The following is a 72,089-nucleotide window of genomic DNA, read 5'->3' as shown; positions in this document are numbered from 1 at the left end:
CGCACACCCGCGCTGGCGAGCACCTCCGATGGCGGCGGAGGGAGAGGAGGGGGAGGGGAGGACTGTGGCGGCAGTCTAGGGTTGGCCCTCGGGTCGCCTCAGAGGAGGCAACGCGAGGGAGGGGGAGGGGGACGACGTTGACCTTGGGCTACTTGATGGTGCATGGCTACAGAGAGAGCCATGAGGTCGAGGGAGGTCGGGGTTTCGGGAATGCGACGACGGCTGCCGGAGCAGGGCGACGCTGGGAGGCAGCGGGAGGTTGCGGCGGCAGCTGCTGGACGAACTGGGATTGGATTGCATTTGTTAATTTATTTCAGGGGTGTGTATGTTTACATTTTGCCATGTCAGCTCTTTACAATCAGGTCCCAGTTGTTAGAATGCGATGAAACGGGCCAAATCACCCGATCAGTGCTTTTCGCAGAAAGATTACTAGAAACATGGTGATTTTTACAATGAATTAGCGACTTGGTGATTTTCTGCAAACCTAGCCGCAAATGTGTTAGTTTCATGCAATTAACTCCGCATAGTTTATAGGAATTAACCGACACCCATAAGGCATAAGCTTGCCCTTCCAGCAGCTTAATTTCTTTTCAAATCAATCTTTAATGCATTTTCATTCTTTGTTGGTTAATTTACATTGCGTATGATGATTTACAGTCCAATCTGCTTAAAATTACTTTGTGTACCATGATTTACGGTCCGATCTGCCTACGACCTGTGGGCCATGTCCCTGGTTGAAGTAACGTTTTGATCCTATGGTGATAGACTAGTGTCGTACATGTATTGTATCGTATAAAAAACATCAGAAGAGTTGGTGTGGCCAACTGGACTTTTTTTCGACTGGGTTAATTGGATGGTGCATGTTGTGCGTCGGAAAGACGTCGCACCAAAATCATGCATAGCACAGCTCTTTTTCTGGAGGCGAATGCTACCACGATCTGAGCCCAAAAAGGCGCGTGCTGGATGGCCAGCCATCCAGTTGTGTGTGGCGTGCCCATAGCTTTTTGTTTTTGTTTTTGAGAAGTGTGTGGCGTGTGCATAGATACCACCAACAAACAACCCACTACCTTTTGTTGGGCAGGGTGGACGAGCATGAGCAACCCTTGCGGTTGCTTTGTCTCAAGAATTATTAGACTACTAATAGAATGCCCGTGCGTTGTCATGGACTTTTGAAATATGTTGCTGAAGTTATATATACATAATGCATATTAAATTTTTCATGTAGAGAATAGATAGAACGGACACAATGGAGTAATAATTGAAGTCCATTTAACTTGCAATGTAAATTAATAACAAAAAGGAAATTTGATGATGTATACATATAGAGCGACTATCCAACTAAAAATCTGTTAACAAATTAAGATCTACTTGATGCTCTTAAGAAAGTCTCGTATAATGTTAGTAATGTTGACTTTAGCTTCATTTGCACGATATTTGAGCAAGTATGATAAAAAAATTCTACCTCAACTTATACCCATTCTACACAAGCAATATATGTAGTTAGCATAAATACTTCACATCAATTCTCTCAAAATGTTTAACATAGAATACTCTCTGTGGAAGCTGGACAAACGAATTATTTACTATTCCATCAGAGCATAAAATAAAAATAAAACAAAATTCATGTGCGTTGCCACGGGCCAACACATGGATCTATCATGAGGCCCTCAATTTCAGCACTTCGGTCATGCATTATTGCTTCACTAAGTTGTCACCCCGCTCCAAATCCGTCTAGTGTTTTCGCTTAGTTGTCAAATTGGTGTAATCAGTCTGATCATCCCTAATCCACATACTATGAACTGAATACTCCCTTCCTCCGATTTAAAAGGCCCAATCCAAAAATCTACTTAAACAAGGCAAATGGTGAGTGATGGAATGATTTTCGTAGTTTGCAATAATAACCCAATTAAACAGATGCATTAATTTGCATTAATTATGACATGCATTTGTGACCACTAAATGAGTAGGAACGTTCCATGCATTGGTGAGTTATTTTTTAATCCTTGCATGCAGAGATTTAATATGCTTCGGAGTCTAAACATAGGACCTTATGGAGGAAAAGAAGCTCTGATAAAAGCGGTGGCCCAAGCCATCCCAACTTATGCGATGAGTGTGTTTAAATTCCCGAAGAAAATTTGCAAGGGGATCACTGACGCCATGTCGCAATATTGGTGGGGTGATGATGAGAACCAACGCCGGATGCACTGGTTTGCATGGTGGAAAATGTGTGTGCCAAAAGACAGGGGAGGAATGTTTTTTGGGACATCCATAGTTTCAACTTAGCTATACTCGCAAAGCAATGTTGGGGACTGATTGAAAATTATGATTCTCTCTGTGCCAGGGTTTTGAGATCAAGATACTATCCCTCAGGTGATATACTAAATTGTGAATTGAAGAAGGGCTCATCCTATGTCTGGCAGAGTATATGGGCGGGAATTCAAACGTTCAAGAAGGGAAGTATATGGAGAGTTGGAGACTGAGCAAAAATAAATATTTGGGAAGACTGCTGGATCCCGAATAGCACGTAAAGGAAAGTAGTGACAGTACGTGGTAACCAAGGTCTCACAAGAGTTACCGAACTGATTGACCCAATATCCGAGGAATGTGATGATGTGCTTATACGTGAGAACTTCTGGCCTATAGATGCTGACCGCATTCTCCAACTACGTATTCTTCATCAGGAGATAGAAGATTATATAGCATGGCACTTAACGAAGAACAACGTCTTTATGGTTCGATCGGCATATTACAAACAGTGGGAAGAGTATTATGCATTTGATCCTGGTGTTATTTAGTATGGAGGATTATCTACACACCTGGTTTGGAAAAAACCTATAAAGTCTCAAGCAACCTGGGAAGATCAGAAAAATTATGTGGCGGTGTTTGCACAACACTATTCCATGTCTATGCATTCTTCCAAATCGCCACATTGGTTGTAATTCCCAGTGCCCCATTTGCTCAGCGGGTACAGAAGATATTATGCATGCCCTTTTTAGATGTCCCCGTGCAAGGCTAATATGGGAGGCTCTTGGATTAGCAAAAGAAGTGGCCGATGCCTCGCTAGTGGATCAAGCTGGATCGGCTGTGATTGATTTCCTGCTATGTGACCAATCTGCCCACCGACTTTATTTGGACATTGTTGAAGTAACAGAGCTGTTTGCAATGGCATGTTGGTATATCTGGTGGCAACGCAGACAACTGGTCCATGGTGAACAATCCTGAACGTACTGCTCCAGCAATATACCCTATAGCACTAAACTTTGTACGAGCAAAAGGGAAGATGACCCAAGTTCCATGCATGAATAGATTGGCTCCTGGTCTAGTGGGACATCAAATTTTGAATGTTGATGTGCCCTTTTCAGATGATGATTTCACAGGAGCTTGTGGAGCTGTGCTACGCGACAATCAAGGAGTCTTTATCAGAGCTGCTACGGCTCGACTTGACCACGTTCTGGATGTGGTTTCAGCGGAAGCGGTGGCGCTGTTGAAAGGGCTTAAATTAGCACAAGGTATTGGATGCAACAATCTCCTAGTACGTGTGGACAATTTGGTAGTGGTGGAGAAGCATTGCAAAATAATGAAGGATACTCAACGGTGGCGGCCCCTATCATTCAAGATTGTCGAGAGTTGATGAGAGAGTTTGGGAAGGCTGTCATAGAACATTGTAATAGAAAGTCTAATATGGTTGCGCATGAGCTAGCTCATTATGGTAGTGCTAAGAGCAACTCTAGCAGACCCCGCATCCCGCCCCGACCCGTAAAATAACCGCCAAAATGCGGGTCGGGACGGAAAAACCAGCCCGACCAGACCCCGCATCCCGTCCCGGCCCGCAAAATGTTTTGAGGGGCGCGACAAAATCCCGACCCCAACCCGGGAAAACGCGGGTTTCCCCTCGCGGCTGCGGCGCCCTGCATATAAGCATTAGCGGTTGGTGGGGGGCATTTCATCCCGCGCTTTCCCCACCAACCACCTCTCCTCTCCCCCTCGCGCCGCCGCCGGCCGCCTCCCAAGATTCCGGAGAAAGCAGCCGGCAGGAGCATGCCGAAAATTTTTGGCCGCCGATTGCCACCCCAAGCGATGGAGTGGTTGGGGAGCCTCTCCCGCAGCCCAGGCAAGGGCGCATCGCCGCATGCAGGTACGGGTTCGTCCGCCCGCCGCCGCCGCCGCAGGTTTGCGGGCATGGGTTCGTCTGGTTGTCCACCGGGTTCGGCGCTCGTGCAGCGTCTTTGTGGGTTGTCGATGCCTCTCATACAGTGCGACGACTGCACGCGGAAAGTGCTGCGGCACACTTCAGGCACGCCGAAGCACCCCGGATGGGTGTTCTTCAAATGCGAAAACGACGGGGTACGTGCACTTGCGGTAGCTCATTTGATAGCTCATTCTTTAGTTCAATTGTGGTAGCTCACTTCGAGCTTGCTCATTCTTTTGCGTAGGACGATGGATGCTCATTTTGGTTTTGGGAAGGGCAATACATTGATTTATTGATAGAAAGAAACTTAATAGATGTTGGTGCACTCCTTAGTACAATCGAAGGCAATGATGCGGCTGCATGTGCAACTAGAGGGGAAGCAACGTCTACTTCTTTCAAACGAAAGATGAAGAAAGAAGAATGCAAAATCAAGAATCCGCAGATAAACAATGAATGCATGGAGAAGATATTAGTCCAACTTGTGGGAGCAGTTATGGAAGTTGGAAATCTTCTGAAATGCATACTTGTGGTTCTTGTTTTCTTTGGTCTTGCTATTCTAGCAAAGATTTGATGATGTCCTATGTACCTAATGTTGTTGCAAAAGCAAAGAAATGCATTATGCTAGATCAAATTAAGTTGCAAATTTAAGTTTTGCGGGCCGGGAGGAGCTGCGCCAGATTAGACGCCGCAAAGCCGACCCGTAAAAAAGCATATTCCGGGAATATCCTTTTTTACGGGTCCATTATGTGGGGTCTGCAACTGCGGCTGTCCGCGCTAGCCCGCAAAGGCATTTTCGCGCGAACTGCAAACATGTTTTGCAGGCCGGGAGGATGCACGGTCTGCTAAAGTTGCTCTAACAACCCTACTCTCTGGGTAGAAACACCGCCTGTTAAAGTTTTTAAAGGATGATGTAAGAGTAGGGCGTTTCGGTGCTCAGGCTCATTTGCACCCGATTAGAAAATAATTCATAAATTTTTTAAAACAAATTCAAAAAATTCCAATATTCTTTTGTGTGGTAGACAATTTGATGCGTGAGGCCCGCTCCAAATTTCAAGTCATTTGGACATTTGAGCAGTTCTCAGCAAAAAAGACAAATTGGGCCAAAACAGTACATAAACAGTAAACATTTTTACAGACCCCCAATTTATCTTTTTTGCTGAGAGCTGATAAAACGTCCAAATGACTTGAAATTTGGAGCGGGCCTCACGCATCAAATTGCCTACCCCATAAAAAAATTGGAATGTTTTGAATTTTTCTAGTATTTATTTTGATTTTTTCCGGAAGCGCATGCAGATAAGCTCGGGTGCAGAGATGAATTTTCGATGATGTAAGTGTTATTTGAATTTTAATAAAGCTAGCCATAAAGGCCTCCCCGTCAAAAACAAAAAGTAAAACTTTGTTTACTCCTCAAAAAAAAAACTAAAACTTTGTTTGGCTAATCGAACTAATTCTTGGATAAGGAAAACTTGGTTCTGGTATACTGAGATTTTGCATTTTCGAAAAAAAAGGGGGCTTCGAAACGTCTTCGCGCAAACGTGTTTAAGAAAAACAGGTCTTCGCTGCCGGGCGTACGTGGCGTGGAGTTCCATCAAGTAGAATGTCTTCTTCCACCAAGAGGCCGACACCACGCCAGCGCCGAGGCCGTGACCTATGGCAACCATGAGTCGGCGATGGACAGCGGTGCAGCGACGAATGTGCTGTGTGTGGCCACGTTGACGACAACTTGTTGGTCCTCCGGGATGGCACAGCGTTGCCTGTCTCGCTCAAAAACCTGGAGTGTGACGCCGACGCTCATCGTCTAGCCCGGCATCGCAGCCGCCTTGTAGCTGACTGCAATGGAACGCATGACACCGCGCACTATCAGAATAACTGGCGATGCCGACGGCCGAACCTATGCCGACGGCCGAACCTATGCCGACGGCCCCCGTCGGCATAGATTGGCCTATCCCGACGGCCCAGCCCAAGCCGTCGGCGTATATCCATCTATGCCGACGGCCCCCGTCGGCAAAGCTCAGCCGTCGGCGTCGCGAGAAATATGCCTATGGCGGCCGTCGGCATAGATAAGCCCGTCGGCATAGAACGTGGGCCCGGCTATCCGGGCGGAAACGGCCTTTTGACGGCGTCAGTCTACGCCGACGGGCTAACGGCGGCCGTCGGCATAGCCCCCACGTCATCGATCCGCGTCGCCCGCCACGTCTTCGATCCGCGTCACTCGCCGGTCCGTGGGGTGGCAAATCTATGCCGACGCCTGGCCGTCGGCATACTCCTGGCCCATGGATATTGCCACGTCATCGATCCCCGCCCTTTGCCACGTCATCGATCCGTGGCCGTGTGCGCGGGTATGCCGACGGCCTTGCCGTCGGCATACCTCTTTTTTATTTTTTATTTTTTATTTATATTATTTAATTTTTCCTGTTTTTTTCACAACATAAACGTGCCTTATCTAACAAAAAAAACATACCCCGATGGTATATCGATTGCCCCTCTCACGGACGTTGCTGCCGCCGTGGCCCACAGCGACGCCGGTGAGGGGGGGCACACCCCGGAGCTGCGTGCCGGGTGCCTGCGCCAGCCACCACGCTTCCACAACCGTAGGAGGGCCCAAAGCAACACCTAGCGGCATTGCTACCCCCCCCCCCCCCAGGTACACCGTCCCGTCTAACCTCTAACCGGGCCCTCATACATGCAGGGCGATGTGGTGCCATGTCTGAAGAGGCGGGACGGGGGCCCTGGGGGGATAGCAATACCACCGGAGCGTCGCACCGGGCCCTCATACATGCGGGATGGTGTGGTGCCATGTCCAAAGAGGCGGTGCGCATCTCCGGGGTGTGCCCCCCTCACGGACGGCGGCGCCGCCGGCACCTGGAGGGGGGAAACGGACGCGTCGGGTCTACACGGAGGGGATCTTGCTGTGGGTCTGGCCCGGATGTTGCTCCAAAGTGTTCCTATGGGCTGACCTAACACAACCGGGTGGAGAGTTCCACTGGTCAAAGCCCGTCCGTGTAAAGTCAAAGGGCTAGATCTCGTGGTCTAACGCTACATGGTTAGGCGGGACGGGGGCCCTGGGGGGATAGCAATGCCACAGGAGCGTCGCACCGGGCCCTCATATATACATGCAGGGTGGTGTGGTGCCATGTCCGAAGAGGCGGCACGCGTCTCCGGGGTGTGCCCCCCCTCGATGAGGTGCCATGTTCGTGAGGGGGGGCACCCCCCGGAGACGCGTGCCGCCTCTTCGGACATGCCACCACACCACCCCGCATGTATCAGGGCCCGGTGCGACGCTCGGGTGGCATTGCTACCCCCCAGGCCCCCCGTCCCGCCTAACCCTGTAGCGTTTGACCACGGGATCTAGCCCTTTGACTTTGCACGGACGGGCTTTGAGTAGTGGACCTATCCACCCGGTTGTGTTAGGTAAGCCCATAGGAACACTTTGGAGCAACATCCGGGCCAGACCCACAGCAAGATCCCCTCCGTGTAGACCCGACGCGTCCGTTTCCCCCCTCCAGGTGCCGGCGGCGGCGCCGTCCGTGAGGGGGGCACACCCCGGAGACGCGTGCCGGGCGTTTGCACCCGCCACAACACTTGCAGACTTGTGAGAGGCCGCCTACGCAAGATTTGGCGGCATGCTAGCCCCCAGAGGCCGCCGGCCACAGTCGTAGACACGCGAAGAGCAATCCACATAGAGGGAATTGTTCAGATACTACTCCATCACGAACAATTATGAAAAATTACCATCAGTCCTACAGCACATGTGCCCGCGTCGTGTAAAAAACTCATGATTTTATCGCGCTCCGAGTATTTAATAATATTCACGCCGCATCGTTACCGCAGAAAGTCTACTATCGTGTCATCGTCGTTCGTGAGGGGGGGCACCCCCCGGAGATGCGTGCCGCCTCTTCGGACATGCCACCACACCACCCGCATGTATCAGGGCCCGGTGCGACGCTCGGGTGGCATTGCTACCCCCCAGGCCCCCGTCCCGCCTAACCCTGTAGCGTTTGACCACGGGATCTAGCCCTTTGACTTTGCACGGACGGGCTTTGAGTAGTGGACCTATCCACCCGGTTGTGTTAGGTAAGCCCATAGGAACACTTTGGAGCAACATCCGGGCCAGACCCACAGCAAGATCCCCTCCGTGTAGACCCGACGCGTCCGTTTCCCCCCTCCAGGTGCCGGCGGCGGCGCCGTCCGTGAGGGGGGGCACACCCCGGAGACGCGTGCCGGGCGTTTGCACCCGCCACAACACTTCCAGACTTGTGAGAGGCCGCCTACGCAAGATTTGGCGGCATGCTAGCCCCCGGAGGCCGCCGGCCACAGTCGTAGACACGCGAAGAGCAATCCGCATAGAGGGAATTGTTCAGATACTACTCCATCACGAACAATTATGAAAAATTACCATCAGTCCTACAGCACATGTGCCCGCGTCGTGTAAAAAACTCATGATTTTATCACGCTCCGAGTATTTAATAATATTCACGCCGCATCGTTACCGCAGAACGTCTACTACCGTGTCATCGCCGTTCGTGAGGGGGGGGCACACCCCGGAGACGCGTGCCGCCTCTTCGGACATGCCACCACACCACCCCGCATGTATGGGGGCCCGGTGCGACGCTCGGGTGGCATTGCTACCCCCCCAGGGCCCCCGTCCCGCCTAACCCTGTAGCGTTTGACCACGGGATCTAGCCCTTTGACTTTGCACGGACGGGCTTTGAGCAGTGGACCTATCCACCCGGTTGTGGTAGGTCAGCCCATAGGAACACTTTGGAGCAACATCCGGGCCAGACCCACAGCAAGATCCCCTCCGTGTAGACCCGACGCGTCCGTTTCCCCCCTCCAGGTGCCGGGTACCGGGTCCCATACAGACGGTAAACTAAGAATCTAAAAATGTAATAATTGAATTGATTAAAAACTCTGGTATTCATCATTGAAAATGTACAATTGCTGTGAACCTTTTAGTGCTCGGGCACCGGGCCGGCTGCCCGGGCACGCCCGGTGCCCGAGCACTAAAAAGTTCACAGCAACTGTCCATTTTCTTCATATAAGTCTAATGAATACCAGAGCTTATAACGTATGGGTTAGTGAACTATTTAAACAGGTCAAATTGCTTTTCCCTCGGCGAGGTGGGACTATTTTTTCAAAAAAAAAGTAGTTGCCATCTATGCCTACGGCATAGCCGTCGGCATAGGCCTCCTATCTATGCCTACGGCCTGGCCGTCGGAATAGGGCCACCCTTATCCACTCGATGTCCGTCTCGCTGTCACGTGGAGACCACTCCTATGCCGACGGCATGGCCGTCGGCATAGATCCACCCTTATCCACTCGGGCCACGCCGTGGCCACTCGATCAACTGCCCCTCCTCAAACCTCTCCGACCCACGCCGCGTCGCCGCCCGACACCGACCCCACCCGCGCCGCCGCCGCCACCGGACCCCGACCCCCACCCACGCCGCGCCGCCGCCCGACCCCGACCCCCACCCGCGCCGCCGCCGCCACCGGATCCCGACCCGCCGCGCCGCCGTCCACCCCCTCCACCCGCTGCCGCTGTCTGCCCCCTTCCACCCCAGTCCCCCTCCACCTGCCGCCCTGGCCGCCCCTCCACCCGCCCCCTCCACCCGCCGCCCCATCCGCCACCTCTACCCGTCCGCCCCCCTCCACCCAAGCCCTGGCCGCCCCCTCCACCCGCCGCCCCGCCCACCTCCTGCTGCTGCTGGTGAGCTGGCCGCGGCCGTGGCTCCGGCGAACTCCGGCGCCCTCCCTGCCCTCCTCTGCTGCTGGTGAGCACCGGGGAGGCCTCGGCCGCCCACGCTCCACCGCCCGTCGCCGGCCCCTCCGCCACCACATCCCCCGCCGCTCCCCTACCGCCCTCCTCGGTGAGCTCTCCCGCCACCGTGCCACTCCCCCCGCTGCTGCCTTGGTCCCCTGCCGCTGCTGCCTTGCTCCCCTGCTGCTAGATGAATGGATGGATAGATAGTTAGATAAATAAATAAAAATTGTATGTTTTTTGTTCTTCTTGCTACTGTTTTTAGGTGGATGGATGTATGGATTATTTTTTGTTAGATGGATGCATGAATGTTGTTAGAATCATAGATGGTGGATGGGATGGAATGTCGGTGAATTTTTTTAGAAACTTTGTTTGTCATAAATTTAATGTTAGGTCATGTTGATAAATGGATGTTGGTCAAGTTAATGATATATGAATGGATGGATGGATTTTGGACAAAATTTTGACACTTGACTGAGATGTGATGATGTTGCTATTTTTTTTATACTCATAATGATCTTGATAAAATAATTGAAGACAAAATTTTGAAACTTACTAAGATGTGATGATCTTGCTAAAAAATGATAGTCATGATGATCTTGCTAAAAGAATAGAAGACAAAAGTTTGACACTTGACTGAGATGTGATGATCTAAGTTGTTTTTTCGGTGGAATTTGCAGGCTTTGTGGTGTCACATTTCACCGGAGTGGCCGTTGTCCGACGCGTTGGTCCCTGAGCATCCCTCTGCTGTTCGACTACTTCCTCTACAGCGGAGGGTGAGCTACAAATCCATCACCTCCTTTTTCATGTGACTAGATTTCATTCTCAAGTCAACTGGCGTAACCTAGGCGTCTCCCGTCCGAAAGGGTTGCATCGATAAATATGCATTCAATTGCATATTTATCACCGCAGCTCTTTCGGATTGTCCAGCGTTTTCCACGGACAGCCCGAGGATGTGTAGATTGGGTATGTTCTCCATGTTCTACCCCGTTCCGAGACAGGATTTCGGCGGCGCCTCCCCATTGTTCTCCGGAGCACATTCTCTCGGCTATTTGCCGAGACGTGTATCTGGAGAACAGCGGGGAGGTGCTGCCGAAATTTTGTCTCGGAACGGGGTAGAATGGAGAACGTACTCAATCTACACATCCTCGGGTGGGATTAGGACCCATCTTTACCTATTAGAGATGTAGGTGGATTAAACGCGGTAGAAACTGAAAATTTGATGTGATTAATTTAAATGAATCCTTAATTATGTTGTGTGGCTTGCAAAAAAGCAGAGGATGGCAGATAATCAGTGGATGTACAGTGGTTTTATCCGTCGGAATCGAGTAACATCAGAGTGGATCGCGAAAACCGATGTGTATTTGAAGGAGATATTCCGTCGTCCAATGAGAATTATCCCACCATGCCCCTGTGCGAGATGTGCCAGACGTCACCGTAGAAATCAGACGGACATGAGTGAGCACCTTCGCACGCACGGATATATGCCAAACTTTGACATGCCGCCGATAAACATAGCCGAGCAGGACCGTGGTAGAGAGGAGGTGATGCGACAACGCATCGATGGATATGAGGACGACGGGGTCAGGGACATGCTAGATGATGTCATTGTTGCAGAAACGGGAAATGCGACACCTTCAGAGAATGAACCGGAGGAGCCGGAGGCAACCGCAAAGGCCTTCTTGGAGGTCTTGGCCTCGTCGAAGAAACCTCTTTATGCGGGTGCGAAAATATCTCAGCTGGATGCCATCTCGCAACTGATTGCAGTCAAGGCTGAGTACGGCTGTAGCCAGAAATGCTTCGAAGCATTCTTGGGAGTATGGGCTAACAGCCTCCCTGAGGGTCATGAACTGCCGAAAAGCATGTACGATACAAAGAAAATCATGAAGGCACTCTCTATGGATTATGAGAAAATAGATGTTTGCCCGAAGAATTGCCTTTTGTTTAGGCACGAGTATGCGGATGACAAGTACTGTAGGCAGTGCGGTTCGTCTCGGTACATTGAGGTGGTCGGTGAGGATGGTGAGAAAAAGCAGCTAACCATCCCCGTTAAGGTTCTTCGGTATCTTGATTTTATAAAAAGACTGCAGCGCCTTTTCATCACGAAGGAGTCTGCCAAAATGATGAAGTGGCACAAGGAAGGTATAAGGTACAATCCAAAAAAATCGTACATCCATCGGAAGGGGAAGCATGGAAGTCGTTCGATGAAGAATACCCCGAGGAAGCAGCCGAGGCTGGGAATGTCAGAATAGCCATATCAGGTGATGGGTTGAATCCATATGGTATGTCATCCAATCCATACAGCTGCTGGCCCGTGTTTGTAATTCCGCTCAATCTTCCTCCCGGTGCCCTAATGCAACGCAAGACCATGTTCTTGTCGCTCATCATTCCGGGGCCTGATTATCCGGGGAAGCAATTGGGTGTGTTTATGCAGCCGCTGGTGGATGCTTTGCACCATTCTTGGTACTTTCCGACGTTGACATACGACCGGGATCTGCAGAGAAATTTCTTGATGAAAGTTTGGTTGCACTATTGCATGCATGACTTTCCCGGCTATGCTCTATTCTGCGGATGGTGTACAAGTGGGAAGATGCCATGCCCAGTGTGCATGCAGGCTCTGCGAATGATTTGGCTGAGTAAGGGTGGCAAGTATGTAGCCTTTGACCTGCATCGACAGTTCCTCCCTCCAGACCATCCAGACAGGGAAGACAAGAAGAACTTCACGAAAGGCCGGGTTGTTCATGAAGTAACCGAGATTCCAACATTTTCGGGGGCAGATGTTCTTGCTCAGCTAAAAGCTCTCCAGCCTAAAGTCAAAGGCAAAGCCAAAGCCAAAGCCAAAGGCTTCGAGGGATATGGTGAGACGCACAACTGGACTCACATTACCCCCTTCTCACAGCTTCCCTATTTCAAGGACCTCAAACTTCCTTACAATATCGATGTGATGCACACCGAAAAGAATGTGGCAGAGTCCCTTTTCCACACGATCCTCAATATTCCTGATAAGACGAAGGATAACGTTAAAGCTAGAGCCGATCAACAGAGAATTTGTGATAGACCACGTCTGAACATGAAGCCTCCCACAGGCGGTCGAAAAAACTGGTTCAAGCCAGATGCTGACTTTGTCCTTAAACCGCCAGAAAAAAAGGAAGTACTTATCTGGCTGAAACACATTTTGAAGTTCACCGATGGTTATGCATCGAATATAAGTAAGGGAGTCAATCTTTCAACGGGCAAAGTGACCGGCCTGAAGAGTCATGACTACCATGTATGGATTGAGCGGATAATGCCGGTGATGGTTCGAGGCTATGTCCCCGAGCATGTCTGGCGAGTGCTTGCCGAGCTAAGCCATTTCTTCCGCACGCTCTGTGCTAAAGAAGTAAGTAAAGACGTGATTGAAAAATTGCATAAGAAGGCACCGGAGTTGATAGTCAAGCTAGAGAAGATCTTTCCGCCAGGCTTCTTTACACCGATGACACATCTCATTCTGCACCTCGCGAACGAGGTATTGTTGGGGGGGCCTGTGCAGAATCGCTGGCAGTACGGCCCTGAGAGACAGAACAAGCATCTCCGACAGAAATGTGGAAACAAAGCTAAGATTGAAGCTTCCATAGCTGAGGCAGTTATCCTAGAGGAGGTGTCAGACCTCAGGACATCATACTATCCAGACCACGTTCCCCATCTGCATAACAAGGTGCCTCGATACAATATAGAAGAGCCGAAGTATCAACCCAAGCTCCATCTATTCAACGCGCAAGGTGGGAGGGCTGGGGCCTCGAAACCTTATAACATGCCACGACAAGAGTGGGAGGACCTCATGTTCTATATCTTGCACAACATCAGGGAAGTTGAGGAAGTGTGGATGAGGTAATACCACTACACCATTCCTTTATGTCTTCCACATCATCATGTTTTATGTTCACTTAGTCCCGGTCTAACACCGGTTTTCTTTTTTTAGTGATTTCGTTCAAGAGGAATGGACGGGAATGAATCCTCCTACTGAGGCGGAGGCACTTACTCTTCTCCGTCATGGAAACCCTGGACGTAAAAATTTTGTTGCTTGGTTCATGGAGAAAGTAATTTTCCACACTCCCCTATTAAATACCTAGTTCAACATTTATTAGTTAACTAATGCACGCAACAATTTCAATTATACTTGTAGGGAAAAGATCCGAACATATCTATGGATGATGAATTGAGATGGGTTTCCATGGGTTTTGACCCTGCCGTCATGACATGTAAAAAGTATGATGTGAATGGGTATCGCTTCCATACAGAGGATCACCAGAACAGCCGGCCTGATCCCAAAACTATAAATACCGGAGTGTACACCCCCGGTCAAAATTCAGTAGACTACTACGGAAGGGTACAAAATATATACGAGATTAAATTCCACCAGGGGCGCGAGACCCTAAGTCTGCCTGTGTTCAAATGTCGATGGTTCGATCCGCGGGAGGGGGTAAAACATACGCCTTCCATTGGTTTGGTCGAAGTTAAACCATCAACCGTCTATGCCGGAGCCGATCTCTTCATTGCGGCTACCCAAGCTACACAAGTATATTATCTGCCTTACCCATGCCAGAAAGAGTACCTAAAGGGTTGGGAAGTTGTGTTCAAGGTGTCGCCACATGGTAAGCTACCGAACCCGAATGAAGACGATTACTACAACATTAACCCCATGACATACGAGGGAGTGTTCTATCAAGAGCAACCTGATGATGATGATGTGGTTAGAAACGATGACGCTAGACCATTGGGTGATGATGATGTGGATCCAAACGACGACGAAGCACGGAATGATGGTGAGACCATTGTCAATGAAAATGACATACTTATGCTAGAAAAGTTAAACGAAGACGCTGACGACGAGGAAGAGCCTCCACCTCCGTCAGACAACGAAGATGATATGATTGATAGTGATGATGAGACGGACCGAGAAAGAGGTTACAACAGTGATGATTCATATGGTTTCTAGCAGATGTACGTGTCAAGTCTTTTTTTCTATAGTTTAGGAATATGCCTTTTATGCATTTTTATTAATGTGTTTATTATCATGCCTTTTCCTTCATTTCATTAATTTACTAATTGCTTATTCTCTTTTCAATGCAGGTTCGTGGAACATGGGCAAGGGGAAGGCCGACGGCGTGGGTTTCCTACGCAAGGTCGTTGGCCTGCCTAGTCGGAGTGGTCGAGCACGTAATCCTCCCCCCCCGGCTACTTGACGATGACTCCTCACAGGGAGGTCGAGGGAGAGGTGCCCCTAGAGGAGGAGGGGGCGGGGGGAGAGCCCCTAGAGGGCGAGGTGGTGGGGGGAGAGCCACTACAGGGGGTCGCGGCCAGAAAGAGCGCACCCTCACCGACTTAGGGGTGTTGTCTTCGAGGCCATCCTCTAGTGAGGTACCCTCCTCTGGTGAGGAGGAGGAGGAGGACGAGGCAGGCGAGGAGGAGGAGGTTCGGGATGGGGCCGAGGAGGAGGTGGAGGAGGAGGACGAGGAGGAGGAGGATGAGGAGGAGGTTGGGGAGGGGGAGGCAGGCGAGGAGGAGGGTGGTGGCGGGGATGATGGTGCTGGCGGGGAGGGGGTTGACAACAAGGGGTGGCTGCGTGGTAACGCAAAGCTACCAAAGCAGGTTCCTGCTACTGAGGAGCAGAAGTGGCTCATTGAGCCCACGGGGAAAGAGTAAGTGCCACTTTATAATAATTTCATTATTTTGCTTGTCACATGCTCATTCCGGTTGTTATTTATTTTGCTTGTCACATGCTAATAGTTCATTCTTTTGCAGCAACTGGATATATTCTAAAGGGGTCCGTATTCCCAACGGCCTCATCACCGTCTTGCTGAAGTTACACTGGCCGGGGTTGTACTGTCCGGATCCAGTCAGGCACCCGAACCATCGGGTCTTGGCCACGAGCTGGGAGCACTGGGAAGCGGCCCTCCACGCGGACCATGGGACCCATGCCAAGGCCGTGATCACCACTTTCTGGGTGAGTTCTCTTCAGAAGCACAAGTCCATTCTAGTTTCATGAATGATTTAACTCATGGCTTCTTCCATTCTTGTTTCGTGCATGATTGTAGAAATTCTATCGAGTTCTCCCGGAGCACAGGGCCAGAGCGGACCAGATCGTGCTACGCCAATGCAAGAAGAAGGCCCGCCAGATGCAGTACGAGGTGCGCTATGTGGCCATCTCGACATACCATCACGACTATCTTGGTGTGAAGATGACCAAGGAAGACGCGCGGAGGATGGGCATTACCTTGGAGAGGGACGAGTTCTTGAAGGTAAGTATAAAAGATTTTTCATTATGCTTTCATTACCTTGTGGTACATTTCACCGTTTCGTGTTGACATGCCATTATGCTTTCATTATGTAGGTGTTACCAAATTGGTGTTATGGAAAAGACGAGTCCTGGGCGGCATTGGTGGATCTTTGGTGTGATGAGGCTGGAGCCTGGGCGGCTATGAGAGTCAAAAACAAGGCTAACCGAGGGAAGGAGGGAGTACATGCTCAGGGAAACCGAAACCACTATCTCCACAAGGCAGTTAATGTATGACTAACCCCATTAAACATTCTTCTTCTTCTATTTACCATTACTTTCTTATGTATGACTAACCTCTGTTTGGTGGTGCAGGAGGAGAAACTGAAGCGGCCGCTCTCACACATGCAGGCGTGGGAGATCGCCCATACGCGGAAGGACCCCAAGCCTGGCGAGCCCAAGTACTACGGCAAGAAGACCGCGCATAGGAAGAAGGCCTACTCCGATGGGTATCTGGCGTTACATCCTGACACACCTGACCCCATTGCGGCGGATCTGGACGAAAGGGTGGTGGTGGGCATGGGGCCGAAGGAGCAGGTCGGGAGGCGGTTCTCGATGCTGTGATCACTCCTACTATCTCCTACACACAGCTCCGTCGGATCGACCCGACCCTGAGCCAGCGCACGAGCACGCCCATGAGCAGTGCACCGTCACTGTCCCTCTTTCAGGAGCAGCAAACTGTAAGTATTTTCCCTTTTATCTTCATTGCTCCCTTTATTTTCCGCATTTAGTAGTTTTATGAGTCTCATCATGTCATACTGTAGGCCTACATGGAGTACACACGCCAGGAGACCATGGCGTGGCACGACCGCCTTCATGCATACCATCAGCAGAGGGATCGCCAGATGCAGCACGCTTTTCAGGAAATGGCGGCCGGCAGGTGTCCTCAATGGCCATCAGCAGAGGGTCCTCCAGCACAACCAACGTTGCTGACCTTTGAGGAGTTTGTGGCACAGAACGCTGGCCCCTCGCCGGTTAGTTCATCCCCAATCTATTCACTCAAAGCATATCATGCCTTTCAACACAGTCATATATCCCGTTAATATGTCTTTTCAACATCCAGGGAACCGGTGGATCAACCGTTGGCGGTGGTCTTCGCAGCACTCCCGAGTCACGGAGCCCGACCACTCCGATCCATGGAGGCGGAGGCGGAGGTGGAGGCGGTCTTGGCGGTAGCGTTGCCGCTAGCACTGACGACCCGGACTTCAGCGGTCTTGGCGGTGACGACCTCCGCGGTGCTCGACGTCCTGGCGCTTAAGCCTTTTGGTTACTTGTGTGCTTATGCTTATGTATCTTTAGATGACTTGTGTGTGGTGATGATGATAAACTTGTGGTCTTTGAGGGTCCTTTAGATGACTTGTGTGCTTCTTTATATGCTTATGCTTATCTTTATGTTGATTATGATGATGCTTATGCATATATTGTTGTGATGGTGACGGATGATACTTAGATGTGTTCTATATGTCTATTTCCATCATATATATCTGCTGATATGTGTTGTATATCTGAATTGAATTGATTTGAAAACAAATAGAAAAAAGAAAAAAAATCAAATACAAACTATGCCGATGGCTAGGCCGTCGGCATAGGGCTGGCCGGAGCTCCCAGTTGCTGACGCGTGGCATCTATGCCGTCGGCCTAGCCGTCGGCATAGATTTAAACTAAGCCGACGGCTAGGCCGTCGGCATAGACTCCACGTGTCAGCAATTGGGAGCTCCTCGGGCAAGTCTATGCCGACGGCCTGGCCGTCGGCATACATATATACTAAGCCCACGGCCAGGCCGTCGGCATAGCCTCGCCCAGGAGAGCCCAGTTGCTGCCACGTGGCAGGCCTATGCCGGCCTGGCCGTCGGCATAGATTAAATCTATGCCGACAGCTAGGCCGTCGGCATAGGCCCGCCACGTGGCGAGCAGGCGTTGGTCAGCACTTGACGGCGGCCGCCGTTAGGAGGTAACGTAGCCGACGGCCAGGGCCGTCGGCATAGATGTACGGACACCGTCGGGATAGGGCCTATGCCGACGGCCTCCCGGGCTACGCCGACGGATATGTTGCCGAAGGTCCTATGCCGACGGGGGCCGTCGGCATAGGCCTGTGCTGACGGCCAATCAGGGCTATGCCGATGGCCAGGGCCGTCGACATTGGGTGCGATTCCGGTAGTGTCGGTGTCAGAGTACTTCGGCGGCAACAAACTGCAACAGCCCTGGGTAGAGTATTTGCAGGAACGACGACCATGGAGATGCCTTGCCTACGGCCGCACGCAAAGTCCTGTTGGCCATGGAAGATGAGCAGCAGCCAGCGGCATATTCTATGCCGGGGCGACAACCTCGGCGGCCAAGGGAAGGGCCCGACGCCTTCTACGAACGGGATCTTTGTGGGTGGAGGGGACGCGAGCAACAACGACGGACGAGCCCTGGCTAGCTGAAGCTTGGAGGGTTCATTAGTGGATGCCGAGCGGACGAAAGTAGGAAGAGGTCACCCGTGATATACGATAGGCTAATCGCTATCCAAACAAAGAATTATACAACAGCAATTTATTACTTTCCTAACCCAAACACAGTTTTTCGTACACTCGTTCTTGATAAACAACATTGTAAAACGGGTTTCGTTAAAACGGGCTAAAAACTGATTTTCTATATACCCGTGGCTAACCCTCCCTATCCAAACAACCACTTAAAAAAGGCAAAGATCGATGTAGTAGAAAAATTAAGATTTGGAACTGATTGTAATAAAACTAAATTTTATTGATTGGTAACGTGCTATCAGTTCTTGCCCGTTTATTGTGAGGGTAAAACAAATCAACGTGAGGAGATATGGTGGTGGTATGTGAGACAAAAATAAACCGAACGAAAATAAACCAGACGAGATATAACCAGTCAAAAATAAACCGTGGACGCAATCCTACCAATTCAGACATTAAGAGTAGAGATCCATAGTGGATAGTAACATAGATGAAACCTAAAAATAAATAAATGATGTGACAACTAATTAATGAGAAAAGAGACAGATTAAGTAGTAACATAGCTAGTTAGGTACACTATGAGTAACATCACATATACCAAGACAAGATAAGTCTAGAACCTAATAAATAAAGTGTTGTATGACACCACACATATGTTACTCCCCACTATAGAGGTAGTAATATAGACCAGTAAAATATGCATGTTACTAGTCTAAGTTACTCCCCACTCACTAGTAGAAAACTGGGCTTTGGTCACAGGGCAATATTCACATTAGTCCCGGTTCAGTCACGAACCGGGACTAATGTGAGCATTGGTCCCGGTTCGTGCGGCCAGGGGCATGCCGGGCCTCGTGGGGGCATTGGTCCCGGTTCGTCCGACCCCGTTGGTCCCGGTTGGTGGGACAAACCGGGACCAATGGGCCTTGCTCCTGGCCCACCACCATTGGTCCCGGTTGGTGGCTTGAACCAGGACCAGAGACTCACCCTTTAGTCCCGGTTCATACCACAAATCGGGGCTAAAGGGTTGGTCCTACTAGCGGTCAGAGTTTAGTCCCACCTCGCCAACCGAAGGGCGCTCACACCTGTTTATAAGCCCGTCCCTCTCTGCTTTGTTGAGCTCCTCTCAAAGTGAAAATAGATGCCCTTATACAGGGAATTTGATCTAAATTCACTGTAAATTTCTTTGAATTTCATAGAAATTTATTATGAATTTAGGTTGAATTTTCTCTATAGGCGCATCTATGTTCATTTTTTATAGTAAATAAAATAAATAAACCTTAATAAAATAAATAAAAATAAATAAACCTTAATAAAATAAAATAAAATAAACTATAGTAACTAAAATAAATAAAACTTAATAAATTAAATAAAAATAGCAGTAGTAAGATAAATAAAAATAGCAGCAGTAAAATAAATAAAAATAAAATAAATAATGTAAAATACATAAGTAATTAGAAACAAAATGGAATAAAATAAATAAATTTTTTGTTGTAAGTAGAAACAAAACAAAATAAATAAAGCAAAAGAGAAAACAAAAAACAGAGAAAAAAATTATGCCACCTACTGGGCCACCACGGCCTGAATACGACTTGAAACCCATCCATGGACCAGGATTCAGGCCCGCAGAAGGCCCAGTAGGCCCCACAGGCAAAGAGAACGGTTAGGTCCGAAAGCCTACAGTTGAGAGGAGCTCGAGAGGGTGGGCGCAACAGCGCTTATAAACCACTCTCGAGCTCTCTCAACTAGCGAGATGGGACTAAACTTTTGACGCGGGGCAGCACAAGGCCTTTGGTCCCGGTTCGTGGCACAAACCGGGACCAAAGGCCTTTAGTCCTGGTTGGTGCCACGAACCGGGACCAATGAGTTGCCTATATATACCCCATCGCCACAGCAGAGCATTCCACAGTCCTCTGTTTTTTCTGGCCGGCGAGGGGAGGGCATTTGGGTGCTCTAGCTCACCTCCTATGCACATCAGGTGTTCGATGAAATGTCTGAGCCATACTAGTTAATCTTTCTCCTCTCGAAACTCGACCTCCAAGCTCCATTTTCCCCGAGATTTGTCTAGGTTTAGCGGTCCGTCACGTCCAGTCCCCGTCTTCACCGCCGTCGATCGCCCGCGCCGATCTCGTCGCCAGCACCACCGTGGTGAGCCTCTTGTTCTTATCTTCTTTCTGAAAGAAAAAAATTCTTACTTTAGATAGATACTTGTCTAATTTTGTTACTTTTATTATTCCTTCTTATTACATAGTGCGATGGTTTTGGTATCCGCCCCCGTCGGCCCTCGTCTTGTCTATGATTCCGATGTGGTATATATTATCTTTTTATAACTATTTGGTTCATTTATTGTTTATGACAAATATGCCGACCAACGTGACATAGATTTTATTTATCTAGGAGGTGGTTGAACCGGAAATTCTAACCAACCCTATTGTCGAGAGGTTAAAATTAGTTGAAGAAGAAAACAATTACTTGAAGGAAAAAATAAAAAAATTGAGGAGGAGAAGATGATATTGGAGTTGCATGTTGCGGATGTCGTCGATGATCACAAGATCAAGATGGATGCAATGCGCTTGAAGATTAGAAAGATTAGAAAATATGCCATTCATACCGAGGCTTGGTATCATTATGCCGTTGGATCAATTGTTACGTTGGTTGCGATTATGATCGCATTTGTTTTCTCATTGAAATGTTTTACATAGTTTCAATGTATGGTTTAATTAATTAGATGCTCTGGAGAGCTATATATATGTTGTTAGATGAGAACTATGTATGTACTTTGGTTTTAATGTGATGATGAACTTCTATTAATTTGGTCACTTAATTATCTATTCATGATGTTCTGTAATGGTTTTTGACACACTTAATTATATATAATGCACGCAGATGAACCGGCAATGGATGTACGGTGACAGACACACCTCCGAGTACATTAAGGGCGTGCATGATTTTCTCGAAGTGGCTAAGGCAAACAAGCAGAATGGTTTTATGTGTTGTCCATGCCCTATATGTGGGAATACGAAGTCTTACTCTGACCGGAAAATCCTTCACACCCACCTGCTTTACAAGGGTTTCATGCCACACTATAATGTTTGGACGAGGCACGGAGAAATAGGGGTTATGATGGAAGACGGCGAAGAAGAAGAGGACGATGACAACTATGTGCCCCCTGAATACGGTGATGCTGCAACGGGGGAAGCTGCTGAAGATCAAGAGGAACCAGACGATGTGCCCAATGATGCTGCAAGGGGGGAAGCTGCTGAAGATCAAGAGGAACCAGTGCCCGATGATGATGATCTCCGTCGGGTCATTGTCGATGCAAGGACGCAATGCGAAAGTCAAAAGGAGAAGCTGAAGTTCGATCGCATGTTAGACGATCACAAAAAAGGGTTGTACCCCAGTTGCGAAGATGGCAACACAAAGCTCGGTACCTGACAAAGGATTTGAGAAGCAGTGGAAGGCAGAGAATGCTGTGCCTGACAAAGGATTTGAGAAGCTATTGAAAATATTGAAGAAGAAGCTTCCAAAGGATAACGAATTGCCCGACAGTACATACGCAGCAAAGAAGGTCGTACGCCCTCTAGGATTGGAGGTGCAGAAGATACATGCATGCCCTAATGACTGCATCCTCTACCGCGGTGCGTACAAGGATCTGAACGCATGCCCGGTATGCGGTGCATTGCGGTATAAGATCAGACGAGATGACCCTGGTGATGTTGACGACGAGCCCCCCCAGGAAGAGGGTTCCTGCGAAGGTGATGTGGTATGCTCCTATAATACCACGGTTGAAACGTCTGTTCAGAAACGAAGAGCATGCCAAGTTGATGCGATGGCACAGTGAGGACCGTAAGAAAGACGGGAAGTTGAGAGCACCCGCTGATGGGTCGCAGTGGAGAAAAATCGAGAGAAAGTACTGGTCTGAGTTTGCAGCTGACCCAAGGAACGTATGGTTTGGTTTAAGAGCGGATGGCATTAATCCTTTCGGGGATCAGAGCAGCAATCACAGCACCTGGCCCGTGACTCTATGTATGTATAACCTTTCTCCTTGGATGTGCATAAAGCGGAAGTTCATTATGATGCTAGTTCTCATCCAAGGCCCTAAGCAACCCGGCAACGACATTGATGTGTACCTAAGGCCATTAGTTGAAGAACTTTTACAGCTGTGGAATGGAAACGGTGTACGTACGTGGGATGAGCACAAACAGGAGGAATTTAACCTGCACACGTTGCTGTTTGTAACCATCAACGATTGGCCCGCTCTCAGTAACCTTTCAGGACAGACAAACAAGGGATACCACGCATGCACGCACTGTTTAGATGACACTAAAAGTATATACCTGGACAAATGCAGGAAGAATGTGTACCTGGGCCATCGTCGATTTCTTTCGACCAACCATCAATGTCGAAAGAAAGGCAAGCATTTCAAAGGCGAGGCAGATCACCGGAAGAAGCCCGCCATGCGTACCGGTGATCACGTACTTGCTATGGTCAGTGATTTACATGTAATCTTTGGAAAGGGTCCCGGCGGACTAGCTGTTCCGAATGACGCTGAGGGACACGCACCCATGTGGAAGAAGAAATCTATATTTTGGGACCTACCCTACTGGAAAGAGGTAGAGGTCCGCTCTTCAATCGACGTGATGCACGTGACGAAGAACCTTTGCGTGAACCTGCTAGGCTTCTTGGGCGTGTATGGGAAGACAAAAGATACACTTGAGGCACAGGAGGACCTGCAACGTTTGCACGAAAAAGACGGCATGCCTCCGAAGCAGTATGAAGGTCCCTCCAGCTACGCTCTTACGAAAGAAGAGAAAGAAATCTTCTTTGAATGCCTGCTCAGTATGAAGGTCCCGACTGGCTTCTCGTCGAATATAAAGGGAATAATAAATATGCCAGAGAAAAAGTTCCAGAACCTAAAGTCTCATGACTGCCACGTGATTATGACGCAACTGCATCCGGTTGCATTGAGGGGGCTTCTACCGGAAAACGTCCGATTAGCCATTGTGAAGCTATGTGCATTCCTCAGTGCAATCTCTCAGAAGGTGATCGATCCAGAAATCATACCAAGGCTAAGGAGTGACGTGGCGCAATGTCTTGTCAGTTTCGAGCTGGTGTTCCCACCATCCTTCTTCAATATCATGACGCACCCTAGTTCATCTAGTCGACGAGATTGTCATTCTGGGGCCCATATTTCTACACAATATGTTCCCCTTTGAGAGGTTCATTGGAGTCCTAAAGAAATATGTCCGTAACCGCGCTAGGCCAGAAGGAAGCATCTCCATGAGCCATCAAACAAAGGATGTCATTGGGTTTTGTGTTGACTTCATTCCTGGCCTTAAGAAGATAGGTCTCCCTAAATCGCGGTATGAGGGGAGACTGACTGGAAAAGGCACGCTTGGAGGGGACTCAATAATATGCAGCGACGGATATTCTTGGTCTCAAGCACACTACACAGTTCTACAGAACTTTACCTTGGTGACCTCGTATGTCGATGAACACAAGAACAGTCTGCGCTCCAAACACCCGGAGCAGTGTGACGACTGGATTACATGTGAACACATCAGGACTTTCAGCAGTTGGTTGGAAACACGTCTCAGAGGTGACACCACTGTTTGTGATGAGTTGTACTCATTGTCCAGGGGACCATCTTCGACTGTATTGATTTACAAAGGATACGAGATAAATGGGAATACATTTTACACTATCGCCCAAGATCAAAAGAGCACCAACCAAAACAGCGGTGTCCGCTTTGATGCAGCAACCGAGAGGGAAAAGGACACATATTATGGTTACATAATGGACATATGGGAACTTGACTACGGACATGATTTTAAGGTCCCTTTGTTTAAGTGCAAATGGGTCAATCTGTCAGGAGGCGGGGTAGACCCATAGTACGGAATGACAACAGTGGATCTGAACAATCTTGGGTACACTGACGAACCGTTCGTCCTAGCCAATGATGTGGCACAGGTTATCTATGTGAAGGACATGTCTACCAGACCGAGAAAAAAAAGATAAGGAGCCAAAGCGCCACATAGTTCTTTCAGGAAAAAGGGACATTGTGGGAGTGGAGGGCAAGGCAGACATGTCTGAAGATTATGAAAAGTTTCATGAAATTCCTCCCTTCAAAGTCAAGGCTGACCCAAGCATCCTGATAAACGATGAAGATTATCCATGGTGACGGCGCAATAAGCAAATGACACAAGCGAAGAAAAAGTGAAGACTTTCTCCCGCAACTATTATGATGATACCATGCCAACTTTGTAACAGACGAGTATGATACCATTGTCCGTTTTGTACACGAAGTGCATCTAGTTTTTGCCGTAACCCTCTCAACTTTCTTGCACATGCTATGTGGATGAAATGATGATACCATGCCAACTTTCAACCTTTTCAGAGTTCATTTGAAATGCTTTTCAATTTAAGGGTCTTATAGCTCAAAATAATTAGTAAATGCATGAAAAATAACAAATGAAGTCAGAAAGGGTTGAAAATTGATGATGTGGCTTTTTGAATGGTGCATTTTGAACACACAAAAAGTCAGGAGTTCAAATAAGTTTTAAAAAATGAAATCCCTTTGTAACAGACGAGTTTCCGTATGAAATCCTGATACTTCGAAAGAGATTGTCTGTTTTGTACACGAAGTGCATCCATTTTTTGCCGTAACCCTCTCAACTTTCTTGCACATGCTATGTGGATGAAATGATGATACCATGCCAACTTTCAACCTTTTCAGAGTTCATTTAAAATGCTTTTCAATTTTAGGGTTTTATAGCTCAAAATAATCAGTAAATGCATGAAAAATGGTGCATGAAAAATAACAAATAAAATAAATAAGTAATTAGAAACAAAATAATATAAACTTTAAAAAAATATATAAGTAGAAACAAAATAAAATAAACTTTAATAACATAAATAAAATTTATGAAACTAAAATTATCAAAGTATTTTCTGTTCAAAACATTATAAGCAACCTCTAGTATTATTGAAACTAAAATTATATAAAATTGATGCAACTAAAATTATCGAAGTATTTTCTGTTCAAAATCATTGAAAGCAAAAATAATTTTCATAAAGAACTTTTTTGTTAGAAACTTTAATAGCAAAAGGAATTATCATAAAGTAAAATAAATAAGTAATTAGAAACAAAATAAAATAAAATAAATAAGTTTTTTGTTGTAAGTAGAAACAAAACAAAATAAATAAAGCAAAAAATAAAATAAAAAAACAGGCCAAAAATTAAAAATTATGCCACCTACTGGGCCACCACGGCCTGAATACGACTAGAAACCCATCCATGGGCCAGGATTCAGGCCCGCAGAAGGCCCAGTAGGCCCACAGGCATGTACAGAGAGGTTAGGCCCGTAAGCCTTCTTTAGAGAGGAGCTCGACAGCTCAGGCGCACCACACCTTATAAACAGGTGCGGCTCTCTCTCAGCTAGCGAGGTGGGACTAAACTCCCACCACCACGCCGCTGTGCAAGGCCATTGGTCCCGGTTGGTGGCACGAACCGGGACCAATTCCACCCTTTGGTCCCGGTTCGTGGCACCAACCGGGACCAATGCCCCCCCTTTAGTCCCGGTTGGTGCCACCAACCAGGACCAAAGGCTGCCGCTTCCGCCCTTTGGGCTGCTGAAAAGAGGCCTTTGGTCCCGGTTGGTGGCACCAACCGGGACTAATGCCCACCTTTAGTCCCGGTTGGTGCCACGAACCGGGACTAAAGGCTTTGCTATATAAGTTCACACTTAGGAAATTTGCACTCTCACCTTGCAGTTGCCGCCCTGACGACGGCGACGCCGCCAGGCTGCCCCGACGCCGCCCGCCGCCCCCGCCGTCGCCCGTGCCCGTCGTCGCCGTCGCCCGCGCCCTCGCCGTCGCCCGCCGTTGCCCGCGCCCTCGCCGTCAGCCGCGCCCCTGCCCCGACGCGCGCCGCCCCGGCCCGTCCCCGTCGTCGCCGTCGCCTTGCCCCGCCCTTCGCCGCCGTCGCCCCCTACCCCGAGCGCGCGCCCACAGCCCCGTCGCCGTCCTCGCCGCCGACCCCGCGGTCCTCCTCACCTTGGTCCAGCCGGCGCCCTCCCTAGCATTTTTTCATATGTATGCTTGTTTTTTTTTCATATATATGCTTGTTTTTTTTTATATATGATGATATATATGCTTGTTATCATAATTGTTTTTGTTCATATATGTATGATGTATGCATGGATGTGGATGAAATATGATGTTTTTTTGTTCATAGAACATGATGAAATATGAACAATGCATTAGGCAAAACCTTTACTTTTTTCGAAATTTTCTATTTGAACATTTTTTTATGAATGAGAGTAAAAAGGAAAATAAGAAGAGGAAGAAAGGAGAAGAAGAGGAGAGGAAGAAGAGGAGAAATAAATAAGAAGAGGAAAAAACAAGAAAAAGAAGAGGAGAAGAAGAAAGGAATAGAAGAGAAGAAGAAAAAATAGAAAAAATTCTACTTTTTCTTCTTCTCTCCTCTATTCCTTTCTTCTTCTCCTCTTTTTTTTCTTCTTTTTTTCTTCGATCTTCTCCTCTATTCCTTTTCTTCTTCTCCTCTTTTTATTTCTTCTTCATTTTCTTATGTTTTATGGGTCTGTCGTCATCGATATACCCCTCTCCCGATAACATCAACACGAGGGGGGGTCGATATACCCCCTCCCCGATAATATTATTTTCCCATGTACGTATGTCGTCGTTGTCGATATAACCCCCTCCGGATAACTTCAACACGTGGGGGGGGGGGGTCGATATACCCCCTCCCCGATAAAATTATTTTCCCATGTATGTATGTCGTCGTTTTCGATATATATAACTCCCTCCTAGATAAGTTCGACATGATGGACGGTCGATATTTATACCCCCTCTCGACCGTGATAACTTATACCACGGGAGCACCCCCCGGCCCTCTCGCTCGACCAAAACTCTCGAGGACACCCAAACCCTAGAAAAAACGATGTCGGTCTCCTACCCCCTCCCGCCGCGCCCCTACCCTTGAAGCATTGCCGAGGCCACCCCAAACCCGGAATAAGCTAGGTCTACGTTTGCACTAATATATCCACCTGCTGTCATGTTTGTGTAATAATTGCCATGTTGTAATATTTGCAGAAACAATGGAGCACGGACGAGACGAGCAAGCAGAAGAGGTGTTGGGGGACATCATCTTAGCCGGAGGTGATATCTTGTCGTATCTTAACGACAATGATGGTCTGGAAGAACAGGGTGAAGAAGCAGGCTACGGTGATCGAAGAGTGGAGGAGGAAAGACATGATTATGATGGCTCCGGTGACCCAATGCTGGTGCAAGAAGGAGCCCGTGGTGACGGTTCCGGTGACCGAACAGAGTCCGGCCAAGTAAATATATTAGTTAAGCCTGTGCTGACTAGCTAATTGATGCATTCATTGTTTTGGTATGTACACATATTAATTAACACTCGTCTTTCTTCTTTTTCTAGCCCTCCGGATCGAGCACAACTTCGGTAAAGAGACGAGGCCTGAAGAGAAAGTTGCGCTCGGATGAAAGGTTTGAGATCACAGCAATCGCGCGCGACGGCCAACCGATTGAACCCATCCGGACAAAGGATGCATTTGCTGCTCAGTGCGGGGTTCTAGTTAGGGACAAGATCCCGATCAGCATCCAGCAATGGTATAAGCCTAAGAAGGAAGACCCTGAGGTGTCTTATGTCAATGATATGCAGAAAGATGATCTTTGGACTGAGTTGAAGGCAAATTTCACCCTTCCGCCAGAGGAGGATCCGGAGAAACCAGTTAAAGAGCAATTAATCAAGTCTCATGGTCTTAAGAAGATGGCAGACCTATTCAGGAGGTGGAAGAATTAGCTGAAAACGTTTCTCGAGAAAGAAGAGACACCAGAACTCATCGGCCGGTATGAGAAGATCAGAGATCACTGGCCCGCATTTGTGGCCCACAAGACATCGGAAAAGAGTAAGAAGATGTCTGCGACAAACAATAAGAATGCTGCGAAGAAGAAGCTTCACCATCACACGGGGTCAGGTGGCTACCTCAAAGCCCGGCCTAAGTGGGCCAAGGCTGAGAATGATCTGCTTGAAAAAGGGATCGAACCACAGACAATGAACTGGACAGACCGTTGCCGGACTTGGTTCTTCGGGGCTGGCGGAACCTTGGACCCTGTATCAGGGAGGTGCGTTTGGACGAACGAGCTTTTGAGAATACCAGTCAAGAAGATTCAGCAATATATCGATGCAGCGCAGGAAGGGACGTTCGTTCCAGACAGAGAGAACGACGAGCTCACAATGGCCCTCGGGAATCCTGAGCACCTTGGACGGACACGAGGCACGCCAGGCTCCGTTCCGTGGAAGGCTAGTTTTCCGGACGCAGGCGGTTACAAAAGCCAGGAGAGGAGGAAAAAAATGGAGCAGACCCAAATTCAGAAGCTGCACGAAAGGGTTCAAGTGCTAGAGGAACGAGACGGCAATCGACATGCTGAAACTATCCCCGAAGCTACCCCGCCATCTCAGCGGAGAAGCAGCGTGGCTTCCACCGAGCTGCTTCAGCCGGAGCATGTCTTGACGGCTCCTGCTAGCTACCCCGTGGATGCTATCATGGAGTCTCAACATTGCCACCTTATGGCGCAATGGCAGAACTTCAAAGTCAAGGCGGCTGTTGGCTCTGTTTTACTTCCTGAACCCGGCGCAACCTACAACTGCCGACCGATTCCAGAAGGATATGCTAGGGTGATGGTGGATGAAATAACGGAGGGATTTGAGGACCTCCAGCTTGACCACCCTACCGGTGAAGGGGAGACTCGGCTGGGTTTAGCTCTGAAGACTCCGTGCCTATGGCGGAAGGAGCTCATTAACCTTCCGAACTGGACGCCTCCGGCGAGTAAGGGCACTCCGCCGCCTCCTCCTCCTCCGGCGAGTGATCAGGGCACTCAGCCTCCTTCTCCGGCGCGTGGCGGCACTCTGCCTCCTCCTCCGGCGAGTGATCAGGGCACTCAGCCTCCTTCTCCGGCGCGTGGCGGCACTCTGCCTCCTCCTCCGGCGAGTGATCAGGGCACTCATCAGCCTCCTTCTCCGGCGCGTGGCGGCACTCCGCCTCCTTCTCCGCCCGCGCCGGCGTGCCAGAGCAGCCAGCCTCCTCCTTCTCCGCCTCGTCAGCAAGGGCGGAAGAGACCCTCCGCCGCTCCGGCTGCTCTGGCGCGTCGTAGTCCTTCTCCTCCGTCTCGTAAGCAAGGAAAGAAGACAGCCGCAGCCGCTCCGCCTGCTCTGCCGGCGTCTAGCAGTACAGCTGCCAGAGGCGGGAGGCGATACAAATTCAGTCCTTCTCTAAAGACTCCAGAGAAGTTACCATACGAGAGGACCGAGGAGGAGAACGCGAAGATCGTGCGAGCCGAAGTGAAGAACTTCTTTGAAGGGGTGAAAGCAAAGAAACATCCACCTCCGGAGGAGAAGGTAGATCCGGTGAAAGCGAAGCGCACTCTGGATGCCCTGACAAAACCACCAAAGTCTCCGCCGAAAGGCAACTATGAGCGCATTATTGCAAAGACATTTGTCGAAGCGGAGCGGTCGGGAAGTACTGTCAGTGATCAAAGGTTAATAGAACGACGAGCTGGGAAAAAAATTGCCCAGCTCGGCGAACAAGCGAACGAATCGTGCCCCCCGCTCAAGGTGTCTAAAGACATCGTCGCTAATGATGCGAGGATGATGGCCGGTTATAGCAATCTTGGAGATTACCTGCCCGACGATGTACATTATGAAATCATGGAGGTGGACGAACACAAATACCATTACGGGAAGCCTCTCGTCAAAGATGAAAGATCTCTAACAACGATGATGCGAAGATTACATGATTGGTACATGAAAACCTGCAGAGAGTCTGATGGGATGAATACTTTAACGCTGAGAGTTAAATCGGAGCATGACCTCGTTGGAATTGAACTGCTGAATGTTTTATTTGAGGAGTTCTTCCAGTTTTTCAATCAAAAGGCCCTCGATAAAACAACGATCACTTGCTACTGTTTGTAAATAGTATTACTTCTGTCATTAAGTCTCTCTATATGGGCCAGCTCTTTCATTGCATGTATTTATAATTATCCTCACTATATTATGCAGATTGAAGATCGCCGAATTGAAGAAAAGACAAATCGATGATATTGGGTTCATTAACACAAATCTCATAGATGCATATACGGTTGAAAAACATGCCAAAGAAGCCGAGCCCAACTTGCTACGATCGTTGGTATTAAATCAAAATAAAGATATAATACTCTTTCCTTACAACTTCAAGTGAGTGCTACTGTCTTGTGCATATTCGGTTTCCCTTATTAGTCCAGGTTATGGTAATGTAATTGATGACTTATGCATGCATGCGCAGCTTCCACTATATTCTCCTAGAGATTAAGCTTGAGCAGGGAGTAGTAACCGTCTTAGACTCGAGACGAAAAGATCCCCAGGACTATGCGAACATGACTCAAATGCTCGAGAAGTTAAATCGATCATTATCCACCATATCAGCAACTTTGTTCATTTCCTGATATCAAGTAATTGTTTTCTTTGTCTGGCAGGGTTTGGAGAAAATTCACCACAAAAGCTCCGGGACTGCCGAAGAAGCTGCAATTTAGACACCCGAAAGTAAGTACTATAGTAGCATGTTCCGCACATCTCCTAGTGATTCAACGCTAGTTTCATCAATACCATTTAGCATGCTTGCTTATCAGTTAGATTGACCTCTATTTCTTGTAAAGTGGTTGTGGCAGGAACAAGGGAATGATTTCTGTGGATACTACATTTGCGAGTCTATCCGCCACACGACCTGTGAGCGGGGCTACTCTGATGAACAATATGAAGTGCGTAAGCAATAATATTCACAATTTTATTTTATTACCATCATTTGTGTCGAGTTTCATTTATTCATATATATATGTATTGACCCCCTTCTTCAATTAGATGTTTCGGATGCGGGATGAACTCCTAGCAGAAGATCGTATGCGAGCAATTCAAGAGGAATTGGCGGCATTCTTCCTTGACCACGTGATCGCTGAAAACGGAGAATACTATGTGGACCCTGTGTTCTTACAATTTAATTAGGAGATTATATTGTAAGAGATAATTATTGTATATATGTAGCCGGTAGTGTCAGATAGATATAAGAGAACTTGTTGTTCGACCATCCTCTCGGAGAAGGAGAGGTGGTCGATATCACTTCTCTCTATATGCATATGTTCATGACGATCTTCTGTTTCCTTCATTTGCTTACTAGCTAGCGTGTCTAGTCCTCTCCATACGTATATAGTATGTAGCGTCGACCAAGCACGAAGATAAAAGAGGACACTTCTCTCTATTAATTAGCTAGCTAACACAATATATGAAACACCTAAATTAACCCCCGAAACCCCCCAACCCCCCCCCCCTTTCAAAAAAAACAAAAACCCCAGCCCCTGAAATGCTGACGCGTGGATGCCTATTGGTCCCGGTTGGTGACACCAACCGGGACAAAAGGCCCTGCCTATTGGTCCCGGTTGGTGGCACCAACCGGGACCAAAGGCCCCCCTGCCTGGGCTGGCAGCAGCGGCCACGTAGAGGACCTTCTGTCCCGGTTCGTGTAAGAACCGGGACTAAAGGGTTAGGGCTTTAGTAACGACCCTTTAGTCCCGGTTCGAAAACCGGGACAAAATGCCCTTACAAACCGGGGTAAAAGCCCCTTTTCCTACTAGTGACTATGATCCATGGTAGAGACACTCGTGTTTACTGTTGATTCACTTTAGATTATTATTATTATCATTCTTATGCAATCAATCATGCATGTGTACAAATTAAGCAGTGATTGTTTCCTCTCTTTCCTCGACACCTCAGGTTCATACATATGATCATTTACTCAACACTCAATAAATATGGCCGGCCCTCGGCGGTGGCCCGGGCACTGGCACTTCGGGCGGCTCTGGCACATCAGGTTCCGACGGTGGTGGTGGGGTTTGACCGCATGGGAATGTACACATGCACGATTTTTTCGATTTTTTCTTAGGCCGTTTGCCAAAGTTGTTGTCGCCGTTGTCTTCGTTGAGCTCGTCATCAACGATCGACTTTTTACTGGAGCAAAACCCACCCTTGAAGTGCTCTTTGTGACAAGCCTTGGTGCAGCGCACGTTCTTGCAAGGGTTCGCTTTGTACAACTTGCTAGTCGACATGCATACCCGAGCCTCCGCACCTGCATGTGACATACAATTAGCGTGTGCACCCGAAAATTATATTAGCAATCGTTTCATAGATTTGATCTTAAATTGCATGGGATTGCGATGCGGTCAAATCTGCTATATGAACTTACAGAAGGCCATGAGGAGAATGCCCAGGGTGAAGGCAGCGAGCATCTGGGTGCCGCTGAATGCCATTGCCAAGTGCTCAAAAGAAATTGTTGGAATGGTGGCGTGAGGAAAAGAACGGGATTGTGTGCTATTTATAACATCTCTCTTGGCTATGCATTCAATGCCTTAGAGGATATGGAAATCTAAATATTGGACACATGCATTTGTGTAATGTATTAGGCCTCCTTTGGTCTATAGAAATTTCATAGGAATTCTATTGCTACATGGGATTGGTTCATATCCTTCACATTTCAAAGGAAAATAAACATTAGTCTAGACTTAATGAAAAATTCCTTTGATGTGAACCAAATGGCATCTTTTTTTCTGTCCCTACTCATAGGATTTAAGAGACATGTCATCTCATTTCCTACAACTTTCTTATTCCTATGATACTCTTATCCTATGAACCAAAAGAGGCCTAGAGAATATGGAAATCCAAATATCGGATACGACAATTTGTGTAATGTCTTAGAGGATATGCAAATCCTAATATTGGATACAAGCATTTGTGTAATGCTTTAGAGGATTTGGAAATCCAAATATTGTATACAAGCATTTGTGTATAGTATCTATCTCCAATAATTAATCATGTGTATTGAATTCATGTTCCCGCTAGTTGCTTCAAAATTCTGAACTATGGGAGATGCGTTAAAATCTGTTATATGAACTTACAGAAGGCCATAAGGAGAATGCCCAGGGTGAAAGCACCGAGCATCTGGGTGCCACTGAACGCCATGGCCAAGTGCTCAAAAGAAGTTGTTGGAATGGTGGTGTGAGGAGAAGAACGGGATTGCGTGATATTTATTGCACCCCTCTTGGCTATGCATTCAATGCCTTAGAGGATATGGAAATCTAAATATTGGATACAAGCATTTGTGTAATGTCTTGGAGGATATGAGAATCCAAATATTGGATACAAGCATTTGTGTAACTAGATGAATTCCCCGCTCGTTGCTGCGGGTATTTGGGGACTAATTTGAGAAGCAATGTGTTAATGAATCGAAGAATAAAACACCATGATATCTGTAGGGGGGCTTGAGTTGAAAGGGAAAATTTAAGTAGTACATTGTACATAAGTTATATTCAGTGCAACCACTTTGTATAATATATGTACAAATGAGCTATATGCCATGAAAATTGCTTCCTTGTTTATGCAACCAACAGTTATAATGTGATCTTCATGGGTAGTTAGTTGCTGATGTTTTCTCCCTGAAATTTGCTTCTGATAGTTCCGCACACTTTTGCATTTGTAGATTCCGTGAGCTGATTCATTGCGTGCATGTATATGCTGAATGTCTTTCTTGGTAGAACTGATGGAAGAGTGATGTGAGGCTTTAGAGGCATCCTGGAGTGCAAGTGTTGGAAGAGGAGATGATAGAAAACCAATAAAAAGGGTAGCACTTCAGATAATTATGTGTAACAAAAAAAGTAACACGATGTAAGAGAAGAGAGAATTAGCACCTGACGTTTTGTGGTTGAAATTTAAGCATCATGATCTGCCAGACTCTTTGTTGGAATAACTAAAGTAAACAGTAAGGGTAAACATGAGAGAGCATATGGCACCTCAACCATTTTGTATGGTAACACTGCACACATTTTTGTACACCCTGTTGATTCGTGAAGAATTTTTATTGGCAGGTAGCATTGTCCTAGTAATGGCCTCTTAAGATATAAAGTCTATAGAATTCTGCTAGCATTGGAAAAACATATTCTGAAGAAAAAAGGAAAAGGATATAAGTTCACAAACAGCTATACCAACCTGTAATGACCCATTGGTATATCAAAAACATGTGTTGGAGTTGGAGATAAAAAATATGTGCAGAATTACCCAGGTTTAAAAGGAGCGAACAAAATATGCCAAGCTGCTGACCGAGGCAAAAATATGAAATGAGGTTGGTCGCAGCCGGGTTCTTGCTCTGATCGAAAGATCCCTAATGGAAAACAGTGAACAACATTTTCATTAAAAAATTCTCCATCAGTTGTACGTGAGACCCTGGGAACGATACATTTGGAATTTAATTAAAGCAAATTACAGGCATGAGAATTTCAAGCAGCAAACCTGAAAGTGAGCGAAGTTTTGCGACGGTAAAGATTAGCCACGATCAAGAGTAGAGAAATCTTTGCGAATGATTTGTATGCGGGATCCTGATGCAAGAGTAAAGAAGGTTGTCGACCATACAGTTTTGTGTAGACTTGACTGTATACCTGCAATTATAAAGGAACATACCATGTTATTGCTAGAACATCCAGATTGTAGTATATAGATAATCACGCAGTAACTACATTAGTTATAATAAATCCAGAATGGACTATCTCATTCTCATCATAAAATGCATCGAGTTAATCTTTTTTTGGACAGTGGAATAGAGTTAATCTCTGCAGAAGAATACAAATGCAACAAGAAGCTACCATCAGGGCCAAACTCTATGGGGTAGGATTGCTGGCAGTCAGAACGTTGAGTAAAAATAAGAGAAGCGGGTAGATGGGACTATTCCCACGAAAAATAAAGGATCGTGGCTAATCTTTACCTTGTTGGGTAGACGAAGTAAAAAATTCCGGATTGCTAGCCCAGCAGCATGCCACCGGCTGCAAAATCAATAGAGGCAGGTGTATGAGGCTATCCCAGACAACAAACTGAAGGAAGGGGATGGATCTGGATGCTCTGGGAAGAGGAATACAGGGATTATACGAATCAAATGAAAAGCAACGTCAAAGGGGATAATCCACAACTTAGCTGTAGTGTGTTTATCAGAACGATGCCTCTGCACGGTGTTTGGAGGCATGCGGTGGTTGGAGTTGTGGCAAGGCGGCCGCAGTGGCGTCTACAGGAGGAGCGCCGCCGCTTCCGATGTGGGTTCTCGGCAGTTGTCCGGCCAGCTTGGCAGACGCGGACAACCGGGTGAGGGACCGAGGGAGGCGCCACCCGTGTAGATGCGCGAAGTGGCTGCCGCCGGCTTGCGTGGCGCGACCGGCCGGTGGAGGAGAACCCGAGAGTTCAAGCTTTTGATGGAAGGGAATATATGATGAGATGTCGATTGGTTTGAGGATAAGACGACACGTTTCGTCAGTTACAGAAGATGGGAAGGAAACCATGCGCACTAAAGGAAAAGATTTGTTTTCGCTGGTTGTGGATTTGCTGAGGTGGATTATTTCTGATGTGGCTAGCTTGCATGTTAAGAGAAATTACATAGCGGGGATGAAATATTTAGGTATTATAGATGTCTTATAGCACAATAGAAAATATGTTGGTTGTTTATCAGTGGTTCGATCTCCTACGGGGAAGCACGGATGCAGAGTTTGAAACTCCACGGGCGCTCTTTCTTTAAGGGTTTATAGAAAAGAAACAAAACGTAAGATGGGCCGGGCCAACGCGGAGGGAGCGGTGTGCGCCTGTTTGCAACAATCGAATAAACGCCATTTAGGAAATGCCAGGTATCTGCGTATCTTTGAGAGCAGCTAGGTGGGTCCGGCCAAGTTACCCGTGGGTGGAATCCGGACTGCGTATGGCAGGGGCACCCCTATGTCTCGCTTTAAGCGAGACATGGGGATGCGCTCGTGTTGGGGCGATTCCCAGACGGGCCGGCCTAGCCGCTCGGGAGCCACAACCGATTTTTGTGTGTGTTTTATGTTCTCATTTTTTGTTATTTTTGTACCTTTCTTTACACTTTAAGATGTCCTCTCTCTATATATATGTATATATTACAAAAACACTCTTCAAAATCACAATTGAAAACAAATGTTGAATAAGTATTAAAAAATGTCGAACAAGAATTTGAGAGTGTTGAACAGGTATTTGAAAAAATGTTGAATAAGTATTAAAAATACTGAACAAGTATTTGAAAAATGTTGAATAGGTATTCAAAAAATGTTTAACATGTATATGAAAAATGTTGAACAAGTATTTAAAAATATTGAACATGAATTTGAAAATGTTGAACAAGTATTTGAAAAATGTAGAATAGGTATTAAAACTGTTGAAGGAGTATATGAAAAATGTTAAACAAGTATTTCAAAATATCGAATAAGTATTATAAATCTTGAACAAGTATTTGAAAAAATGTTGAATAACTATTAAAATGCTGAACAAGTTTCCAAAAAATGTTGAAATAGCGTTCGGGCAATGTTGAACACGTAAACAAAAAATGTTGATCACTTGTTACAATTTTTTTTGACATGTACAAAAATGTAGAGTGAAAACGAAAACAAACATAAGAAAATACAAAAGAAAAAAATGCAGAAGAAAAAAGGAAACCAAACAAAAACTAAAAAAACAAAGAAACAAATGTAGAAAGAATTAAAAAAAATGAAAACTAAACTAAGCCGGAGAAGAAATAAAAGACACAAAAAGAGAGAAAAACAATTACAACCTAAGAAACAAATAAAAAACAATGAAAAAATGGAGAACAAAAAAGCGAAATAAGGAAGAAAAACCAAAAAAGGTAGAAGAAAATAGAGAAAGAAAGAAAAAATAGGGCGCACCCAGCTACTTTATGCCTCAAGTATGACCCGCGAACTACTTTATAGCATCCACAGCCGGGCACTCCAAACCCGCCTCAAACGCGCGGGCGGGCCGCCCGGTCATTGGCCGGTTGCAAAATTTTGACCCAGCCGGGCGCCTTAAACGGACCTCAAATGCCCGGGCTGACCGACACTCCTCATATCCAGCCCTGAGGCGGATTATGGGGGCGCCTAGGTGCGTGCTCTGACCCCGCTGCAGGTCGTAGCGGTCCCATCTGCACCGACTGAAGTTCCGTCCTCTCTCATAGGCGCAGCAAAATTTTAGTGTCACATTGCTGGGCGAGGCGGACGCCGATCGTCTTAAATAGCCACGCTGGCGCATGACGGCAAGCTTTTCTGTTGTTATGTAAGTCTATCAATTATTGTTGTGTGAGCGAGATAACTTGACACTAGACTGTATTTCATTAACTGATGATTGTTCGTCGAGGGTCAAGTTCGTCTCGTTCATGTACGTTGATACCCTTACTATAGTGATAGTAGATTTTTAATTTTATTCATCGACTTTTTTGACAAATTGTGATTCATAAAAAGCAGTACGGATATAAATGTTTCCCCTGTAAAGGAGATAGACCGTGACTATGAATCTTATATGTTTACCACATAGAAGATTTATAGTAATAGTCTATTCTTTACAAAGGATCCAATGAAGTGAGAAGCTTATTGGTTCCGCACGACCCGGCTATTAAGCCGGTCGACTAGCTCGTCACGCGGTGAGGTGGGACTAATACGAGTGTGATTGAAAATGGTCATTTTTGAGGCCCGCCCAATCGTTCGGGACATTTGAGGGCACAGATTTGCAATATGTGGTTGTAGATGCTCTTTTATTTTTTGAAATTGGAACACTGAGGTTCCTTGACTTAAACAGGCTCAGCAGACTCGCTGGCCATCATCACGCGTACATTGTTCGGTACACCATACAACCACAACCGGTGGTGCTCCGAGCCATTACAACCCAATGCAGCGAGAGCATGGGCAACTTTATTACCATCACGAGGGACAAAAGAAAAAGCCAAAGAACTAAAATTCAGACGGATAAACTGCCTGGTATCTCTGAGTATAACACGTTCAGTAGGATTTGACAATCTGATTCCACAACCGCATTGGAAATACCCCATGTCGCCGCAGCTGACAATGCTTGGAAACAGGCTTCGGCCTCTGTACGCGTGGCAGTACTGGCATGCGTGATTTTCACATCTCCTGCACCAACAACATCTCCACTTCTATCTCGGATTACAAACCCCCAGCCCCCGGTCCCCGATGAATCATGGTACGCCCATCGATGTTGATTTTCAGTTTATCTCCCTCCGGTCTTGTCCATCTGTAGGCCGGCCTGGTAGCTTGCACCTTTGGCTGTTTCGCACTGAACTGCATGACTTCTAGAGCCAAGGACCTTGCATGTTTTTGTTTTTTTAGAAAAAGAAGGAAGACCCCAGCCTCTGCATCTGGACGATGCATACAACCATTTTGTTAATTATTGACATAAGACCTTACAAAGTCATACAACAGTAAGACTAAAGTCACCGTCTACGCAACATCTGTCGCAACTCCTATCCAGTTGATGAAGGGGCGCTGATAGTCTGGGCCTAATACCAAACAGACATAACAGCCAAACTTAACATCAAAGATCTAAGGTCCCAATCAGGACGCGTGCCGGGTATGGGCACCCACTAGTCCGGCGTGCTCCTCAACCAGGACGCCTGCCGGGTATGAGCCGCCGCAGCCACTTGCCACCAATCCATCTTCAGAGCTGTACTGATGCATGTACCTTGCCTGGTCTAACTGCCGCCGACGCCACCACGACACCAGACAGCGTCATCCTCCTGCGCGAGTCCATCTCCACGCATCGGGCGCCGAGTCTTCACTGCGCCACGCCGCCGAGATCTGCCGTCATCAATGGGCAAGATGAAACACCGCTCCTCCTCTTGTCCCCTCCAACCAGCACTTGCTCCAAAACGATGCCCTAGGAGGAAGAACGACACCGAAGGCGCCGTCATCGTCCGATCCGGTAGACCCAGATCTAGGGTTTCCCTCGGAACTTCCCAATCAGGTTGACGTGACCTGCAACGACGATGCCTCGAGAAAGGAACGACGTTCGAGACACCGCCATCGTCCGCCAAGACCGCAGTCAGGCGCGATTTTCACCGAAAGCCACGTCGTCCCGATCTTGCGGCTGGCTGGAACCGAGCGGAACCTCGCCACGAAGACGTACGTCGCCGTCGGTACTCCGGCAGCAGACCGCCGGGCACCCCGCAATATCCCAAACGGCCGGACGGATCGGGCGTGACGACCGGATCCAATCCAGAAACTCCACCGGATCGCCAGCAGAGGCCTCTGGCGCCCCTCGCTGGCCCTTCCACGCAGCCGCCGGCCGGCCACATGTACGGGCTGGATCAGCCAACCCGCACATCGCCGCCAACAGCCGCACCACCAGTCCTCCCCGTCGACCCTGCAGCACCGCCGCCGGAGAGACGTTACGCCGCCAGTGATTGAAATCTGGGCAGGTGCCCCATGCCCATGGATGCCCCGCATCGTCCAAACCTGCGTGGGAGAGAAGGGAGCCTCCCCCACCGTCGTCGGGCACCAGGCTTGCCCGGTGGCTTCCTCCAGCGGCGACGGAGGGAGGCACGGGATCTGCGGCTGCCTAGCGGCTAGGATTGCCAATCCGCCCGAGTCGCCCATGCGGGGGGCGATGCGGGGGACGGTTGGGCGGCACGAAGGACCTTGCATGTGCAGCCGTGGTCACAACATGAGACACACCCTCATTCTTGTTTAGTTTATTCCTGCGGTTCCACCACTTCCATAGCATGCATGTAATTAACACTTGATCACTCTCACATAGCGAGAGTGCGAGGTGACATGTTGCACCACTTCCTTTGCTCCTCTACATGCACACAACCGCAACCTGACCTCCTCCATCTGTATCTCCCGCCAAAGCATCTTTACCTCCTTGCATTTGATAAACAAGTGGCATCCATCTTCATCGAGTCGCCGACAGCACACACATATATAGGGTTTCACATTCAACGCCTCTCCGTCGGATGTTCATCTTGACCGGCAGACTGAGCAAAGCGCCATAGGAACTGCTTGACTTTGGGCGGGCAGGGCATAGCCCAGAGTTTCTTCCAGTCCACTTCCTCTTTAGCTGCTACAGCAGATGTAGGAAAAGCTATTTCATCGAGCCCTCCAACAAACACCTGGTACGCGGATTTGACAGAAAATTCGCCCTTTCCATCGTAATGCCATGCATAATAATCTTCAAAGTCCTCCCTTATCAGCATGGCTAGAATGATACTGGCATCCTCCTCCCAGAAAATATATCCAATCAGTGTCTCACCCTATGTCATAGTATTTGGGTCAATTAGTTCAGAGACTTTGGTAAACACACAGTTGCCACTAGGGGTTCGGGGCTGCCGTGTTCCGTCCTTTGGCAACCAAGGATCAGTCCAGATATTTATGCTTGTCCTTTCTCCTACTCTCCAGATGACTACCTCCTTAAGAAGCTGCACCCTCGCAAAATGCTTCGCCATGTGTATGATACCCCCGCCTTTGGTTGGGCATCCAAGATCGATCCAGACGGGAAATACTTGGCCTTTAGGACCCGGACGCACAAGGAATCAGGTACTGTCACGCCACGCCTGGCGGGCAAGCATTGCAAGGTTAAAACCGTGTAGATCCCTAAAACCCAGCCCCCCTTACTTTTCGGTCTAGTTAAAAGTTCCCAGCTCAGCCAGTGCATTTTTTTCATGTCATCTTGCCGTGCCACCAATACCTGCAGATCATGGCACCCATTTTGTTCACAAAGAGATTTTGTCAAGTCAAAACAGGACATAGCGAAAGTTGGGATAGCTTTGATTAGAACATCCTTAGCAGCCTGAGACAGAAGCCTCTCAATCCATCCTTGGATTCTCTTCCAGATCCTATCCTTAAGATACTAAAAAACTTGTGATCTTGCTGCACCAACATAGACTGGGAGCCCCAGATACTTTTCATTCCATGTCTCCCCTCGAATATTCAGTACATATAGGACCTCTTGCCGGTTAGCACTCCTTGTATTCTTGCTGAACATCACCGACGACTTGTCAAAACTAATTGTCTGTACTTCCCGAGCAATTCTCATAGAGTTCTAGTATGTATTGCAGTGTTGTGGTGCTTTCGCCATTGGCTTTCCTTAGTACCAACGAGCCATCTGCAAACAACAAATGGTTGAGACTTGGGGGCAGTATTACATAACTGAATCCCTTTCAAACGGTTGTAGATGCCCTTAACATGAGGTTGAGTGTAGCTACCAGGGGTCGAATCGCGGTTTCCTCATTTTCTTCTGTCTCGTTTTAAACATTGCGCGTGCGTAATGGTCGCCGCAGTATGGCAGAGAGGGTCGCTAAGAGCATCTTCAACAGGCGCGACGCGCTAAAAGTTTTTGCAGCGCTTTTGCATGTCGAACTAGTCAGTTACTTCACCGGACGCCCAGAAATTTTAGCGCACGAGGGTGCCGCTTCAGCAGGTGCTGTAAAATAGAGCGCGCGCGCCCAGTACAAACAACATTTTGCATTCAATGTAAAACAAAGAAGATCAAACACACACAAAAGAAATCGACAAAAAATAGTTCATTTATCATTAGTTTTTGCAGCGCTTTTGCGCGTCGAACTAGTCAGTTGCTTCACCGGACGCCTAGAAATTTTAGCGCACGAGTGCCGCTTCAGCAGGCGCTGTAAAATAGAGCGCACGCGCCCAGCACAAACAACATTTTGCATTCAATGTGAAACAAAGAAGATCAAACACACACAAAATAAATCGACAAAAAATAGTTCATTTATTATTATAACTCAAACAAATAATTAAAGTTCAATACAACAAATAGTTCATGACCAATACAATAAATAACAGTCATGTGTTTTGTCGCCCATTCCATGCCCACCACTCCTCGACTAGATCCTTCTGAAGTTCATCATGTGTTTCGGCATGTCGAATGGCATAATAGGAGCCAACAAAGCGGGCCACCCTCTCAACACTCCTCCGCACTCGTACGGGACGTCCCAACAACTCATATTGAGAATAGTCCAAATCTTGCCCACGCTCGTTCTCGATGATCATATTATGCATGATCACACAAGCATTCATGATGTACCAAAGGATATTTCGATCCCAAAATCTAGCTGGTCCTCTCACAATAGCAAATTGGGCTTGCAAAATTCCAAAACCTCTCTCCACATCTTTCCTAGCCGCCGCCTGAGCATTGTGGAAATAAACATTTTTCTTACCTTCTGGGTTTTTCAACGGCTTCACAAATGTTTGCCACCTTTGGTAGATGTCATCCTCAAGATAATAGCCATAGTTGTATGTATGGCCATTTGCTACAAACTGCACCGGTGGTAGTTCATCATTTGCAATACTATTCATGAGTGATGATCGATCCTGGCATTCCAAAAAAAAGCATGATCCAAGTCTCCTGACAGGCCACCGCTTTAAGGATTATAGTTGAACCTTTTTTTTGCCCGTGGAATGTCCATGCCATGCCTTAGGACAGTTCTTCCAACTCCAATGCATACAATCCATTGAGCCAAGCATATCTGGAACCCGCGAGCTTTATTCATCTCCAAAAGCCTTGCGTCGTCTTCAGCATTGGGAGCTCTCAAATATTCCGGACCAAACACTTGCACGATTCCAACCGCGAAGCGCTTCGAACACATGATGGCTTGGCTCTCACCCATGGCCAAGTGATCATCAACTAGATTCGCCGGAATTATGTATGCCAACATACGCAAAGCGGCGGTCACCTTTTGAAAGGTGCTATGCCCGAGTTCTCCGGCGACATTCCTCCTTTGCTAAAAAAATAGATCATAGCTCGTTAGTTTCTCTGCAATGTGTTTGAACAACTCGATGCTCATCCTAAAACGGCGTCGAAAGTAGGACTCGGGATATATGGGAATCTGCAGTAAAATAGTTCCTCATCAATCTGTTCTCAGCATCGATCCTCTCCCTCCATAGTTTCTAACGACGAAAAACCGTGCTTCGGCTTTTTGTTGATGTGCATAGCTAGGACCATTGCAAGGTCCTCCTCCTCTTGAAGATCAAATTCTTCATCGGAAGAATCGTGGGATGAACTCACCTACAAATTTGAATTCAAACTAATATTTGACACTACAAACAACATGCTCCGAATTCATCTATAAATATGAGGTTTAGTACAAATATATACCTTGCAAGCTTTTGTCAAACACCTTGTGGGCGCCAAGCTGCAAACACCCGCCGGGCGCAGTTCGTCGGCGGAACGGGGCGCTCGAGGGGCGGCCGCGGTGGAGGAGGCACCGGCGACCAACAGGGAAGAGGGGGAAGCGGCACGCGCGGTGGGGAACGGCGGGGGGAAGGGCCGACGGGTCGCTGGAGAGGATGGAGAAGTCGTGCGCGTGAGTGGATATTTCAGATCCGGCGGTTGGTGGACATTCGCGCGGGCAAGTCGCTGTACAACGCACGGTAGCGGATACCTGAAAAAACCAGCGCGCGAGGCCCCGCGGAGCGCCCACGCGATTTTTGCTCGGGTGCGAGCTGCCGATTCGGACACGCGTGCTAAAAAGCCGTTATTTCAAGCGCGCGGCTTATTTAGCGGAAAACGTTTATATTCATCCGACTTATTTCTCCGTCAGGCAAACCTCCTCCTCTAGCTGGCACGTGCCCCTGTGGCCCAGCACGCCTGTCTCTGTCCTTTCCCTCCAGGAAACATCACGAGCCATCCATCCTATCTTATCCACTCGGGCTCTCTTCTTTCTCAACCCAAGCATACAACCACCATCGCCCATGTGAGCTTGTCGTCACCTGCTCCATCATCAAACGGCCACCGCGGTGAGCTTGCCGTCACCTGCTCCAAGCACACCGCTAACATGTCGTCCTAACTGCTGCAAGGCCAGCCACTGGCCGCTGCAAGAGCGGACGCGCCCTTGTGCGAGATGCAACTGCCGGTGAGGTAGGGCAGCGGGGTGTCGATGCTGCAAATGAGTGTGCAGCCGGCCGGACCCGGGGGTCGTGGCGGTGTCGCAATAGGGGGGCGACGACGCTCTGTCCATGCTTCAAGCGAGCGACGCGGTGGCTCGCCGGTTTTTTCCAGCAACTCCCGTGCTGCCACCCGGGGCTGCGTGGTGCTCCAGTGGAGCATCGCGGGGGACCCGTCGGTGCTGCAACGAAACATCGCCGGGAACCGTCGTACTGCGTTGGAGCTACGTCAGGCTGCAATGGAGCTTCGTCAGAGTTGCAATAGAGCTCCGGCGAGGTTGCAATGAAACGCCTCCGAGCGCTTCCGGGCGCCGCCGGAGCTACAGTGAAGCGCCACGGGTGTCGTTGGAGCTCCGACGAGGTTGCAATGAAGCATCGTCGTGTGCCGCCGGATCTGCAGTGAAGCGCCGCGGGGCCGTTGGAGCTCCAGGAAGGTTGCAATGGAGCTTCGCCGGAGCTTCAATGGAGCGTGCCGAGGGCTGCAATGGAGCACCGCCGGGGTTGTTGGAGCTCTACCGTCGCTGCAATGGAGCGTGTCGGGGCTGCAATGGAGCACCGCCGGGGTCATTGGAGCTCGCCGACGCTGCAATGGAGCTTCATCGGAGCTGCAATGGAGCCCTGCCGGAGTCGTTGGAGCTCTGTCGCGGCTGCAATGGAGCTTCACCGGAACCGCAATGGAGCGCCACCTAGGGCTCGAGTTTTTTTCGCGCTGCGGTGATCGTTTGAGGCTCGCCGTCGGTCTGCAACTGACCAGCTACTTCAACGAAACAACTCCGTGTGCGGCACCTGCTGTTTTGCAGCATCGCCGTCGGGCGCTCGAGCTGACAGGGGGTGCCATGGCGCTGCGAACTGGGGCTGCTGCTTTTTCTCTCCGACGCAAAGTGTACGCGCTGTTTGCAGCCGCCAAAAGAAACGCGAAGGGAAAAGCTGAGTGGGTTGACTCGATGGATCCCACGGCTGATGTCGCTTCCTGATGGCCCGATCGAGTGGCTAACGAGGCGGCTTAAGTTTGGCTCTTATCAGCCGGCTTACGCCTAGCATCCGCCAATCCCGAAGCTTCAGAACCGCCTCCACGCGCAAGACCTTTCCAATCGAGCTTGTAGCCATGGCCAGTCCGCTGGACGGCGACGACACCAACGGCAACAGAAGGATGTTTCTGCTAATTTCTGCCAGCACATTAAATATTCAAAAACACTAACGTCCATACATGTGGGCGTTTGCATCTCGCCCACACGCGTGAATCCGCGTCCGTTGGTGAGCGCACGAATCTTGGCATGTTTCTAGTGCCACGTAGGACTGGGCTGGTGTGTGGGCATTCATCCGGTCGCCCACATGGCCGTTTCACCACACCGGAGGGGCTGGTGTGTGGGCGTTCAGCAGTTCGCCCACACGCCAATTTGCACTCACGCACAAGGGCTGGTATGTGGGCATTTGCCATCTCGCCCACACGCCCGTCTCATCTCCCACACCCAAGTTGCCACTTGCCATGTGTTTTGCAGTGTACATGGCAACTGCCTATTGTGCTTTATAAGCAGGTGGCAACTTTTTTTTTACCTGAACATGTCAGTTGCCATGTATTTTGCAGGGTACATGACAACTGCCCTAGTGTGCTTGTAAGCAGATGGCAACTCTCTCTTTTTTACCCGAACATGTTGTTTTGCCATGTCTTTTTATAGCGCTACACGGCAACTGTCTAGTGTTAGTAGGTGGCAACTCCTAAGGTTTTCAAATCATGACAACTATAGTAAACCAGACCATACATGACAACTGCCTAGTGTTAGTAGGTGGCAAACCCCTAAAGTTTGCAAATCATGGCAACTCTAGTAAACCAGACCATACATGGCAACAGCCGTAGTTGCCCAAAAATGACATCTGGAACTTTTGGCATGAGATGGCAACTGCAGTTGAGCAACCATGGCAACTGTAGTTGTCCGACATGGCAACCGTAGTTCAGCGACATGGCAACTGCAGTTAAACGAACATGGACGAGGGTCTGGACCATGGCAACTGCGGGCGCGCGGTGACTGTCACGCGGGGCGTGCGGGACCACGAGGTACGAGGCCTGATGTACGGGGCGTGTGGGCGTTATCTATTTTGCCCACACGCACGCGTGTGAGAGGGATCGGGAGGGAAAAAAAGGTATGTGGGCATTACTTGTTTTGCCCACACGTAGGTGTGTGGGCTGTTCCTCTTATACACCACACAAAATGTATGGGCAGACCTCCTAACGCCCACACGTGTGACACTTATCGGCGTCCTAAATATTTCTTCTGTACTTTTCACTATATTTTCTCCGAGAGAATCAAAAGCTTTTGACCGGATCTGTTGAGGTTTCGGATCTCACTGAATCCTTTGTTGCTGACAAAAAGGGAAAAACAATAATTTGGTGCGTCTCCTATACTAAGACGGACACCGTGTCCGGGAAAGATACCAACAGGCCAGGGAGACGCACATATCTGTATATATACACATACACGTTCGTGTCAGCGTAGCCGGTGCCGTGCATTGCATATACAGATTATTAAGATCCTAGTTATATTTTGGTTTTGTTTCTTGCTGCGTGGACTTGAAGGGGGTTAATGGTACATTTCCAAAGAAGTCGGCTAATGATGCAGGAAAATAAAGAAGAGGAAGTCACAGAGGATGCAAAGGACGGGGAGTGTGCCACAGAGGAAGCAAAGGACGATGAGTTCGCAGCCTATAAGCGGGCTGTTATTGGACGTGATGGTGTGGGAGATCTTGATCCGGCTACCCGTGGAGTCCCTGGTGAGGTTTAAGTTGGTTAGCAAGGCCTGGTACGCTATCATCTCTGACCCTGTTTTTGTTCGTGCGCACCTCCACTGCTCCAAACAGAAACAACAACGCAACCCATCTTCCTTCCTCGTCACCCCCCACATTTATCTGGAACCAAACCCTTTGGGTCTTTTCTCCACCAACATCCGTTTCTACCTGTGGTCTATACAACAAGATGACATGAGTAGGAGCAGTAGTAGTGCAACACTCCTTTATGGGAGGCAGTTCCCCACAGGCGAGTTCGCACTGGTGTCCCAAATGTCACACTGTGATGGGTTGGTGTTGCTCCCCACAAACACCCACGCTTATGTCTTCAACCCAGCCACTAGAGATGCTGTTGCGCTCCCCAAGTGCCACCGCAATATGTTGCAGCACTCCACTTGCCTTCCGATTGGTTTCGCCTTGATGTTTCCACTGGAACATATAAGGTTGCACGGTCTTTCTACCGTTCCTGTGATCACAGTTCTGTTGCAATGGGGATGGAGGTCTTCACCATTAATGGTGACGAGGGCAACTGGAGGGAAACCTTGCTGGATCCACCATACCCTATTGTGTGTCCACAAACTGCCATACACTGCAAGGGTTCCCTATTCTATTTAATAGATATGAAAAATCATCAATGTCCCCCGCGGGCGCTGCTTCGTTTCTGCCTTCAAGATGAAACATTTGGTATCACTCCATTGCTTAACAACGTGTACCCTACAGTTGAAGATGATGATATTGTTCTCCATGAGCTTGACGGGGAATTATGTGCTACTTTCTTTAGCAAGTCTGTGCAACAAGTATTGGTCTGGATGGCAAGAGATATTGTGAATCCAGAGTGGGATTGCCATTATGTAATCAATGTCTCAGATCACTGCTGTCCAGTGGCCTCACTTAGCATCGCTGCTGGGTCTCTCTTACGACGAGGTCATTGCCTAATCCGTTATTACATGAAAGCTCATGGTGTAAAAGAAGAGGATATATTTGATATGGATGACCTAAGGTTCCTTGGGCCGAGTGAAGACACCTTGGGCCATGCATGGGAAAATTTATGTGTGTTTGAGCTACTGTATTACACTGCAAGCCTTGTTTCTATTACTCCTAAGGCGAGCTTACAAGCCTCATAAGATGTAGGATTGTATACAAACTCATGCCTACCTTATTCAATGGAACATCAAATGTTTCTCCCAGGCAAAGGATGAATAAGATGAATCATGACGACGATTTACCGAGTCTCTTTAATGTTGTACGTGGCACATAAACAAGCTCATGTGCATGTTTTTTCATGTTGTTTTCATGCAAACTATATTCTTATAGTGGTCTTGGGTTTTATCAAAGTCTCCAAGTTTCAAATTCTGTTTCTCCGTGGAACTGATTCTCTGTTCAATCATTATCAATCATTATGTTAGTTGTTTGATTATGTAGCCTGCAATTTGTGTAGTTCTCTTGTTTCTGGGTTCTGCTACTACTTAAAAGAGAGACCATCATCTTCTTTCTTTTGAAAGAACTAGCGGGGGGTCACCCGCGCATTTGCACGGCTAGATTTTTTCAATTTACAATTTCACATGCTAGAAGCTATGTTTTGTTCTATCATAAGTTTTCAAATTATTGATTGAGCTCATTTAGTTCATTCTTAAGGTGTGTTAAAACTCATTATTTTTTTAACTAATAACGAATAATATAGAACCATTAAATTTAAATATGTATGTATGAAAAAAACATTTTCAATTCACAAATATGGTCCGAGAATGTATTTACTTGTGGGCATGCATTTGTGCCCTCGGTTTTTCTAATTCATAATTTCATATGTTAGAACCTATATTTTGTCATTTTAAATGTATTTTAGATTTTAAAATAAACATTTCGTACTATCATAATTTTTAAAAGTATGGATTGAGCTAATTTAGTTCATGCGTAAGTTGTGTTGAAGCTAATGAATGCTTTCTCACTGATAACGCATAATATACAATGGTTAAATTTAAATATGTATATGTAAAAAGGTACATCTTCGGTTCAAACATATAGTCATGAATGATATACTTATGTTATGCATTGGTGATGCCTTTGTCGGTACATTACCTAAGAATATATGTGTTTTTTCATTAGGGAAATTGTACTGATAACTTTTTTTTTTACTCTTTCCTAGCCATGGACAATGGTGTGTGGAAGCTTGCTATCCATGTGCCAGAGCCATGAGTAGGTCGCGAGATCTTGTGGGTTTCACCTCTAGCCTATCCCAACTTGTTTGGGACTAAAGACTTTGTTGTTGTTTTCCCACAAAAAATAAGACTTTGTTGTTGGTGTTTCCTTGAGAAACATGTATTTTCTCTGAGTTCAATCACCATGCAAAGTATGTAGCCACTCCATATATAGTGTTGTGTGTAGTATTTTTTATCTTTATGAGTTAAATCTCTCTCTCTCTCTCTCTCTCTCTCTCTCTCTCTCTGTGTGTGTGTGTGTGTGTATAGATAGATAATAGAAGATACATAGATAGATAGATAGATAGATAGATAGATACTATTTGTCGACTTGATGCATCTACATTGAACATAACCCAGGTTTCTAGGTAGATTTAGATTCTCATATACTAACGTGCATTTCTATTTTAAACATTACAGAACTCACAGATAAATGAAGCATGAGTACAAAGAGATTGCATACAATAAATAGACCAATTAAGAGATACTCCCTCCGTTTTTATTTACTTCGCATATTAGCTTTGGTCAAAGTCAAGCTTTGCAAACTTTGACAAAGTTTATAGACAAAAATATTAACATATACAATAACAAATCAATACCATTAGATTCATTGTTGAATGTACTTCCACATTATATTGACTTTTTATGGTAAATATTTATATTATTTTCTATATATTTGGTCAAACTTTACAAAGTTTGACTTCATTCAACTCTAATATGCGGAGTAAATAAAAACGGAGGGAGTATTAATAAGTGTTGCCTTGAAGAGAACAATGCCATGTAGCGTGTGATCAACATGTTGCAAGATGCGCATGCTGGAATGAGTTAAATTACAAAATCTTGCCTTGTTTATGAGTGAGTTTGTGTGAGTAGCTTGATCCATCAGCCCAAATCTGACAAACATGGGGAGATACCTAGCCACCTAGGTCGCCAACCCTCGTGACTCCGGAGGCCACCCCGACGCCACACCAAAAGCATAACCGCCACCATCGCGCGCTGGAGGAACCCTATGTGCAAAGCCAAGCGGCTGGCGACGGCGACGAGGGCACGCACGCCCCACGTATGCGCCTCCGCTCCATTTCCTCCCGCCAGATCTAGATCCGCCCCGTTGTTGCTGACCGGGATTCATGCCCCATACACCTCCTACACACTAGCGCCGACAACAACCCACCTCTATATGCTTCGTGCAATCATCCTTGGCCTGCTCCAGCTGCTGCATGTGGTCTCCATTGTGCTCCACATCCTGGTGTGGCTTGATGCTCACAGCAAGGGCCACCCGGTGCGTCGACATCCACGACCCGCCTCCGTGCGCTACACACTCCGATGGGCATGTGCTTGTCTCCATTGTGGTGTGCCGGACTGTTTGCCGTCACCATATAGCACATGTTGCAGTCGCCATCAGTCTTAGCCTCCAAGCGTGCCCACCATTCATCCTTGTCCCTTGGCTAGTGGCGCCTCTCCTCGCCCTGGCTTCGACCATGGCAACTTGAGACCAAGTGCCAAGCACCCCCTCTCTCAGTTCCTTCTCGCTCCTCTCTAGGTCCCGTCACATCGGCATCGTCTTCCTCCCCGCACTCCTAAGTAGCGCTCGCCCCTCCCCTTGCAGCTACTACTCCCATTGGCCGGATCCACTCCACCCTTCTCGCTACGGTGACTTGTGCTTCACCGTATCGTGCATATTCACCCTATTTGGCCTCTGCTCATGTTGTTCGCCTCTACGCCCCCGTGCGGCACGCGCTTGCGGTCGTAGTTTGGTCCTGCTCATCAGAGATCTAGACCTCCTTGCGTGGCCTCAGGCGGTGGCGGTGATACTTCTACCCCGCGGACTAGCCTCAGCCGCTCACCATCCTCTGTTTCTTCTGCCTACTCCCTTCGACCTGTGCTCCCTTGTTTCAATGCCTCCACGGCCATTTGTTGCTGGCTCTTTGGACGGGGCCGCTTGACCTTCTGCTGCTCTGTCTTCGGGACAAATCCATCTGCTAGCTCCTTGCTGGCGGCAGCAATGACGACACCATTCAGGCGCCGCTTACCTTCCTGGAGGCGTTGTTGTGGAGTTCCACTTCACACAACATGGGATCTTGGATCTTCTACGACCCATTGTGTTCATGTTTTCCTCGGCAACCATGTAATCTCCTCTTCTTGTAATGTTTTCTCTCGTTGCAATAACCCGTCCGGTCTCTACTTGGATCATTTGTTTTCCAACTTGTGGTTGTGAGTGTCCTCCATTTACACTACATCATTATCTATGTTTGTCCTGGTGGAGATATTTTCTTGTAATGGCTCTACGTGACTCGTGAGCATGTCACTCCTTCGTTACTTCCCACCATCTAACATCCCTTTCGGTGGTGATTTGTCTTTCTCTCTATGCATTCTCATGGAGCCGGCTTATACCCCCTTGCCATCGTCACCTTGGCATGGGCAACTCGGCCCTAATGTTGGGCGCTCGATCGATAGGATTGGCAATGGTGTAACATCCTGGTGGTGGAACCCTATGTTATCATTTCAATGGTTTCGATGTTGCTGTTGCTCGTGTGTTATCGCCACGACCTCTGAGTTTGGCACCTTCTTGTCTTGCTAGTGATGCCTTGTAGATGGTTTTGCATAACCTGTGCTGCTCCAACCAACCACCTATCAGTTTTAGTTTGTTGGACCTCGCACCGTGTTGCAACTATGTATGGGTTGTTTTTGTGTTTCATGGCCTTGCCTCTTGGGTTGTATGGTTTTTGATCCTGTTTTCCTTATAAACTGGATCAAGTTCTTTGATCTGGTTTCCTTCATAAATCAGATCATGTGTTTCGACATGGTCTACCTCATAAACTGGACCTATTTCTTCAATAATCAATATTCAAGTGGGGATTCCTCCCCCCTCATGAGACATGTTCCAAAAAATATATTAGATGAACCGTACTTCTCTTTCTCTTCTCCGCAAGTTGTGGTAGAGCCATTTTTGCATCAGGTGCTCGACTCAATTTGAAATTGTCCTTTGGCACATCCTTATTAGACTGAGCTCAACTTCAACGGTTGCTTGCAGGGGTGGCCGTTGTCAGTGAGTGAACATCCTTGGCAGTGACTCGCCTATGTTAGCCATCAACATTGATGAGGGCACTAGATGTATAGGCATGCTTTACGGCGCTGTTGAATAACTAGTTAACCATTTCGACTTTTTTAGCTTAATAATTTTGGTTATTGGCGTTATGGATAGACCATTGAATTTTGCTATGTAATCAATTTTAGTTTACAAACTAAAAAATAATGGATAAATACTTGTCCATTGTTTACATAATATACAAATACAAAAAATCAGTCACATTACCAGGTTGCATGTTCATTGCTTGATGCCCACAAAACTCAAAAGGTTCACACATTTGGAACTCGTCGCTCAAGAAATCAGGAGCAAAAGTTAGAACCAACTTAGTTATCCATTATTATCAACGGTGGGCAGCTAAACAGTCAGTAAGTTATCCATTGTGAAAAAAGCAGCATGCATAGATTATTGCTATGATTCAAAGTGAAAATTTGTACTTTTTGAAGTGGACAATTATTCTATTATAGAGAAAGGTTGAACTGATTCTTAACACAATCTTGCATCACAACGGAGTTTGGTGTTCATAATTTGCGTCGGTTGCACTGCTGATAGTTGGAGAGAAAACTCTCCATGTCTGAGATGGTCCAACCCTTGCTGGAAAATGATGGTACATCTCGTCTAACGATTGATTTAGTTTTTCAATTCTGAACTTCTGTTTCTATATGCATAATATCACCATGCATGTAAGTTTACACTTCATGATTTTTGTTTTGTATTCTAATAAAGTGGTATGTTGATAAAGCTCATAAGAAACCTAAAAGGGACATAGACTTGAACATAAGATTTGAGCAAGGCATGAAAAATGCAGTGGAGAAATATCAAAGAAGAAACTTGTGCTTGGAAAATTCTCATGATGGCATTTTAGATGATCAGCTACCATACTTGTTCGCCAACTTTGGAAAAATCACCTCATGTAAGGTGCTTTCATCTTTTGTAATCATACCTTTGTTGTTTGCTAAATGATGTATGATTATAGCTAACCAATTGTTTTTGAAACATCCAGCATGTTGCCAGCGTTTATTGATTTAGCAGCGGCAACTGGTAAATTGGGTTTGATCAAATGATAATATGGACAAAAGAGATAAAAGAAAAACATAAAGGTTTGCGTCCCATTGGCCTAAGGCTAGTCTAACTTCTCTCTCTAATTTCCCTGAAAGGGGGCTCTATGTTCTTTGCTCCAACCAATTGCTAGAGCTCGATATTGTTCTTGATTTTTGCCAAAGCTGGCCAAATTTATATAATATGTAGTGTGATCAAAATAGTGTTTGGAAGGGTCTTGGATTAGCTAAATAATTTACAAAGTTTGTAAAGTTCGTTTGTTTGTTCTTTTGATCTCAATGGCATGGTAAATATTGATTCATTTCATGTTGCACCGAGTTGCTCCAGAATCACTATTAATTTTCTATTCTCAGAGTTGTGTTATATTTTTAACCATTTTCTCTTATATGCACTGTCAACACATTAACAACTACAACAACTTGATTTGTCCACACAGTTACGCCTCAAGAGGTGCACCCGAGGCACACCCCAGCCGCTAGTATAAGTAAACACAAAGTATATTAGAGCTAATAAGCACAACACGAAGTATTCATGTCAAATAGTAAGCATGGCATATCTACATGAAAAAGAATCTACTGCTGCAAAGGGCCTACCAAATTAACAAAAATGTCTACCAATTCTTTGCATGAACCAAACCAAATCCATAGATGAAGTTCCGAACCATACACTTCAACATCCAAGGAAACTGAAAGGGAGAAACTCCAACATCTGGAGTCATGGATTATTGCTCCATAACGAAGCAAGCTGTGGAATGGAAGAATTGATCCTGACTGGTCAAGTTCCACAAAATTGGAATATTTTGGAGTGAAAATATCCCTACTTATTCCCAAGTAATACTGAATCAATTACTGATTACAATGATTATCATTAATTAGGAAAGGGGTCCCAATCTCAATTATTAGGTTAAGGTGTAAACTAGAATGATGCCAATCTATAGATGAGTCCAATACTTTAGCTGCATTAATTTCTCACACAGTTGATGCTCTAGCCAAGATCCAAATTAGACATACATGCATTTATTATCAAACTAGAAATGATACCAATTAAGTGCATTAGCCAACTGTAGTATGAAAGTCCACAACTAATTAAAGAAAATCAATTACAATTTGCAGCATAGGAAATCAGAAGCTAGTATAGTGATCTAAACGATCTTATATTTCTTTACAGAACGAGTACAAGCTAAATAAAACATCTAAGTTCAGATTGAATAAACATATAGATTCAGTTAAAAATGAATGTTCCACACCGAGATACAATACATACACCTCTTTTCCCAGTACTTAATAATGTATCCCCCAAAAAGGTATACATAATCTGATCATTATAAGTCAAAACTATATCATCACCTAGGTCTTGAACATTGGTACAAACACATGTGTAGACCGATACTAAATTTATCGTATGTAGAGATAGAAACTCCATAGCGTGCAAAACTAGCAGCACGACCAGCTTCATCGAGCAGCAAGAGAAGTAAAGAAGATACCTAGGAGGGCAACAGAGCATCACCCAGCGGAAGTAACACACATACCAGGAGCAGTGGCATAGCTCACGTCTTCAGGTTGTGAGGAACATCTGATCTCGCGTCTTTCCCAGGTTTCACAGCTTACGCTGGGTGCAGGAACTGCACGCCACCGCGCCGATGTGGATGCACCCACGGCGAGCCGCGACCTCAGTCTGGGGCGTCCATAGAGTGGCTTGGGCATGGCTTGTATTCTAGCGACCCGGATCAAGGCCAAATCGATCCCCAATGTGACGCCCTTCCTTAGTGCTCTCTCCCCATGCTTCAAATTAACCCCATCATAATCCCCCTCCAGCAGCGGTCGACAACATGCTCACGGGGGCGTTGACCCCATCCCCCTCCCGCTCATGTCTCTTTCCCTGCATGCGCTTGTCTCTATGTCAAAGGATGTTGCAGCCTGCGACACTTTGGTGCTCAAACGAATTTTCTCGGGTGTGGGCAGAGTGACGTGATAGGGGAGATGGGGTGTGTGGACATGTGTTCGTGGGTAGTGCGCCAACCAACACGAGCCGGTCGATCGGCCCAAATTGGGCCGGTCACCGCACAGCCGTACGATCGTGCATGCAGCCATACGGTCTAGAAAACAGCTCGGTGGCTCGTGGAAGGAAGAAATCGGTTCGCTGGGTGCCCACTTGCATCGCTCTTCGTCTTCTTCCCCTTGCCTCTTAACACATCCAGCGATGAGCCGACCACCTCATTCCTCCTCACCGGTTGCCGCCATTGCCGACCGTCCTCGTCGCCGGTTGGCGCACTTGCCGCCGGCCACCGCCTGCATTTGTCGCCCACTCCACGCATGCATGCAACAACTATGGCCCACTGTTGTAGCTCCGGTGGCGGCAGCCGCAGCTCGGCGGCGTGCTCATCGTCGCACACGCCCGGTGTCTAAGCTACTCGGTCGCACCACACCGTTGCAACGTCTCCCTCGCCTGGTTCTAGCAAATTCAAGCGTCGGTTGCTACAAAAACCGTCTCGCCGCTAAGCCATCACAACTCGCCGCACTTCCAATTGCAGCTTGCCATGACGGCGGTTGTAGCATTTGGCTATGCTGGATGTAGCAAAACATAGGACATTCTACGCGATGTAGCAAAATGCGATGCCAGTTGCAGCGCGATGGGACACACCAGTTGTAGCAATTTATGACGCGGGTTGTAGCATTAGCAAAAAACCGGGACGTCGGGTGTCGCTCGGAGCAGCACCGCCGTCTTCACAGCCTATGGTCCCCGCGCTCGCCGTCCATGATTGCAGCTCTCTTGGGCACCGGTTGCAGCTCCCTCCATCCAGGTTCCAGCTCCCCCGCCGTCAGTTGTAGCATGCTCTGTTGCCGACTCCTTAGCTCGCCATCCCCAATCACCAGCAAGGATGCAACACACGGTCCTCCTGCCCCGACTACCTCCCCAACCGCTTCAGGCACATGGTGTTTTGCGTGTGCGAGCAGTCGCGTCGCCAGGTGGGCTCGGCCATGGCCCCGCGCTGGAGGTAGTGGCCATGGCTGCTGTGGAGGAGTTTGCGTCATATGTGAAGAGATAAGGGAGAGATGGGAGGTATGTGGACCTGCGTGAAATGCAGTATGGTCAGTTGGATCAAAACTAATCCCATGACTAGTGGCTGAAGTTTCCGCCGGCCTGTCGTCCTGAAACGTCTCCCTTTTCCTTTTCCTTTGCTTATTTCCGAGCGTGGATGGGAGGATCGGTGGGCTGGGTGGGAGAGACCGAGGAAGGGTCACACAAGGGAAAAATAGGTGTTGGCTTGTGTTGGGTTCTATGGTAGGGTGCGTTGACCGCAAATTAAAATTTTCCTACCCGCAGAACATCCAGAAACATGCTACAGAGATGGATCACAGATCGTTACCACTAGACGCGCAGTGCCGTGCAGCAGAAGTAGAGTTGAGGCAGCGCGTCTCCCGAGTCGTCTCCTCCTCGTCGATCTCCCACGCAGTCGATCGGATCGCCCAAACAGGTTTGCCGGAGCGGCGTAAGTGCGCCGTCTCTAACGATATCCGCACGTGTAGGAGGAACACCATGCGGCGGACTGCTAGGTCCGATCACACAGTCGTCGGTGAGTGGATGTGGATAGTTGCAACACATGCAAAACCCTAGTGACGGCGCTGAAGCGATCAACCGAATGAGTGTGCCGCACCCCCACTATATATAGGCATCCCTCATGGGCTCAACACTTGGGACTCACACGAATCCTAAAGCCCACAAGTCTACTCGGCCACAATCCAAGTTCAGCTCGGATCACATCCGATCAGTGTCCTCGGATCCGACCTCGTAGGTTCCTTCCCTTAAGCGCGCGACCCCTTAGGTTCATGTCAGCTTGGCCATAGTTCGCATCACCTCCGACCTGCACGGTGTTGGAAATATGCCATAGAGGCAATAATAAAATGGTTATTATTATATTTCCTTGTTCATGATAATTGTCTATTGTTCATGCTATAATTGTGTTATCCGAAAATCGTAATACATGTGTGAACACATAGACCATAACATGTCCCTAGTGAGCCTCTAGTTGACTAGCTCGTTGATCAATAGATGGTTACGGTTTCCTGATCATGGACATTGGATGTCATTCATAACGGGATCACATCATTAGGAGAATGATGTGATGGACAAGACCCAATCCTAAGCATAGCACTAGATCGTGTAGTTCGTTTGCTGAAGCTTTTCTAATGTCAAGTATCATTTCCTTAGACGATGAGATCGTGCAACTCCCGGATACCGTAGGAATGCTTTGGGTGTACCAAACGTCATGACGTAACTGGGTGGCTATAAAGGTGCACTACAGGTATCTCCGAAAGTGTCTGTTGGGTTGGCTCGGATCGAGACTGGGATTTGTCACTCCGTATGACGGAGAGGTATCTCTGGGCCCACTCGGTATTGCATCATCATAATGAGCTCAATGTGACTAAGTAGTTAGTCACGGGATCATGCATTACGGAACGAGTAAAGTGACTTGCCGGTAACGAGATTGAACGAGGTATTGGGATACCGACGATCGAATCTCGGGCAAGTAACGTACCGATTGACAAAGGGAATTGTATACGGGATTGCTTGAATCCTCGACATCGTGGTTCATCCGATGAGATCATCGTGGAACATGTGGGAGCCAACATGGGTATCCAGATCCCGCTGTTGGTTATTGGCTAGAGAGGTGTCTCGGTCATGTCTGCATGATTCCCGAACCCGTAGGGTCTACACACTTAAGGTTCGATGACGCTAGGGTTATAAGGAAGGTTTGTATGTGATTACCGAATGTTGTTCGGAGTCCCAGATGAGATCCCGGACGTCACGAGGAGTTCCGGAATGGTCCGGAGGTAAAGATTTATATATGGGAAGTCACCATACGGTCACCGGAAATATTCGGGGGTATACCGGTATTGTACCGGGACCACCGGAGGGGTTCCGGGGGTCCACCGGGAGGGTCCACCTGCCCCGGAGGGCCTTATGGGCTGTAGGTGGAAGGGAACCAGCCCTTAGTGGGCTGGGCGCCAACCCCCTAGGGCCCATGTGCCTAGGGTTTGGGGGAAACCCTAAAGGGGGCGCCCCTCCCCCCCTTGCTTGGGGGGCAAGCCACCTCCCCCTTGGCCGCCGCCCCCCTCTAGATCCCATCTAGAGGGGCCGGCCCCCTTCCCCCTTCTCCCTATAAATAGAGGGGTGAGGGGAGGGCTGCAGCACCACATCCAAGGCGCAGCCCCTCCCCTCCCCAACACCTCTCCTCCTCCGCGTGTGCTTGGCGAAGCCCTGCCGGAGAACTGTCACTCCACCACCACCACGCCGTCGTGCTGCTGTTGGAGCCTTCTTCCTCAACCTCTCCCTCCTCCTTGCTGGATCAAGGCGTGGGAGACGTCACCGCTCCGTACGTGTGTTGAACGCGGAGGTGCCGTCCGTTCGGCGCTTGGATCATCGGTGATTTGGATCACGACGAGTACGACTCCATCAACCCCGTTCTCTTGAACGCTTCCGCTCGCGATCTACAAGGGTATGTAGATGCACTCCTCCCCTCTCGTTGCTAGTAAACTCCATAGATTGATCTTGGTGATGCGTAGAAAATTTTAATTATTGCTACGATCCCCAACAGTGGCATCATGAGCCAGGTTTATGCGTAGTTTCTATGCACGAGTAGAACACAAGTTGTTGTGGGCGTTGATTTTGTCAATTTACTTGCCGTTACTAGTCTTATCTTGATTCGGCGGCATCGTGGGATGAAGCGGCCCGGACCGACCTTACACGTACGCTTACGTGAGACAGGTTCCACCGACTGACATGCACTAGTTGCATAAGGTGGCTAGCGGGTGTCTGTCTCTCCCACTTTAGTCGGATCGGATTCGATGAAAAGGGTCCTTATGAAGGGTAAATAGAAATTGGCATATCACGTTGTGGTTTTGGCGTAGGTAAGAATCGTTCTTGCTAGAAACCTATAGCAGCCACGTAAAAGTTTGCAACAACAATTAGAGGACGTCTAACTTGTTTTTGCAGCAAGTGTCATGTGATGTGATATGGCCAGAAGGATGTGATGAATGATATATGTGATGTATGAGATTGATCATGTTCTTGTAATAGGAATCACGACTTGCATGTCGATGAGTATGACAACCGGCAGGAGCCTAGGAGTTGTCTTAATTTATTTATGACCTGCGTGTCAACTGAAACGTCATGTAATTACTTTACTTTATTGCTAACCGTTAGCCATAGTAGTAGAAGTAATAATTGGCGAGACAACTTCATGAAGACACGATGATGGAGATCATGGTGTCATGCCGGTGACGATGATGAACATGGCGCCCCGAAGATGGAGATCAAAAGGAGCAAAATGATATTGGCCATATCATGTCACTATTTGATTGCATGTGATGTTTATCATGTTTTACATCTTATTTGCTTAGAACGACGGTAGCATAAATAAGATGATCCCTCGCTAAAATTTCAAGAAAGTGTTCCCCCTAACTGTGCACCGTTGCGAAGGTTCGTTGTTCCGAAGCACCACGTGATGATCGGGTGTGATAGGTTCTAACGTTCGCATACAACGGGTGTAAGCCAGATTTACACACGCAATACACTTAGGTTGACTTGACGAGCCTAGCATGTACAGACATGGCCTCGGAACACAAGAGACCGAAAGGTCGAACATGAGTCGTATAGCAGATACGATCAACATGAAGATGTTCACCGATGATGACTAGTCCGTCTCACGTGATGATCGGACACGGCCTAGTTGACTCGGATCATGTATCACTTAGATGACTAGAGGGATGTCTGTCTGAGTGGGAGTTCGTTAATAATTTGATTAGATGAACTTTATTATCATGAACTTAGTCTAAAAACCTTTACAATATGTCTTGTAGATCAAATGGCCCACGCTAATGTTGCCCTCAACTTCAACGCGTTCCTAGAGAAAACCAAGCTGAAAGACGATGGTAGCAACTACACGGACTGGGTCCGTAACCTGAGGATTATCCTCATAGCTGCCAAGAAAGCATATGTCCTTGAAGCACCGCTAGGTGATGCACCTGTTTTCCCAGCAACTCAAGACGTTCTGAACGCCTGGCAGTCACGTAGTGATGATTACTCCCTGGTTCAGTGCGGCATGCTTTACAGCTTAGAACCGGGGCTCCAAAAGCGTTTTGAGCAGCACGGAGCATATGAGATGTTCCAAGAGCTGAAAATGGTTTTCCAAGCTCATGCCCGGGTCGAGAGATATGAAGTCTCCGACAAGTTCTACAGTTGTAAGATGGAGGAGAATAGTTCCGTCAGCGAACACATACTCAAAATGTCTGGGTTGCACAACCGCTTGTCTCAGCTGGGAGTTAATCTCCCGGATGACGCGGTCGTTGACAGAATCCTTCAGTCGCTCCCACCTAGCTACAAGAGCTTTGTGATGAACTTCAATATGCAGGGGATGGAAAAGACCATTCCTGAGGTATATTCAATGCTGAAATCAGCGGAGGTGGAGATCAAAAAGGAACATCAAGTGTTGATGGTGAATAAAACCACTAAGTTCAAGAAAGGCAAGGGTAAGAAGAACTTCAAGAAAGACGGCAAGGGAGTTGCCGCGCCCGGTAAGCAAGCTGCCGGGAAGAAGACAAAGAATGGACCCAAGCCTGAGACTGAGTGCTTTTATTGCAAGGGAAACGGTCACTGGAAGCGGAACTGCCCCAAGTACTTAGCGGATAAGAAGGCCGGCAATACCAAAGGTATATGTGATATACATGTTATAGATGTGTACCTAACCAGCGCTCGTAGTAGCTCCTGGGTATTTGATACCGGTGCGGTTGCTCATATTTGTAACTCAAAGCAGGAGCTGCGGAATAAGCGGAGACTGGCGAAGGACGAGGTGACGATGCGCGTCGGGAATGGTTCCAAGGTCGATGTGATCGCCGTCGGCACGCTACCTCTACATTTACCTACGGGACTAGTTTTAAACCTCAATAATTGTTATTTAGTGCCAGCTTTGAGCATGAACATTGTATCTGGATCTCGTTTAATGCGAGATGGCTACTCATTTAAATCCGAGAATAATGGTTGTTCTATTTATATGAGAGATATGTTTTATGGTCATGCCCCGCTGGTCAATGGTTTATTCTTAATGAATCTCGAACGTGATGTTACACATATTCATAGTGTGAATGCCAAGAAATGTAAGGTTGATAATGATAGTCCCACATACTTGTGGCACTGCCGCCTTGGTCACATTGGTGTCAAACGCATGAAGAAACTCCATGCAGATGGACTTTTGGAGTCTCTTGATTATGAATCATTTGACACGTGCGAACCATGCCTCATGGGCAAAATGACCAAGACTCCGTTCTCCGGAACAGTGGAGCGAGCAACCAACTTATTGGAAATCATACATACTGATGTGTGCGGTCCAATGAGCGTTGAGGCTCGCGGTGGCTATCGTTATGTTCTCACCCTCACTGATGACTTGAGTAGATATGGGTATGTCTACTTAATGAAACACAAGTCTGAGACCTTTGAAAAGTTCAAGGAATTTCAGAGTGAGGTTGAGAATCAACGTGACAGGAAAATAAAGTTCTTACGATCAGATCGTGGAGGGGAATATTTGAGTCACGAATTTGGCACACACTTAAGGAAATGTGGAATTGTTTCACAACTCACGCCGCCTGGAACACCTCAGCGTAATGGTGTGTCCGAACGTCGTAATCGCACTCTATTGGATATGGTGCGATCTATGATGTCTCTTACCGATCTACCGCTATCATTCTGGGGTTATGCTTTAGAGACTGCCGCATTCACTTTAAATAGGGCTCCGTCGAAATCCGTTGAGACGACACCGTATGAATTATGGTTTGGAAAGAAACCTAAGCTGTCGTTTCTTAAAGTTTGGGGATGCGATGCTTATGTCAAGAAACTTCAACCTGAAAAGCTCGAACCCAAGTCGGAAAAATGCGTCTTCATAGGATACCCTAAGGAAACCATTGGGTATACCTTCTACCTCAGATCCGAAGGCAAGATCTTCGTTGCCAAGAACGGGTCCTTTCTGGAGAAAGAGTTTCTCTCGAAAGAAGTAAGTGGGAGGAAAGTGGAACTTGATGAGATGACCCCTCTCGAACCAGAAAGTAGCGCAGCACAAGAAAATGTTTCTGTGGTGCCTGCACCGACTAGAGAGGAAGTTAATGATGACGATCATGATCAAGTTACCACTGAACTTCGTAGGTCCACAAGGACACGTTCCGCACCAGAGTGGTACGGCAACCCTGTCCTGGAAATCATGTTGTTGGACAACGGTGAACCTTCGAACTATGAAGAAGCAATGGCGGGTCCAGATTCCAACAAATGGCTTGAAGCCATGCAATCCGAGATAGGATCCATGTATGAAAACAAAGTGTGGACTTTGACAGACTTGCCCGATGATCGGCGAGCGATAGAAAATAAATGGATCTTTAAGAAGAAGACGGACGCGGATGGAAATGTTACCATCTATAAAGCTCGACTTGTCGCTAAGGGTTATCGACAAGTTCAAGGAGTTGACTACGATGAGACCTTCTCACCCGTAGCGAAGCTGAAGTCCGTCCGAATCATGTTAGCAATTGCCGCATTCTACGATTATGAAATATGGCAAATGGACGTCAAAACGGCATTCCTTAACGGCTTCCTTAAGGAAGAATTGTATATGATGCAGCCGGAAGGTTTTGTCGATCCTAAGAATGCTGACAAAGTATGCAAGCTCCAGCGCTCAATCTATGGGCTGGTGCAGGCATCTCGGAGTTGGAACATTCGCTTTGATGAGATGATCAAAGCGTTTGGGTTTACACAGACTTATGGAGAAGCCTGTGTTTACAAGAAAGTGAGTGGGAGCTCTGTAGCATTTCTCATATTATATGTGGATGACATACTATTGATGGGAAATGATATAGAATTCTTGGAAAGTATAAAGGCCTACTTGAATAAGTGTTTTTCAATGAAGGACCTTGGAGAAGCTGCTTACATATTAGGCATCAAGATCTATAGAGATAGATCGAGACGCCTCATAGGTCTTTCACAAAGCACATACCTTGACAAGATATTGAAGAAGTTCAATATGGATCAGTCCAAGAAGGGGTTCTTGCCTGTATTGCAAGGTGTGAGATTGAGCACGGCTCAATGCCCGACCACGGCAGAAGATAGAGAAAAGATGAGTGTCGTCCCCTATGCCTCGGCCATAGGGTCTATTATGTATGCCATGCTGTGTACCAGACCTGATGTAAACCTTGCCGTAAGTTTGGTAGGAAGGTACCAAAGTAATCCCGGCATGGAACACTGGACAGCGGTCAAGAACATCCTGAAGTACCTGAAAAGGACTAAGGATATGTTTCTCGTTTATGGAGGTGACGAAGAGCTCGTCGTAAAGGGTTACGTCGATGCTAGCTTCGACACAGATCTGGATGACTCTAAGTCACAAACCGGATACGTGTATATTTTGAATGGTGGGGCAGTCAGCTGGTGCAGTTGCAAGCAAAGCGTCGTGGCGGGATCTACATGTGAAGCGGAGTACATGGCAGCCTCGGAGGCAGCACATGAAGCAATCTGGATGAAGGAGTTCATTGCCGACCTAGGAGTTATTCCCAATGCATCGGGGCCGATGACTCTCTTCTGTGACAACACTGGAGCTATTGCCCTTGCCAAGGAGCCCAGGTTTCACAAGAAGACCAGGCACATCAAGCGTCGCTTCAACTCCATTCGTGAAAATGTTCAAAATGGAGACATAGATATTTGTAAAGTACATACGGATTTGAATGTCGCAGATCCGTTGACTAAACCTCTTCCACGGGCAAAACATGATCAACACCAGAACTCTATGGGTGTACGATTCATCACAATGTAACTAGATTATTGACTCTAGTGCAAGTGGGAGACTGTTGGAAATATGCCCTAGAGGCAATAATAAAATGGTTATTATTATATTTCCTTGTTCATGATAATTGTCTATTGTTCATGCTATAATTGTGTTATCCGGAAATCGTAATACATGTGTGAACACATAGACCATAACATGTCCCTAGTGAGCCTCTAGTTGACTAGCTCGTTGATCAATAGATGGTTACGGTTTCCTGACCATGGACATTGGATGTCATTGATAACGGGATCACATCATTAGGAGAATGATGTGATGGACAAGACCCAATCCTAAGCATAGCACTAGATCGTGTAGTTCGTTTGCTGAAGCTTTTCTAATGTCAAGTATCATTTCCTTAGACCATGAGATCGTGCAACTCCCGGATACCGTAGGAATGCTTTGGGTGTACCAAACGTCACAACGTAACTGGGTGGCTATAAAGGTGCACTACAGGTATCTCCGAAAGTGTCTGTTGGGTTGGCTCGGATCGAGACTGGGATTTGTCACTCCGTATGACGGAGAGGTATCTCTGGGCCCACTCGGTATTGCATCATCATAATGAGCTCAATGTGACTAAGTAGTTAGTCACGGGATCATGCATTACGGAACGAGTAAAGTGACTTGCCGGTAACGAGATTGAACGAGGTATTGGGATACCGACGATCGAATCTCGGGCAAGTAACGTACCGATTGACAAAGGGAATTGTATACGGGATTGCTTGAATCCTCGACATCGTGGTTCATCCGATGAGATCATCGTGGAACATGTGGGAGCCAACATGGGTATCCAGATCCCGCTGTTGGTTATTGGCTAGAGAGGTGTCTCGGTCATGTCTGCATGATTCCCGAACCCGTAGGGTCTACACACTTAAGGTTCGATGACGCTAGGGTTATAAGGAAGGTTTGTATGTGATTACCGAATGTTGTTCGGAGTCCCGGATGAGATCCCGGACGTCACGAGGAGTTCCGGAATGGTCCGGAGGTAAAGATTTATATATGGGAAGTCACCATACGGTCACCGGAAATATTCGGGGGTATACCGGTATTGTACCGGGACCACCGGAGGGGTTCCGGGGGTCCACCGGGAGGGTCCACCTGCCCCGGAGGGCCTTATGGGCTGTAGGTGGAAGGGAACCAGCCCTTAGTGGGCTGGGCGCCAACCCCCCTAGGGCCCATGCGCCTAGGGTTTGGGGGAAACCCTAAAGGGGGGCGCCCCCCCTTGCTTGGGGGGCAAGCCACCTCCCCCTTGGCCGCCGCCCCCCTCTAGATCCCATCTAGAGGGGCCGGCCCCCTTCCCCCTTCTCCCTATAAATAGAGGGGTGAGGGGAGGGCTGCAGCACCACATCCAAGGCGCAGCCCCTCCCCTCCCCAACACCTCTCCTCCTCCGCGTGTGCTTGGCGAAGCCCTGCCGGAGAACTGTCACTCCATCACCACCATGCCGTCGTGCTGCTGTTGGAGCCTTCTTCCTCAACCTCTCCCTCCTCCTTGCTGGATCAAGGCATGGGAGACGTCACCGCTCCGTACGTGGGTTGAACGCGGAGGTGCCGTCCGTTCGGCGCTTGGATCATCGGTGATTTGGATCACGACGAGTACGACTCCATCAACCCCGTTCTCTTGAACGCTTCCGCTCGCGATCTACAAGGGTATGTAGATGCACTCCTCCCCTCTCGTTGCTAGTAAACTCCATAGATTGATCTTGGTGATGCGTAGAAAATTTTGAATTATTGCTACGTTCCCGAACACACGGTTGGTAGCGGCCTCTAGCAAGGCGTGCCGACCACCAAGCAGACTATGAAGCTGGTTGGCGAACATGTACATCACACTTTTGTTCCCTTTGCCACACGATATATGTTGTCGGGCTGAAGGCGAGTTTGTCATCCTTGTGCTAGCCCGACCTCTTTCTCATTCCAGTGATGCCGACCACTAACCAGATTATCTCATAATCCTTATCGCATGGCCATGCTTATCTTGGTCGGATCATACGAGGGGTCCAGAGTATATCTCTCCTGATCGGAGGGGAAAATCCCATCTTGCACGATCATGTCTCGCAACATGGTCTGGACAAGCCCGAAACCTACCTTTATAACTACCCAGTCATGGAGTAGCGTTTGGTCAGCCCAAAGCAGGCCTGCCACCATCCCGAGTACATGGGTCAGCTCTGGTCCTAGGACATAGAACGTATGTTGCACTAGAGACTCACAGATAACATATCGCTGCGTCTCATAGTTGGGTCTATCCGACTCATACCTTATATCGACTCGGATCCGACTATGTCGAATCTGACCAGACCTTTCCAAGTTCATAGTATCCGGTTAGCATCCAATGCTCCATGGCTAGTGAGACCGAGCCATCCACCGTGTCATATGCTAGTCTAGTCAGCTGCGCGTCCACACAGCCCTTGCGACTAGGGACCTTTTAGGACAGTCATCATACAATGCATAGTCTCAAAAACAAGTCACGTACTTATTGATATACATCATTGATAATGTCCAAGGATTATCTTTACTCGTAAACACATAGGAAATATCATCATACATAATTGCCTCTAGGGCGTATCTCCAACAACTCGTTGGATATGCGGGGTTCGTACGAGGGAAAAAAGATTAGTGTTGGCTGCATGGGAATGTAGGAGGGGTGCGAGAAGGTGGAACCATCACAGCGATAGGGTCCCTTTAACAGTACCAAGATTATTATTACTCAGTTCAAAAAAGGATTATTATTATTGTCATGCAATCAATTATGCATGTGTACAAGTCAAGCGTTGATTAATTCCTCTCTTATTAAAATCATTTTCCTCGGATAGGCGGACTAGACCATTTGCTCACTGGTCGGCAGCTGGCGGCAGCTTCTTCTTGTGTTCTCTCGAGGGCGGCACCGGCATGCCACGTTCATATGGCGGCGGTGGCGGCTTCTTCTTAGGATCTTTGGATGGCGGCTCCGGCACCACGGGTTCACCCGGTGGCTCTGGCACTTCAGGTTCTGACGGTGGTGGTGGGGCCTTAGAGCCGCATGGAAATGTACAGATGCACCTCGTTTTCTTAGGAGGTTTGCGAAAGCGGTTGTCGTCGTTGTCTTCCTTGAGCTCGTCGCCTACAATTGACTTCTTACTGGAGCAGTAACCACCCTTGAAGTGCTCTTTGTGACAGGCCGCGGTGCAACGCACGTTCTTGCAAGGGCTCCTTTTATAGAACTTGCTAGGGGACATGCATACCCGAGCCTCCGCACCTGCAAGTGACTTAGAATTAGTGTGTGCACCAGAAAATTATAGAAGCAATTGTTTCGTCGATTGATCTAAAATTGCATGGAATTGTGATGCGATAAAATCTGCTATATGAACTTACAGAAGGCCATGAGAAGAAAGCCCAGGGTGAAGGCAGCGAGCATCTGGCCGCCGCTGAATGCCATGGCCAAGTGCTCAAAATAAGTTGTTGGAATGATGCTGTGAGATGAAGAATGGGGTTTGAGTGCTATTTATTGCACTCCTTTTGGCTATGCACTGATTGCGTTAGAGGATATGGAAATCCAAATATTGAAAACAAGCATTTGTGTAATGTCTTAGAGGATATGAAAATCCAAATGTTGGATACAACATTTGTGTAATGTCTTAGAGGGTAGGGAAATTCAAATATTGGATACAAGCATTTGTGTAATGTCTTGGAAGATATGGAAATCCAAATATTGGATACAAGCATTTGTGTATAGCATCTATCTCCAGTAATTAATCATGTGTATCTAAATAAAAGCTTGTGCTACCCCGCCAAAAAAAATCCCTTCTACTGGCTCTTGGTGCAATTACATTGATGGCAGTGTAAGAGCAAAACACAAATAATACTTGCCTACTCATAGTTGCTTACATGAAAAAAAAAATCTAGTGAGAGAACTCGTCGTGGAAAACAATATGTTAAGGTCATCTCTCATGCAAAACGCCTATACATCTAATAAATATAGCGTCGACTAAGACTTCGTTAAGTCCTCAGTGGACTGATATTTAGGAATCCTGGGAAAAAATAACAAAAAAATTGTTGAGCGCTTTGTGCTTCAACTCCCAGATCTGAAGGACCTTCCAACCTAATACTGCAACATCTTCATTCAGCGGCTAGTCTGGCTAACATGGAGTCGATCAACGTGGTCATTTGGCTTAGTAAGAGCATCTACAGACAGACATCGCATACACGTCCTAAAGGTCAGGACAGGCCGTCCGGTCACTGATCGGTCACAAAAAATCGACCCAGCCGGACCTCTTAATTAACCGCGAATAAATGACCGGGCTAAACAACACCCCTCATATCCAGCCCAAATAGAGGACGGATATGGGGCGGCCCGGGCACGCCCGGGCGCCTCCGCCTGACAGGCCCGGCCGACCACCGACCCCACATATGTCCCACAAGAAACCCCAGTTCGGGTGCCTCGCTCCGAACCCTAGCTCACTCTCTCTCACTCCGGCCTCTCCTCTCCTTCTCCGGTTGCGATCCCATTCACTATGATGTCCAGCTCCGGCAGTGACTCCGGCTCCGAGCTGGACTACGAGGAGGTGATGGCCCTCTGCATTGCGATGGAGTAGTCCAAGGTGGAGACCGGCGACAGCTCCAGATCTAGAGCATCACCGCAGCACCCGCGCTGGCACATCGCGGACGACGGAGCTGGACTCTCCTGGCCCGCACGCAACGACGCAGGACAGCGCAGTCCGCACTGGCCCCACATCATCTCCTACCCCCGTCGTCCGCTCGTTCACACAGGCAGAGGTGTGTGTTGGTGCCCGCGTCGCTGGCCTACACGCCCACTCCGGAATCGGAGGCGCGCGCCACTCGCCGCGAGAGGCAGCGTGCATGGGAGAGGGACGCGGCCGAGCAGTCCGCACGCCGCCGCTGCGGGACGGAGGCAGACCCGGATGAGGACGCGCGTCTCCTCGCATGGGTCTACCGCTGGTCCGTCACGATGGCAGAGATAGACGCTCGCCACCTCCGACGGAAGAATGTCAAGGCGCTCTGACTTGCTATTGAGCAGTCAGAGCGCAAGGCGAAGGAGGTAGCGACGGAGAAGGCTCGGGTCGCCAGGTTGAAGTAGGAGTAGGACAGGGTGGTCCGTCGGATGAAGGGGGCTCATCGTCCTCTCCGACTCCGACTCCGACTCCGACGACAACTGCACCTGCTCGTCGGACGACCAAGATCCTCCACCAGCCGCTGACGCCTATAGCTTGTGCTGGCGACTGGAAGGGCAAAGGCCTACCAAGGAAGTGGTGACCCCCCCCCCCTCAATGTTTATATCTTTTTAGTTGTAGAAGTTTAAGAACTTGTCCGGTGACGGACTATGATCTTTTGGATGTGCCGAAGTTTGTTAATGTCCTTTTGGAGCCGATATTGTGTTCCTTTGCATGCCTTTTTTTGTCCGTCGTTTGATCATGTAGAGTAGACCAACGTTGCATGTGTAATATGGATATAAGGCGCCAGATATAAGAAAGGTGGATGCAAAATGGAAAATATGATGCGGGCACGTCCGGGCGCGTCCGCGGGCGTTTGTGGGCCTGGTTTGCCCATCGCGGCGGTAGATGCTCTAAGTATCCAAAGTCTAATCAAGGCCCAGACATGATTTAGCCTATTCTTAACAAAAAAGATAGTAAAACAGGTTTCCTAACAATACTAGTAAGGTTCGTTTTCTAAAAATCTATTGCTCATCATCGCTATCCAACAATAAATTAGAGTAATACACAAATAATACATCATTTCCCTTTTTTAAACACGGGGTAGGGTTTAGAAAGACCCAGTATCGATTAGATAAGCATACGAGTACAATTTATAACAAGATCCAAAGGAAACTCAGACTTGCAAACTAGATTATGAGTCTTGCAAAAGAAAACCCAAACAAAAGCAAAGAACGTATATTGCAATCGGCTCCGATTTTGCTCCCCAATGGACCTACTCTCGTTGGTCCAAGAATGCACCACTTGAAACGGCGAGACCTCCATGATAGCATGGCATTGACTCCACCTTTGAGTAACCTTGTCTTATCTCTGGCATCGTGGTCAGAAGAAATGATATTGGTCGCCTTTCGACCACAAGATATGTGTCGTGTCCCCTTGGAGGAAACAAGGCCATGACCAACAAGAGGACCACGCATGGTGGGCATAAAACCCGATACACGAAGCCCAAACCCGAACCCGTGTAGCCCGAACCTGAAAAACCGGAAGACTAAACCCGGTAACAGTTTTAGAAACCCAATTTTTTTTTGGGAAATTTGGGTTTCAACTCATGGAACCGCCCAATCAATATTCCACCTCCTGGCATCAGCCAAGCCCAATATGGGAATAAGAATAAGACCTCGATTCCCCTAGGTCGACCGAGCATAGTCGCGACCCCCATCCACTTCCCATGTGCCGCCAGTCACGCAGTCCCTCTCTCCAGTGGCGGAGCTAGGATTTGAAATCAGGGTGGTCCTTCTCATCAATTTTTTTTTGACAACAAACATGACATCTGAAGGTTCTAAGAAATTACCAATACCACACATAAATAGATCAATATAGCCTTACAAACATACTAAAATTCTTAATTAAGTCTTAGGTTTGCATAAAAGAAGCCTACATAGTAAATACCTTGAGAAGTTAAAAAGACTATGTTTCTGGCCTATGCTATTGCATGGGCATGAAAGTATCAATTATACCAGCTTCATTCACCTTGGAGAAAGCTCAATGTATGTGAATTTGTTTGCTGATTAGAATGACAACATGCACGTCAATACTAAAGAAACACAAGATGCACCAACTAAATCGGATAAAGACCAAGCTAACAAGTCGAGTACTCCAGTAACATTTGTAGAAAGTCTATAAGGATTGCTCTACACCAAATAGCGCGCTGGTGACAACGACAGAGCCTAATAGGCAGTTAGCAGGCTAAGTGGCTAACACAAACAAATACGGGGGGATCTGATAATGCAGAGCTTAGCACGAAAGCAAAGAGATTTCGGCTGTACGAATCAACCCTGCCGGCCGCCGGTGAGCTTCACGTAGACGCCCTTGTCGACGAACTTGGCCAGGTCAAGCGCAGTCTCCTTGCACTGGCAGGGGCGGCTGGGCACGCCCACGCCGGCGCTGCTGTGCAGTAGTGCCGCACTTCCGGTGGAGTTGCAGCCGGTAGCCGGCAGCCCGGCAGGGACTGGCGGGAGGAGCCCGCGAGGCGGCGACAACGACTAGGGGAGGCACTGTGGCAGGCGGCTGGCGGCGGATCGAAGCACGTAGAGCAAAGGGGATCAGAGGAATCAGCTGGCGTCGACCGTCGAGAGGCACGGAACGCGCAGTGTATGCAGTAGGCTGTTGCTGGGCTCTTTTTTCCTTGGCCCATCCTCCTAGTAACCCCCTATGGTATATAGGCTGGCCCAAAATCCCAGGGTGTGCCGCGGCCCACCCTGTCCACCCTGTAGCTCCGCCCCTGCCTCTCTCCATCTCTCCCCCCTCTCTCTCCATGGGTGCCTCGTTCCTTCCTCTCGGTTTCTCTCGAACCGACGACTACAATGCAACGCAGCCGGTCACGTCCTGGGTCCCGGCCTAGCAACCACCAGCATGC

The 72,089-nt window shown here is 47.8% G+C and overlaps 2 protein-coding genes and 1 long non-coding RNA gene across 5 annotated transcripts; all 3 read right to left on the bottom strand.

Moving 5' to 3' along the window:
- Positions 1-32,494: 32,494 nt before the first annotated feature.
- Positions 32,495-33,111, bottom strand: LOC123075381 (major pollen allergen Art v 1-like). The gene is made up of 2 exons (XM_044498001.1): positions 33,028-33,111; positions 32,495-32,910 (listed from the first exon to the last, which is right to left on the bottom strand). Exons 1-2 carry the CDS (start codon positions 33,089-33,091, stop codon positions 32,588-32,590), a joined length of 387 nt encoding a protein of 128 aa, XP_044353936.1. The 5' UTR covers positions 33,092-33,111; the 3' UTR covers positions 32,495-32,587.
- Positions 33,112-34,101: 990 nt separating this feature from the next.
- On the bottom strand, positions 34,102-36,119 carry LOC123075380 (uncharacterized). Of its 3 annotated transcripts, none has more exons than XR_006436125.1 (4): positions 35,593-36,119; positions 35,124-35,269; positions 34,526-34,995; positions 34,102-34,409 (listed from the first exon to the last, which is right to left on the bottom strand). It is a non-coding gene; the product is annotated as an uncharacterized lncRNA (long non-coding RNA). The 3 variants fall into 3 exon arrangements; XR_006436124.1 differs by having other exon boundaries at positions 34,102-34,775; positions 34,893-34,995; XR_006436123.1 differs by having other exon boundaries at positions 34,102-34,995.
- A 31,187-nt stretch (positions 36,120-67,306) lies between these two features.
- Positions 67,307-67,956, bottom strand: LOC123075379 (leucine-rich repeat extensin-like protein 4). Its single transcript, XM_044498000.1, has 2 exons — positions 67,878-67,956; positions 67,307-67,761 (listed from the first exon to the last, which is right to left on the bottom strand). Exons 1-2 carry the CDS (start codon positions 67,939-67,941, stop codon positions 67,358-67,360), a joined length of 468 nt encoding a protein of 155 aa, XP_044353935.1. The 5' UTR covers positions 67,942-67,956; the 3' UTR covers positions 67,307-67,357.
- Positions 67,957-72,089: the final 4,133 nt, after the last annotated feature.

The sequence above is a fragment of the Triticum aestivum genome, chromosome 3D (genome assembly GCF_018294505.1).
Source record: "Triticum aestivum cultivar Chinese Spring chromosome 3D, IWGSC CS RefSeq v2.1, whole genome shotgun sequence".
Classification (NCBI taxonomy): domain Eukaryota; kingdom Viridiplantae; phylum Streptophyta; class Magnoliopsida; order Poales; family Poaceae; genus Triticum; species Triticum aestivum.
Note: the sequence above shows the minus strand (reverse complement) of the source record. Positions and strands in the feature narration are given on the sequence as shown.

Excerpts from the sequence above, each read along its gene's own strand:
- LOC123075381 (XM_044498001.1), bottom strand. The coding sequence starts at position 33,091 with ATGGCATTCAGCGGCACCCAGATGCTCGCTGCCTTCACCCTGGGCATT. Across the intron at positions 32,911-33,027 it reads CATTCTCCTCATGGCCTTCT|GTGCGGAGGCTCGGGTATGC; the intron begins GTAAGTTCATAT and ends TGTCACATGCAG.
- LOC123075379 (XM_044498000.1), bottom strand. The coding sequence starts at position 67,941 with ATGGCATTCAGCGGCGGCCAGATGCTCGCTGCCTTCACCCTGGGCTTT. Across the intron at positions 67,762-67,877 it reads CTTTCTTCTCATGGCCTTCT|GTGCGGAGGCTCGGGTATGC; the intron begins GTAAGTTCATAT and ends AGTCACTTGCAG.